The sequence below is a fragment of the Rhinolophus hipposideros genome, assembly GCF_964194185.1.
Source record: "Rhinolophus hipposideros genome assembly, chromosome: 3".
NCBI classification, from domain to species: Eukaryota; Metazoa; Chordata; class Mammalia; order Chiroptera; family Rhinolophidae; genus Rhinolophus; species Rhinolophus hipposideros.
In genome coordinates this window covers 40846112-40917209 of record NC_138049.1, presented here as the reverse complement: position 1 = coordinate 40917209, position 71098 = coordinate 40846112, and the positions used below count along the sequence as shown (strand labels likewise).

Genomic DNA, 71098 nt, shown 5'->3' with positions numbered 1-71098 from the left:
TTTATATTTTATATTTATGTTATATTTCCTTATTTTCTGTGGAGTAATAAAAATTCTCTTGAAATTTCACTTCACATCATCATAAATGGCTACCTGAAAAGATATGTACATTGTGCATGTTTCCTAATGCAATAATTATTAAATTATTTATTTCATTCAAATGGAAATACCATATCCACTTAATAGTATTCACTAATTGACTATGGAAATGGAAAAATTATCCCATATCCTTCTTTACAAGGAGCTGGAGAACAACCCAGCAATTTCCTGGTATTAGCCTCCTTGTTCTTCAAAGTAGAGAGAACTAGAGCTCAGACATTGCTAAGAGCATGTAGTGACAATCACACTAACAGAGAGTATGATAGATATCCCTTGCAGCATTTTTCTAACAGGGTGTCATGGAAGGGATGATGGCATTGAGCCTGTCTCTTTGGGGGTGTTCAGAGTCTCTGGTCTGCTTATCTCTTCCTGTGAGCAGAATCATGTGTTTACCCCAGTGTGCTGGATTTAAAATTACCATATTCTCCATGTGCCATAGTGTGATAAACCAGGAAAGCACTGCTGAGACTACTGAGAGATTGTGATCACATTCTCGCTCTTCACCCTGCCCTTCATTCTACCCCTTCCTCCTTCCTTTAACTCTCTCCTCTACACTGCTTTTCTGATTGGTCCAATGTTAAATCATAATCCAGCTGAATGCATCCTTTATTATGTCTCTAAGCTTTTAGGCTATGTCTGGGACATATCTTCCCTCACATCTTCACCAAGCCCATTTTCGTTGTCTTGAAGTAAGAAATTTGTAATACGTGACACAGTATTGATGTAATCCATTTAAAGTAATTCCCTAGGTCTGAGGTGGGTATTTGCATATTATTTCTCATGCATTTCAGGTAATTCTGATGCAGACTGTTCAACTTCAAGAAGTATCATTTTAATCCTTGCAGTAGATATAATCACCTACCTCTTCTCTTGACCTAATATTTACTTACTTATTATGCTATTCTATAGTTATTTATCCTCTACTGGCACCCAAAAGCAATATGTTGTGGAAAGAGTAGCATTTACTCAGCTCCTCCAATTAATAAATTGTTCAGTAAAGATGATTTATTGGGCTCAAAAGCTTTCAAACTGAGTGAGGGATGAGGAATAGACGCATAGTACACACGGTCTTAGAACCACAGCCTGGAGTTAGTCAGCATAGTTAGCCATTATACTCAGTGACAAGTTACACAACCAGTGATTTAAGCAAAAACAATCTTGTTTAGCTTGAGGAAATGACATGTGTTCTGAAAAGAGTTATTGATTTCAGTATTATATTTTAAAGGCAATGCATTCATCAAAATTATTAATGACTATTAGTTAAATTATTATATACAGCCAAGTGATTACAATTAACATATTCACAAGTCAATTTTATAAAATACAAAAAATTGGAAAGCTGGGAAAACATAAAAGCTAAATTCTTTAATATTCATGAAACAGGGATTCTTAGTAAAAAAAAACAACCACTTATAGTGTATTTCACAACTGAACCAAGATATACAGAAATACACTGAGAAGAAAAACAGGTTTGAAGCCAGCTATTGATTACAAAAAAAGGGCAAATTGATGATAAATCATGCATGCTGCCTTAAATTTTAGATGATCTAATTTATTCTATATTGTCCATGATAGTAGATAAAATATGACTAAAAAAATTATACTTACAACATGTCTTTTAATTTCAATTATTGCCTTGTTATGAAAGGAATATCGGGACTAAAAAGCATTCTGGTTTGGCCCGTTTCTCCCAAATGAACACTGATATGACATGAAGCAATTTATTGTCTTCATCTTGTAGACACATTATGTTTTAAAATTAAATGCTTGAAAAAATAGCATATTTTATTATCTGACATAATTTATTGTCAGACATATACATAATAGACACATCAGCCCAAGGTCACTAGGAAAATAGGTGGTAAATATAATATTGTAAGTAGAAATTTCAAAAATAAAGAAGAGGTTAGGCCTTAAACATGCTTACTTTGTTTGGAGAGTTTACGGTTCACACTTTCTTACTCTGTTTATTCCCATAGTGTGTGTCTCTCTGTGGACACTTCATTTTGAAGAGTTAACTGTAGAATTATCTGAGTTTGGAAGTAGAAGGAGAGCTATGCATGAGAAAATTACATGCCACCTATAGCCAGAAACTTTCAGGAGCTGTTTTAGAGTGAGCTAGGGTACCCCAATTGTTTCTCCCCAAAATAGGACGTATATGTATATCTCTGTATGTTTACACTCACTTGTGTGAATTCTTTAAAAGTCAAATAGAAAATAAATTAGGTATAGTCTACATATATACAGCCTTATAAGGTAACAATTATTTTTCAGTTGGTGTTTTTGTGTACCTTTTTGCGTGTGATCTTTATATGAACCCTTTGAAGTAAGTGTTATTATTCAAAATCTCCCTCTTTGAGTTCTGGTCTTCCTCATCGAAAAAAAAAAATAACCTAAAAAAACCCATCAAAAACAAAAAATAAAAAATTGCTCAATGCTCACTTTCCAAACTGCTTTTCCTACCAGCTACTGCCACTCTGATGTCTCTGAAAGTTCAACCAACTTTTTTGTGACACATACATACTCTTATAACCAATCCATTACTGCATCAATTAATTTTTGCTGTGTAACAAATTTTAGTGGCTTAACACTGAAATCATTTATTTGTGCACACTTCTGTGGGTCAGCAATTTGGGCTGAACTCAGCTGAGCTGGGCTTCACCAAGACTCACTCATGAAGGTGCACTCAGGTAGCAAGTCAGCTGAAGGCTGGTTATTTTAGTGTGGCTTCATTTACATCACTCACATGTCTGGCGTTGGTTCTAGTATTGGTTAATTTTGGTTGTGATGGGGTTGAATGTCTCCAGCAAGCTTGGACACATGTTGGTAGTGTCTGGTTTCCAGCATCAGTAAGAGCTGTGAAGCCCTAATGCACAAACAATTTTTAAGCTTCTGCTTGCATGTTTTCTTTTCTTTTTTTTAATTAAATTTATTGGGGTGACAATTGTTAGTAAATTTACATAGATTTCAGGTGTACAATTCTGTATTACATCATCTATAAATCCCATTGTGTGTTCACCACCCAGAGTCAGTTCTCCTTCCATCACCATATATTTGATCCCCCTTACCCTCATCTCCCACCCCTTCTCCCCTTACCCTCTGGTAACGCATGTTTTCTAATAATCAAGTTCAGCCCCTGAATCACTGGGGGCTAACACTGCTAAAGTCTTATCACAATATGTCTATGAATGCATCCTCCATATCTGTTTTTGAATCACTTCTTTCTTTTTTGCCATTGCCTGAGTCCAAACCTTCATTTGATCACTTGGTCTTTCCTCCTCCACAATCCACTCATTCTTTATGATATTTTTATTCCCAAAACCCCTCAATGATTTGTTATTGTTATTTATAATAAAGCATACGTTTCTTAGCTTGAAGAAGACCCCTCAAGATCTAACCTCAACTCATGACATCTATGTCCCTTGATGCTCCTTATCCTTCAACTGCACCCAACTACTGACTCTCCAACCGGCCATGCTCTTTCTTGCCTCTCTTTACATTCTATTTTTTTCTGTCTTCCACTTTTGAATGCATACGAATCCTTTAAGACTAGCTCAGATGTTATGTTCTCTGTGAGGCCTTCTGCCTGCCCAACTTGGACCCAGGCTGCCCTGGCCCCTGAGGGTCACTCTGGCCTCTTTTCTCCTAGGACACTTTGTGCATACCACCATTATAGTGTTTATCATGTTGTAGTCTAATATACCTGCTTCCTCCGCTAGACTGAGAGTATTGAAGGGAGAGAAATCATACCTTATTTATTTTTTGAATCTCCATGTCACGATCATTTATTTTTGGTTGAATGAAGGAGAGGATGGATGGCTGCCAACACTTCCTATTCATATTTGTAACAAATGTTTAGTATCTACTATATACCAGCTGCAGCTTCACATATACATCTAATATTTAATTTGATTTGCAAGCTATAGTTTTGCTATTTGCTACATGTATTTATCGCAGCTCTATATAAGAAGCAGTTCTCAAATACACATAAAGCAGTACATTATTTACTTTATTACATGGATTAACCTAATCTAGTTTCTTTCTTCACTATTGCAAACATACAATTAGTTTTATATCAATCTAAAAAAGACCATTAGATTATCTTTTACTGGAAATAGACAGATAAGTGGTTATTTATATGTGAAGGACAAAGATTACTGAAGACACTGGATATAAAGGTTAAACACAGTAACTTTCGATAAAAAGTAGAGTGACTTTCTAGAGAAATGAATATTGAAATATTTTAAATGTACTCTTTTTTAACAGTAACATTGTAATGAAATATATTTCCCTTGTTTTAATGTGTCTTACCTGTGCATTTGCATTCCTAGAATTATGTATTAGGCTGGTGCAAAAGTGATTGCGGTTTTTCCAATTATCTTAATCTTTAAAACCGCAATCACTCTTGCACCAACCTGATAAATATCTTCTATCTACAAATAACTATAGGTCAACTTTTACTAAAGATAAAAAACTTACTCTGCTTTCAAAATTTTATTTTGAAACAATTTTAATCTGGAGGAAAATAAAGAGAGTAATGTAATGAGCACCCATGTACTCTCTCTATTGGCATTTTTACTTTTCTAAACAACAGATCAAACAACAAATAAACATATTAGCATCAGTCACTTGTTAGAGTTTGCAGTGTGGAAAGTTACAAGGCAAGAACAGTATCTCATCACAGCCCTAAGGAAATCTAATGAAATGTCTAGACACTTGAACGGCTTTCAGCAGCGCTTTCTCAACTGAGACACTTCTGGTTCAGAGCTGTGTTGTTAGCTCTGGGTTCGAACTCAAGCTAAAGTCTCTTTTCTAAGCTTAAGATACATGTCTATCTTTGTAATGATGGTGATGAAAGAGGTAGCTGTCATTCATGAAATTGTCTAGTAACTGTGTTTAGCAACAACTGTAGTGAGTTCTGGCCTTTGGTCAGAGCTACTCACTGAGCAGTTATTTTAGAAAGAAAGTACTGCTTATTTTTCTTGTTAGTTCCTAAAGACTGCGATCTGGGAAATAACTTTTCCATTCCATGCAGAAGCTGCCCATTTGTCAGCAGGCAATGCTGATTCTTTCTTTAAATTATATTAGTACCCGCCATTCACCCTGTTTCCAACTGTACACTTCCTTTCCAGGCTCTGATCACTGTCCAGATGGAATCTGGCGATAGCTTGCTAGAAAATCCCTTTCCTGGATTTTCTCCAAATTAATTTACCTTTTACATTCATTTACAGTTCTGGAAAAATGGGTTTTCTGCCCACATGAAGCCATCAACTCAGTCTCCTAAGTTCTAACAAACTGGTATATTTTATCTTTCTTTTTTTATAATTAACTGTCTCAGTCTGCTCAGCCATTTTTTGATCTTTCCTTTTCTTTCTTTCTCCTCTTTTTTTCGCTGTACTTTTCTCTCATCCTACATGCAATAAGGAGGAAGGAAGGAAGGAAGGAAGGAAGGAAGGAAGGAAGGAAGGAAGGAAGGAAGGAAAAGAAAAAATTAACATGGCACAACCAAGGTTGAAGGAGGAAGAAATTAGACTTGAAGAAGTAATGGAATGGAGACATGATTAGTTGAAACTTACAAGACAATAGCAAAACTGATAGCTCCTATTTTAAGAATAATCCTGTGAGATATGACCAAACTTTATAAACTACTTTCAAAACAGAGTCTTAGACTAAGTAGTAATTCTTGTAAGAATGTAGCAGATGCTTAAGTTGTTTTTTTATAACTTGACCTTGCTCATTAAAATTGTTTTCTTTATTGAGATAAATTTTACCATTTTAACCATTTCGAAATGTATAATTCAGTGATTTTTTTTTTTTTTTTAGCATATTCACAATGTTGTGCAACCATCACCACTAATTCCAGAACGTTTTCATTACCTAAAAAAGAAACTGCGTATTGGTTTAACAGTCACTCTCCATTACCCCCTACCTCTAGCCTCTGGCAATCATTAATCTACTCTCCTGTCTCTATGGATTTGCTTATTCTGGACATTTCGTACAAATGGAACCATACAATATGAGGCCTTTTGTATTTGGCTTTATTCACTTAGAACAATGTTTTCAAGATTCACTCATATTGAAGCATGTATCAGTGCTTTATTATTTTTCATCATTGGATAATGTTCCTTTTTATGGGTTGTATCTATTTTAACTGTTATGCATAATGCTGCTATAAGCATTTGTTTACAGTTTTTTGTTTATTTTTTTATGTGAACGTATGTTTTCAATTCTCTTGGGCATATACCTAGGAATGGAATTACTGGGTCATATGATAATTCTATATTTAACTTTTCGAGGAACTGCCAAACTGTACCATTTTATAGTCTCACTGGCAATTTATGAAGCTTCTGATTTCTCTACATTGTCACCAACACTTATTTTCTTTCTTTTATTTTAAATTATAAATCCTAGTGGGAGCGAAGTGCTATCTTATTGTAGTTTTGATTTGCATTTCCCTAAGGCAAATGATGTTGAGTATCTTTCCATATGATTATTGGTCATGTTCCTTTTATCTGAAGAAATGTCTATTCAAATCTTTTGCCCATATTTACAATGGGCTGCTAGCTTTTTATTCTTGAACTATAAGAATGCTTTACGTGTTCTGGGTGATAGCTCCATATCAGATAAATGCTTTTCAAACATTCTGCCCCTCTATGCGGTGTCTTTTCACTTTCTTGATAGTGTCCTTTGATGCACACATTTTAATGGAGTTCAATTTATCTACTTTTTCTTTTGTTTTTTGCTTATGCTTTTGGTGTCATATTTAAGAAATATTTGTCTAATCCAAGGTCATGAGAAAATGTACACCCAGGTTTCTCCTAAGAGTTGTACAATTTTAGCTGGTATATTTAATCTATTCCATTTGATAGCTAATTTTTTGGTATGTATTGTGAAGACCGTTTCAAATTCATCTGAAAAAAGGTTTCTTTTGCATGTGGCTATCCAATTGTCTCAGCAACATTTATTGAAAAGGCTATTCTTTCCCCACTGAATGGTCTTGGTACTTTGGTCAAAAATCTGTATGGTCTTGGTACTTTGGTCAAAAATCTGTATTTGCTTTGGGGCTCTGGTGTTAAGTTCATGACTGACCTTTTATTTGAAAGCAGTGTTAAATAAAAATTTAACTTCCATGGCTGAAAGTCTTTTTTAAAGAAAGGTTTTATGAGCTAGCCAAAACGAAGACCAGTCTTGGGGCATAAAGTCCAAACCACCAGAGTTGGTTAGCATTTTTACAAAGCAAGTGGAGGGGGGCAGGGGGAAAGAAGGTATAAGCCAAGCCGCCTGAAAGAATTTACAGTAGCTATAGGCAAAGGGGGTGGGAGAAGGTGAAGCGGGGTCAGCTCTGTGATAGGAGCAGAGCCTGAAAGAAAGAAGTGTCAGCTTCTTTGGATTGGTGGGCAATATCCTGGAAAGTTTATGTGTAAACAAGAAGCTGAGGCTCCTGGGGTTCGGAGGCATCTGGCAGTTCTCCCTTTTAGATAATCACGGAAATAGCCATTTGGAAGTTAATCTGAAATTCCAACAGACATATGTGAAGATGAGCAGTCTTTTGTTAGCTGGTCCACAGCTATTAACAGGCTAACTGTTCTGTCTCTTTCTCTTACTCTCTGGCCACTGTAATTTAATTCAGAAAATCTCAGAGTTTTTCTCCTTGTCAGCAACAACAGCATGAGCTATATTACCTGAAGGCAAAATAAAAACTACTGTCTATATTTAAAAAGTACTCCTAGTGGACACAAAAAAATTAGAGGCGACATGAGCTTTCACAAAAGAACATTTCATAGAATATGATTACTCCAGATTATACTAAACCCAGAAATAGTCTAGGCAAGGAGAAAGGTGTTTCTCAGAACCTTCCTGCAATAAAGAGGGAAAATTTCTTTCTCATCTATGAGCATTAAAAGGGATCTCAACTTTTGGAATAAAAACATCAATAACTTTTATTGAGAGCTTACTGTTCTAGGCACTGTTTTAGGGTTTTCTTTATTTCATTTAATTCTTACATAAACCCTATAGTGTGATGTCTTATGTCAGCACAACTTGAGTCAATTAGTCATCATCAAAAGTGATTTTTTAAGGAAATCTTTCTTGGGGAAGCTGGTAAGGGAGTAGGAGTAGCAGGATAGAGAAGGGAAAGAAACCAAAACAGGATGGGATTTCAGGACTTGCCCAGCAGAGGATGCTTCAACCTGATCCCACAGTGGAGTTCTGGACTGTAAATTGCACCCCCCATTTATCCACCATGAGGTCAATGAGCTAGGCTTTTATTCTCCTGAATCATCAGTCATTGACTAAGGGCTACCAGTGATTTACAAACACTGAGGCAACTGTGCCTTCTCTGCCTATGGGCAGTGGTGGTCTGGAAGCCAAGGCAGTTTCTCCAGGGTCTCAGGCACTCTCAGGTAGTGCTGGTGAAGCTGGTTCCTGGAAACAAAAGGAGGCAGAAGTTGGGGGAAGGGCGATCAGAAAATGTGAGGGATCCACGGGGATCTGAGTAGAACAGCCACAAAGTCTGGTACATATAGGCACTATTTTTTCCAATTTAGAGAGAAGGGAACAGAAAAGTTAAGTGGCCAAAGTTACAAGAATGAGTGAAAATATATCTGACTCCAAATCTCTTCCCCCCCCCACTTTAATGTGGTAGATGCTGTCATTTGGTGACTTCCAAGAATCTCTTTTCTCAAATATTGTGCTTTTTTCTTCTTCTTGAAAGAGAGTAAACTTTTTAAGGTATTTTTTACTTAGGATTTCTCAAATTGCATGTAGAATTTTGTACCTATATATGTGAGTGTATTCATTAGCTTCTTCCCCCAAAGGGGAGAGTCTATGACTTACATAAATTTCTTAAACAAAATATAAAAAACAAAATGTTAAGACCCACTCTTTTAAGAGGTCTTCTTCACATTTACTTGTTTTCCTGCCTAGGATCTTATGACTTGTTTATCATTATATGTCTCTAAAACATTGGTCTCTTGAACTCAAATTAATTATAATAATCACAAAGGGCAATTTAAGATGATGACAGCCCTCCCCCCCTTTTTTGAACACTGCTTTTATTGCTTCTCACAAGTTTGAAAAGGGTTGGCATTAATTCTTCTTTAAACATTTGGTATAATTCACCATTGAAGCCTCTCTTCCTGGGCATTTTTTATGTTGGAAGTTTTTTGAGTACTGATTCAATCTCGTTACAGGTCTATTCAATTTCTATTTCTGACTAGAAGGACAAAGAACTTATATTTTATTTTCTTAGGAAAATGGTTTACTTAAAATTAAGGAAAAAGTTCATTGAGGGCCTTAAATGATCTTGGTTTGTGTTTCTATTGATCAATTCAAGTGGATAATTGCCAGATATTCATTTAGTATCTGTAGGACTTAAACACACACACACACACACACACACACACACACACACACACACACACGCACTTACAACCAACCTGAATACCAAGTGGTCATTATTTTTAAAAATTCAAAAAGAAATCCCAGTAACTTTCCTAATGTTTCTCTGCTGATTATGTGATATAAGTCGGCAGTCTTTTTGTGTACACACAGTTAATCACCAGAACTTCCTTTACAGAATAAGTCTGAGGAGATCTCTGTAAAGGGGGAACATTCTAAACCTTAGTATTACCTGGTATAGAGCTAAGCCCCATGGACTGAAAAAGCTCTGAGGCTTTTGGTGACCTGGGTAGAGGAGATCGATATACAAAGTTATCCCTGGGGGGAGTATAGCCTCAGATCTTTGGATGCATGGTGGGTAACCGGCTCCAGCCCGAACCCAGCTGTTTTCTCAGTGAGGGGAAAACCTTTGACAGATAGGTGATGCTTTTCCTAATAAGTGGTGCTAAAAAATGGGAAAGGTTTAAAGTACACCCATAACCTTGGCTTCTTAGTAGACAAGGTAATGTTTTTTCACTGTATTACTCCTTTCCATAATTCGCCCTTCAGCTATCTACCATCTCGGGTCCTATTTTGTTTTTTTCTATGTTAAATTTTGATGTAATGTTGTTTCATATTAAATTCAAGTTCAAGGGTGACTTCTCTTTCTAATACTGAAAAGGAGGCTGACAGGTTGTGGGTTTTGGTAAGGCAACGTGAACCAAAGCAGGATCCTTGCTTTTTGGATAGCACAGGGCATATTTCTCAAAAGAACAGACGATAGAAGGAGTGAAAGATTATGTGGCAGTCAGGCAAAATCGTCCTGAGTTTCTACTGATTTCCTCGTCTTAAAGCGAGCACAAGTTATCATTTTTACCAAATGTGACTCTTGCGATTTTGGATTGGAAATGAGATATTGCGACTTCATTTTCATTTCAACAAATGTCTGATGCACTACCCGGAGGTATAAGATGAGGGATCCTAGGGACGCGTTTAAATCACAAAATACTGGAAATGCAAGCGAATGCATCTTCCTCCAAGCTCAGCGCCAGATCCTCAAGGAAAGCATGGCCTGGGATTCTGCGCCCTTGTGCACCTGCGAGGGGGGCAGTCTGAACACGTGTGATGGGATGGCGTCTGTCCCCAAGTCACCCAGAAGAGCTCTCACAACCCCTAGGATTGCTCGGGGAATAAATAAACCCGGCCCAAGTATATCCTAAGAGAGTGGTGCTCTGGGGTCCTCTTCTCCCTGAGCGGGCACTCAAGGCTGCGCTGGTAGGCGCACGTTTGTCTCCTGAGAGTAGGGATGAGGACAGCTGCTCTTCTCCGGAAGAAGACAGTGGAGCTTTCCCTGGTCTTTCGGGGAGTTTTAGTGTGAAAAGTGGCCTCGAGGCCAGCCCAAGCTGAGAGAAAGGGAGGAGAGAGGGGCTGGAGATGTGGGGAATGGGACTCCATTGCTCTGGCGAGACCCCCGCAGGTGAGGAAGCGAGTTCCGAGTCCAGCATCTGTCAGGACAGCAGACAGGTGGAGAAAGGCAGTCACGCCGAGGCGCACCCGGTTCCCAAGGCGATCTGAGTGGTACCTGTGGACCTCCGTCCTGCTCTGGGACGCGACGCTGCGGGGATCCCAAGCCTGCGCCCCCGCCCCTGTGGCCCAGCTCCCCAGCCCCGCCCCGCCCCGCCCCGCCCGGGCTCCAGGCTCCTCCGGGAGCCGCCGAGCTGCGGTGCCCAGGTCTCCTGCGGCCAGGAGGATGGCCAAGGTCCCGGAGCTGGAAGACGCCTTCCTGCAGGCGCAGGCTTCGCCCCAACTTTCCCCCGAAGGCCAGGACGAGTGTTGTGTGCAGCTCCTGAGCAAAGGCTTGCTGGTTTACCCCGAGGAAAGGGTATACCTGGCTGCTGAAGCGCAGCCTGGGGGCGTGCTGGGCAGCGGGGAGAAAGAAGACCACCCAGAGCTGCGGATGGGAGTTAAATCAGGTGAGTGCCACGCTTCCTCCGGCCAAGCGATTGAGACGTGCTTGATGTAGTCGAAAAAGGGCATCCCATAATAAAAATAAACATCACAAAGATACAGATATGTAGAATGTACTGTTTGGATCTTTGTATTTCTCCCAGGAAAATATTTGTTAACTAGAAATTAACTCTAAGGGATTTTGCATAGGTCTCCCCCCCCCACCCCCCCACCCCCCCCCCCCGGCCCGCACAGGCCACCCTGTTTAATAGGTACATTTAGAGGGTACTTAATTGATTTTATATTCTGATTTTCTTTATTGTCCTTTCAACTTGCAATCAGAAATGCATTTAAGCAACGGTAACTTTTCCTCTGAAGAAGAGGATTCGGACAGCCCCGACAGCAAAACCAAAGCAGCCGATCCACACCTTTCTCAGAAGAAAACCATCACACAGATTATGAAGGATAAGAAGAAGCAGACGCAGCTCACTCTGCAGTGGTAAGACTCGCACACAACGGTACACTTAAGCACCTGTTGAGTTTTAAAAGTCAGTATCTTCAGAATCTTTGCTTTTCTCATTTTGCTTCTCTCTCAAACTTGTTTTGGGGGAATTCAAAACACCGATTAGAAATTTATCCCCCCAATATTTTTCCACTGAATGTTTGACATGGAGACACACTCTGGTACTGATGAAAAATGTTCTGCAATACAAATAAAAACATCGCTTTGTTCATTATTTACTAAAACTACAATTTATTCAAATGTAAGTAATCATGAATGTTTTTATGACTTATTTGCTTAACATGCAATAAATTCAGTCCTTATATATGTATCAGGTAGCTTTGTGTTTATAAAACATGACTCTTAACAATTTAAAAGGAGGAAGGATCTTACTACTGCCTTTATCTGTAGGAGGGCAAATTAAAAATTGTGTATTGGCCATAAAATGAAACGTATTTGAACTAGGAGACATTGAAAAATCAGTTAAGATATCACTATTAACTTAAATAAATGTTCAACTATTTTTACAGCACCTGTCATATATGATTTATGATAGTGAAGTATCACAAATTGGATTTTGTGGAAAATCTTTTAAAACCAACAATTTATCAGTAGGCTCTCTACATAGAAACCTTTTGTAAATTGATCTAAAAGGAAGAGGGATCTGATGTAAAAACACAATATTAAAGTTCCCCACCTAGTGTGAAGAAATAGGAGTACAAATTTCTCCCTAAATTCCAAATAGTAAGCAAATAAGTAAAAAGGCCTGTTCACTGATTAGTTACATTATCTGTTTTATATGATCGAAATGTATGATCTAAATCTTAGAAAAATGCAATAGAAAAAACAGGCTACAAAATCTAGTAAATTTTTTATTTTTATTTATTATAACATTGAGTTACAATTTGCATACACTAAATTTTTGTGATTATATACCTGAACCCTTTCAAATATTTGCAGTATAAACCAATGGTCTACTAAAGTTATAGCTTTACTATTGAAGTTGATGCACACTTATTGGTTAAGAATACACTAGAGCAGTATATTGAGCTAATAATCTGGAATATTTAGGATATAACTACTTCCATTAAGATAATTGGGGCAAAAGTTTTTTCATTTTAGATATATTGTGGAGGGTTTTTGAATTACTTCCTTTTTTTTTTTTTAGTTCAAACTGAGTGAATGGGAACAAACTTGAGTTTTTATTTTATAAATACGAATGCATTATGATTATGGAAAAAGAAAGTCATACTCTAAATTAACATTGTACTTAAGTCTAGTATTATTTAGTAATTTGAAGACAAAGACAATGGCTACAATACATCAAAATAGCCAGGTGAAAAGTGACCATTATATGCATGTCATTAAAATATAATTTTTAAATAGTTGACTGTTTCTCAGTGATTTTCATATTTTTTTAACTATAAAATACTGTCTTTTTTTGTTGTTGTTGTTTAAATTTTCTACACTTTCTCCCAGAAAGAGTGGTATAAATTAAAATAAAAACCTAAGTGAGTTATTTGTATTTTGAGACTTTTCCCTTAAGGTTATAGATTATATTGAGAATGGTAAAATTAGAACTGAAAATTAAAGTGGGAAATCTGGTTAACTCCAATTTTCATATCAACTATGTGTTTGGTTTTATGCAGGCAAATCTTACTTGGTTTTGGTTCTTTTTTTTTTCTTCTTTTTAGCAAAATGGATGTCTGTTTCTTACCTGCTTAGGGAACTATCCTTTAGATCAGAGATCTTGAAGAGTTCCACTCAATTTTAATCTGAATGTATACTCTATACTGCATTGTTCCTATAGTAATAATTATGATTTTACTATACATAAAATGGGTATAAGTAAATTTTAGTCAAAATCACCTACTGAATTGTTAGGAAAACTGGGAATAGAATCTACAAATTTTGATTTCATGATTGCTGTTCAGATATTTGTAACCCTTAAATATATATCATTACGTTTATATAAGTTGTGTTTAATTGCAATCATAGACATACAAATTAAATAGAATCATCTCTAAATTTTCAGTTTATATCATTATATTTATAATACGGCATTGAATTTATATATGTCATGTATGGAGGCATCTATAGAAAATTACATTATGTTTCCAGTGTAGAGGATGTTTTAGATAATTACAGTGTGATTATAGCAAAAAGGTGTAGGGATAGTGATAGATCAGTGTCATTTCAGATTTAAATGAAGTGAGTTTATTTTATGTATTCTGCAAATAAATGCATTACAACATTTCTCTAATGCTTCAGGATTCAGAACTAGGTTTGTGACTGAAAGTAAGTGATTGTAGGTATTTGCCATCCTGAAGCCTGGCAGCCCTTTAGTGTTGAGAATGTTCCTTTAAATAACCATTGTCTTCAATTTCATCATCCATGTTTGTATGTCACAGAGCAAACTGTGATCAACAGTGAGGGTTTATATGGAAATAAGGCCTGTTCTTTGGGGTGTGGACGAGGCAGGAGTGGTTTTAGGTTAGCTATAGCATTTTAAATGCACTAGTAGGTGTTCATTGGGATTTTTGCTCTTCTGACATGAATCCTTGTGATCTGATTTTAAATAATATTCAGAATAAAGGAAAGCTGCTCATGTCTACTCATGAACTCATTTCTTGAAGTCTGTATTCTGGGCATGAAATCAATGTGAAAGGAGAATGAAAAGGAGAAATAAAGAAAATGTTTGACCTAAACTTTCGGCTTTTTTCTTAGGCTTGAAGAGAATTACATTGTATGTGAAGGAGTTTGCTTACCACGGTGTATCCTTTACGCACACTACTTAGATTTCTGCAGGAAAGAGAAACTGGACCCCGCCTGCGCGGCCACCTTTGGAAAGGTAAGTGACATATATTGGCTATACTACCTTACAACTAAAGTCATAGCAGGCAGATAGTGTGGAAACAAACTCATCTGAGCAAGCTTTCCTACAGAACATGAAGAAATTTGTTTTTAAAGCATAAATGAAATCTCTTAAGGGGCTGTATTTGGAACTACTATATATTTTACCTTGATGTTGCCTACTATATGTTTTACCTTCAACTATGATATGTTTTGAATATTAGATTTGGCTATCAGAAAAGTTAATGTGACCTTAAAGGAAACTTCATTTGAGCAATTACATTTCCTTTCCAAGAGGGACATGTTAAAGAGTATGATGTGGCCTGTATTGAGAAGCTAAATTAGGTGGAGGTGACAAGTATCTTGTTAATGCAATTGGTGACTATGTTTATTATTTAGCTAGTTCAACTATGTGAGTTTTTAACAGATTTCTATTCTGTTACGAGTAGTACTCCTAATTCTCCATTTCACTCTGAGTATGTTTCCACTCCAAACTCTAAGATGTCGTGATGGGACTGGTTATGTTTCTCTTATTTGTAAATATTCCTTTCTACCCAACTTGTATGGTTAGGATGAGAATCTATAAAACTGACATTACCATACTTATATATACTGATCTCATTTTGAGAATCAGGAAACCCTATCAATCTCTTGGGAAAGCCTTGTTCTTTGAGAATCTTGTCATGTTCTATTGTCTAAGAACCTAGGATATCCCAGAAAAAAGCTTTAGATAACTTACGTCTCAAACACTGCATCTCATATAAACGAAATCCAAATTCTAGCCTGTAGAGGGACTCATTGCCTAGAAAATAATGAATACCATGGTCTGACTTATCAGTTTTTAAAATAATTTATTAACTTACTTAAAAACCTTATCTGTTTATGAGAGATAGTTTGATATGATGCATGGTAATCCAGTGATTTAGGTTCTAGCCAACTCGGTGACTAATTTGTTGTGAGACCTTCTGAAAAGTAGTTAACCTCCCCAAATTCAGTTCACTCATCTTATAAAATGAGGAGGTTGGGTAAGACAACTTCTAATGCCCATTTTAGCATGACTATTTTGTGAGCCCATCTTATGGCAGTAATTCTTAACTGTTTGGTGAGTCATGAAACACCTTGAGAATCTGATAAAAACTACAAAACCAGTTCCCAAGAAATTAACACATACATAAAGATCATGTATGGATCTCCTATGATCCAGGCTAAAACCCCTGTTTTACATAGAAGAGATTTTTATTCTTTAATCAGATGCTATGATTCCTCTTATTATTTTTAGCAAGTTGGGAGAAAGGAACACAGAAAAAAATTTTAGACTGTTGGAGAGGTCTGGTGAAGCAGAGAGTATTTCATATGTACTTTTCAGGGTTGGAGATGGATATTTAATTGTGGGTAAAGCTCTGGATAGAATTATTATAAAGACACCCAAATCTTCCCACTAAGTAGATAAAGTAGTAATTTCCTTGGTAGTAACATCTAGCAAAAGCAGATATTGGTATAATTTGCCTTGGAAATTGGGAAAAGGGCAGTAGAACCGTCTCATCAAAAAAATATCTCCCTGCTTCTGCTGATATATTAATGTTTATCAATATGTGTATGATATTACTTTTTCCAGATTAAATATTTATTCAAAGTTCAACATTTACTTTCTAGAATTAATTAGTTATGAGTGGCTTGCAATAGAACCACACTTTCTAAAAACTAAACTAATTGACTTTCTTTTTAGACAATTCGCCAGAAATTTCCCCTCTTAACGACACGGCGGCTTGGAACAAGAGGCCATTCAAAGTAAGACACATCAATAAGCACATATCAGACATGTAAATACAACACGCTGTGTGTGAGGATTGACACAATGTAAAATAAGTATTGTCTTTATCAGTGAATAGAGCCAGGTATTTTCTTCTTGATGAAGCAGACTTTTACTCACTGTAAGAACTAAAAAGAAAAGTGGATTTTAGTATAATGTTTGAAAAGGAAATTTTACAGAGAAATCATAATATATTCTCTGTTGAAATAATTTAAGTGAATCATTTTCATAATCTTAAAGCCACTCCTGAAGGCACTAGCATCATGAAAGGGAAATGTACATGGCTAAATAAGTGACCAAATGGAATTCACAACATTCTGAAAGAGCAAGGCTGAAAAGCCGGGGGTTGAAGCATGGTTCAGGTTCTTCTTCTGGTTTTCTTTCCCTGATAACAATTTCTTAGTATCCCTTTATTTTCCCTTCAAGACAAACAACATGCACAAATGACCTCTTTGGTCATCTATTAATGTAAATATAAACATAAAATAAGCTGTCATATATTCTCTGTCTTGGTAACTTTAGCTTTTCTATTCTCTTGTGGCAATCTCTGTAGACCCCTCAGTTACAGGCTCTTATTCATGAATTATTTACCCTTTCAGTTTTTCCTTTTCTTCTGCCTACAAACATATCCAGATCTCTTTTATGTTGATAAAAATAAAATCATGTCAAACATGCTACACGACTCTTCCTAATTGCTGTGTTGTTTGTTTTTGCCCCTCTTTGCTATCTCTTGAACGAGTAGCTATCTGCTCACTTTCCTTACGTTAATCACATGCCTCCGTCCTAGTCTATTTCCTTACCTGGGGAAAACCCTAATGGCTCATTTTTACTGTAGTTCATCTTCCTTGGCACCTGTCTAGCATTTAAACCTGCTTGTAATGTCCTCTTAAAGTAAATAAGTACTTAAAACTTCAATGGTGGCTTCTCTGTCACAGCTCTGCCAGGTCCTCTTCCCTCCTTGACCTCTCATTTTCTAGCTTGTCCGGTGTCTCCTGCCCTAATGTCTAGTTCAGCGCTGTCCAATGAAGTATAATGCAGCTGCATAGTTATATGAAAATTTTCTAGTAGCCACATTAAAGAAGTGAAAAAGAAGAGGTAAAATTGATTTTCCTGTCTCATTTAGTCCAACGTATCCAGAACATTATAATTTACTATGTAATCAAGATAAAAGTTATTAATAAGCTATGTTATGTTCTTTTTTTTTTCCTACTAAGTTTTTGAGATCCAGTGTGTATTTCACATGCACAGCACATCTCAACTCAGACTAATCACATTTCAAGTGGTCAATACTCACATGTGACTAGTGGCTAACCTATTGTCTAGCACAGTCTTAGTCACTTGCCAAAACAGAGGTTCCTTATTTTGGACTTCTCTTGAATCTGTCTCTCTTCATTCTAACTTTCATAACCTGGCCTTGACTCCATCTCTCCAGTTCATTCAATACACTTTTTTCCAAATTGACCTTCCAAAGTTCAGGTTCAATCATATCTCTCTTATGCTCAGAGACTTTCACCAGCTCATAATTTCTACTATTAAGGACAAGCTTTTCTCACCTTGACATTATAGATCCATTATGATTTAGTCCGAACCCATTTTCCTATCTTATAATCTACTTCTCAGCATGTAGCGTATGCTTTCCCCAATTTATTGTCCCAGTATCCATTGCTTCACCCTCAACTGTCACTCCTTTGTTTATGCTGTCTTCTTCCATTGAAAATGACTTATTCCTTATAGGTATGTTGAAATCTTACCTATATAAAAGAAAGTCCCATGAACTTCTTCAGAATTTTTTCTCAGCCTCTTGATTTAGTGTAGGTTCTTTCTTTGTATGCTATAGCAATTTATTGATACTTAATATGAAATTAACTTATTTCTTCCCCTCAATAGATATTGAATATTTTGAAGATAGAGACTTTGTCTCATACTCATATCCTATCTGCTGTTTGATAAATAATACATTATCAATTAGTATTTATTTACTTGATTCCAATTAATCTTAACAGTATTGTGGCCTGAGAAGGAAAAATAAAAACGCCAGGTTGGAAGATAATATTGGTTTTAGCCTTCTAACCAAGTCAGCTGTTTTTCAAAGTTGACTTAATTTATCTGGCTGATTTCTACTGAATTTGATTTCTGCTGAATTGTGTGTGGAGGAAAGATCAGATAGTGTTTGAAGTAGATAGATAGTAGAAAAAGAGGCAAAGCAGTGCAGAGAAATCCTCTTCACAGAATCTACAAGAGGGCAGTCAGTCAGGCTGTAGAGAAAGTCAATTAATCCTAGAAGGAGCCTTTAGGATTAGGGATGAATCATTAACCCTGTCCTTTGTAACACAGTGAGGCTCCAGTGTTAAGGTTTATGTAACAATAAATGGTGGCGACTTCAGGCCATTTGTCTGATAGCTAAGAGCAGACGTGCCCCAAGAGCACACTGATTTGAATTTTCTTCTGTCTTCCTGATGTGCCATTGCTTTTTATAACTTGCCTATTATATTTTTGGTATTTTGATATCATGGGGAAAAAGAAATTTTCCATATGTAAACTTAAGATGCTGAAAGATATGGCAGGATGTAGAGTTTGTGAACCTTGTAATTGGTAATGTCTTGATGTTATTCTTAGTCAGGTAGTTTTCCTGTTTTCGTTTATTTCCAAGAAATACCTTTAGATTTTTGTCTTGAGAGACAGTATATATCAAAAAGCAGCATAGCCTAGTAATTAGGAGCATGAGGTTTAAAGTTGGACAAATCTAAGTTTTAATTCCGTGCTTCCCTATAGAGCTGTGTGACATTCGATGAATTGTTCAGCTTTTCATCAGTAAAGTAGGTATAAAATATCTATCTCATAGGTTTATTGTGAAAAATGAAATAAAGTATAGGAATGAATGGAGAAATGAATTTACGTACTTTCAAACTCACTACCTTAATAATATAAATAAATCACTCAATTCATCCCACTATCAGCAGTGTAGTTATTACTTATTGAGTACTACTTACACACACACACACATGCATATACACACACTGTAATCTGACAATACAAGATTGAAATTCCTGTGTTTTACAAATAAAAAAAACTTGCAGTTCAAAGATTGACTTGCCCAAGACCACACAGATATTATAAAAAAACAATATTGGTATTTAAATCAAGTTTTATTTGGCTCTAAAGCTTGTGCTTTGTCAGCTAGTAAAGCCTACTTCTTATATCAGTCATAGCAACAAAACACTTGTTTAATTAAACTTTTCAGTTTTTGAGGTGTAAATTCTATTGTTTTTTTCTACGTTTTTAAAATGTAGTAATATATTAGATTTCTTTTTCAAAGAGCTAACAACATTTTCTCAAGCCTCAATCATAAGGCATTTTAAATTATTCTATATTTATGTAGATATATTTATATTTCATATAACAGCAAATTTGTAGTACAAACACAATTTTTCTTTCTGCTTTTCATTTTTGTCTTAAGCATTTCTATATGTTGGTGTATTCACAATCATCATTTCTAACAACTATTTAGTATTTCAAAAATTTACATTTTATGAAATATTTTTTATGTCTATAGAAATATTAACAATTGGTGAACCAGAAATATAGATGAACAAGTAACTTTAATTTTAAAAAAAAGAAGTGAGCCTATTTTGGAAAAAATAGGAATTTATGATTTCTCCCAATTTTACTAGTAATTTTGCAAAATGTATTTTATTATATCTAGTATAGTGCCCCAAGCATACTATCACTGCACATTTTTTTGAATTATTTCAAAAATATAAATGAGTTTGGTATTAATTTATTTTAACTTCTGTTTATTATATATTAAAAATATTAATAAATGTAAATGACAAATGTCATTTAAAAATATAAGTTCTTAATTTTTCCAAATCCAATCATTTCATTAGGGTCTTTCTGACTGAATTTATTTTAGTATCATAATTAACTCAAAAGATTCTTCTGTATTGTGGGCATAAGATGAACCACTGTTTCTAAAACTGTCCTTAAATGCTTTTATGGTCCATGGAACAATGTCCCTCCCAGATTTTACTGGTCCATGTATGAAATCCAAAAGTTTGGGAAACACTGATCTATGGTGACAAAGAAATGGTTAGTAGAGTCTGAAAAATAGGAGTAAATTCTGTCTATTTTCAACTTCTATTTCTCTAAGTTCTGACATAACTGGGTATTAAAATAGTCCTCACAAGTCACTTTTGTGCAGTAGTTACCTCTTTCATTCATCAAAAAGTGAAGATGAAAACAGTTTAACTAAATAAGATGAGCCCAAAATTTATTCAAAAGGAAGAGAGAAAATATTTAAAACAGATGGAGACATTAAAAACAACAAGAACAAAACAAAATGGACAGAATCACTATGTGGGCCAGACATCACTCATTGTCAAAATTAGAAACAAAAAGTGAATAATTTGTTTCCAGTGGCAAATATGATGTTCCTCATAAGAAGCCACTACTGCCAACAGTTATGGAAAACGGTCTCTAAAGATTAACACTTGGGGTCAGAAATCCTCTCCCTAGAGCATCTAACCTAAGTGTGCTTTTAGGACAAAGCCAGTCAAGTTGTAGGCTGCATTAGCAGCTCAGTCTCCATCTTTTCCTTCACTTTTACCATCTTCTCTCTGTCAAGAAAACCAACAATTCCGATGGTGTTTCTGCCCATTCTCAACCCCAAGATAAAAACTTAATTTACTTTTGTGTTTTTTTAATCTTCTACCACCAATGCCAAAAATATACACCTGGTTTTTTCTCTGTGCAATATTTTTAAATTTAGATTTTGAATAAATAAAAATGAAATAACATTCTATAGGTACAAAAGAGTAATGGAAAGCAATTCTTGCTTATTTTATGTTATAAATATATCAAGAATGATTGATCCATTCATATTTATATTGATATATAAAGCATGGTGCTAAAGAGTTTTTGAGATACAAAGAATAGTAAGATAGAATAAGTGGTGTCAAAAAAGTGTCACTATTAATATTCACTTATTTAATAAGCATTTTACTGACTGTCCTGAAACTGACTAGGCCCTACGGATACAATGATGAGCAAAAAGAGCCTATATTGCACCCTTACTCAGAATAGCTCAGTGGAGTAAGGGAGAACACAGTTAAGTAAATTCTATGCACATGGTAGACTGTTTGATTTGAAGTTACATTTTAATTTCTTGTAGACTTTGATCAGTCAAATCTTGGTTTTCAGACATGACGGACAAAAGCTATTATCTCATTTATTAGTAGTGATTTAGTGGGTTAATAAAACTGATATGGCAGCTGCTCTTATCATAGTAAGTTATTGCAAGTCCCTGAACAGCTTAATCCCATCATTTCCTTATCAGTTATCATTTGTGTAGTGTAAACTAACATTAGGGCTACTAGCTCAGTGAGAACATATGTTTCAGGAATTCTATATAATGACTGAAATGGAAAAGAAGAAATATAGGTGTAGATATAAATAAATCAGCAAATGAAGAAAAGTATTAGACAATGTAAATTTTCGTTAGTAGTAAGAAGAGCAACAATTATTTCATTTGTTCTATTAAGAATCTCTTATATTTTATAACATGTTAACTTTAAAAGGTGGACACAAAAATTAATGAATAAGTCTTCTTTATTCCTCAAATGTAAACGATATAAGGCTAAGGACAATTCATGCTAATGAATGAGTACAATTTTGTTAATCGCATCACAAAGACTACTTGCATTATGAAAAAATTTTCTTAGAGAAATTAGCTAATCATACTCAGGGCTTTTAAGCACTTACACGTTTTCTTTATTAGAAATGGATAAAACAGGTTCTCATAAAGGGAGAATGAACTGTGAAGTGTTTGGGAATATTCAGAGTACCCTACAAGATAGGCTTCAGATAGTGGTATATAAATTAAAACAACCAGTTATCAAACAGTGAAAACGTCACTTTTTTACTGAATATGCACGAACATATGTTCTTGTTACACTAGAGTATTTCTGGCAAATATTTCCTAGCAAGTTTATTTTAGGGCAATATATTAATAACAAAATAATGCTATAAAATGTTGCAAGTGAGATGAAAAGTCCATGTATATACGTTGCGAGAAATTGTTCCCTCCAGTTTTATGAGGTTTGTCTTTAGCTGTTAAAAGCACAGAAAACTGCTCATTTACTATCTCTTCTCTGTTCTCAAAGACACTAAATCATCGCTCAGATTATAACATGTACCTAGTTAAACTAAAAGGAAGATTGAAGGAGAAAAATTATATTATCGGCTCCAGAAAAACTGGATGTAAAATGTGCTAAAACATTATAATGGTTATTCAAAATAGAGATTTATATTCCTAGCAACATTCTTTCTACCTAAATACACAAATTCCATGCCCTTTATACATATTGTTTAGGTAAACAACTTTTATTCCACCCCAGTAATTTACTGGTAACATGGAAATACGCAATACTGGGAGGAGGTTATTGAGAAGTATTGGCTTTAAGAGAATTTGTGTTTGATCAGTTCCCAAAGGATACACTGACCCATCCAATAAATGAGAATTTTTCTTTACAGTAATGTCTAAGGGGGAATGATGTCTAAGGAAAAAATACAATTCTCTTCCTCCAAATCTTATAGTTCAGTGGGGGAGATAAGCCATGCATACACATACCAGTGGTATATGACGTATAAAGCTACATGGAATAAGTGACCAGGAGATGAGTTCAAAGGACAGAAAAATTAGTTTTACCTGAGAGACCAGGCAAAGCTTCATGCATTAAAGCTATGTCTTGAGCTGTGGGTAAGAAATGAAGACACGAAGGAAGCAGGGCATTCCCAACAGAGAGCACAGCAAAGTAAAGGCACCAAGGTGGGAAAGTGATTTACTGACTTCGCAGTTATTTACTGAGAACAAGTACTTCTGACAGTAATAGAGAAGTTTACACAGTACTGGTGCTAAGGTTAAAGGAGTTGTAGATTTACTCACATCACGTTAGACAAGAGATTCTTTAATCTCTACCAAATATAAAATTGTGCTGATATTTTTAAGTATGTGATACTATATGCGTGCCTTTTATTGATAAATTTCTGTTTATAACGTTTCCTTTATGACACATTGTTATTTTTAACTATTTTATGTTACTAAATTATTTATTCAACAACTGTTTATTGGTTTCCTCTTAATCGGGAGCTTACCTTGCAGAGGGAGTCCTTGTTTACATATGGAATTTCAGATAGGAAACATCCAATGGTGTACATCAATGGTGTAGTTCTTAATGATTCATGTTAGTTGTCGGTGCTTAATATGATTCATGCTGAACTAGAAGAGGGAGTGTGTATGCTGAGTGCAAACATATTCAAACTATATTTCACTTAAGGATTCCTAATTATAAATAAAATTGAGATGCAAATCTATCTATAGCTAGCTAGCTATATCTATCTATCTATTTATCTGTATCTATCTATCTATCTATCTGTCTGTCTGTCTGTCTGCCTGCCTGCCTGCCTGCCTGCCTGCCTGTCTGTCTGTCTGTCTGTCTGTCTGTCTATTGCATCTTGAGTAAGGAAGCAACATGGTTTATTGAAACAAAGAGTGCTCTATGGAGCTGTGGGTTTGAATTGTGTCTTCAAACCCATAACTATTTCACAGAGTCTTTTCAAACAAATCACAACCTTTTGAATCTCTGCTTTGAAATGGAAAAAAATACTTTACTTGTAGGCTGATGTGGAGATTTGAGATGAAATATAATAAAGTTCATGGCATGTAATACGTGCTCAATTAATGGTAGCTATCTCTATTACCTACTCTAGCACCTGCTCTAATTTTAGCTCATATTAATTAGGTATTGCAATTCTTTCTTTGAGTGCTTTTCTCCCCAAAAAGACTGTCAAGTCTTCCAGGGCAGAGACTCTTTCTCCCTTTCTGAATCCTCAGCACCCAGCACATCATAAGCACTGAATACACGTTTGAGGAAAACAGTTCACTCTTTCACTTGTTTCCTATTAGCTGGCGTGTTTATTAGATTGTACTGCTAGAACATGCTCAGCTACACCAATATATCTAAATGATGAGGTATTGCTAATGAGAAAAGGACATGCTGTTTCTCGTTGATAGGGTAGAGTGTAACCCGACCAAGTTGTGTCTGATTACAATGTCATTTACATTGGAATTATGAATAAAATACATTACTTAAAAAGGACTGTTTAAATTTTGGTAGGTATAAATCTTGACTCTGAATGTAGGTAGAGACATTAAAGTACGCGTATTTTTAAAGATATTTTGCTCTAATGAATGAAAGACAAAAATAATACAGTCATTTTATTAAAAGAAGGAACAAATGAATTGTGTGATGAAAAGATCCTTTTCTTAAAAGTCATAAGTAAGAAAAAATTACAAATTCATATTATTCAATATTTATTGGGTCCTAAAGGGTGTTACAATTTTCACCAAAAGTAGTTATCAAGTGACTTTAGAAAATGGAAGAAAAATGTGCCTCAGGCTTGGCCAGTGTGGTCACAGTGTGGTCACTGTTCTGTGACTGGCAGGTGGTCTGGTTCAGGAAGCTACGGACTAGGGTAGATGTCAGAAGCATACATGTTCCTGAACTGATTTTTCATGTCAGTGTTTTCATCATTGTGTTGATAACTAGCAGAGTGGTCAGGACACAGTTTACCCTCTAATATTTGTTAAACTCATGGTCATCCCTTGACCTGCCTGTCTTAATGTTTTTGTCTACCACCTGTGAAAGCTATGTACTTTTGTCTCAATCTGCATAGCAAACTACTTTGCCATAGCATAATATTATTTACATGTTGGAAAAAAGGTAAATGAGAAAGAAGATAAAGTTATAATAAAAGAAGATTATCAAGTTTTAAAGCAATGCTTAACTTATATTGCTTCAGCAAGTGGCTAAAATGTAGTTGTTTAAACTATACCATCTATATGACAGACAGCAAGCTTTGCCAAAGAATATGAAATTACAATATACTGTATTTTCACTGTAATAGATTTCTTTGTTTTCCAACATTTCTTGCTTTGTTTCTTCTAATATAAAGGCATTTCCTTTGGTATCTTAGTTCTAAAATTTAGTAAAGGAAATATTAATACTTATTTCAGACTCTTGGTTCATTAACTAATTCTAATATACTTGGCTGAATATCATCAAAAATCTGCTTATTTGTTTATGATTTTTAGGCATTTTCCTGATCTATTCCTATTAGTAGAGCTGCTTTTGGTAAGGTCTTAATACTTTAAGTAAGTTTCCTTCTTTTAGTTTCTAATTAGAGGTAAATCAGTACAATAGTTTGGAGTTTCCATAAGGTTCATATTTTCTCCATTTCTCCCTTTGTTCCAACATTCCTTAGAGGTTCTTTCACATCTATCAGACGGTTATTTTCTGTACTGTGAAAATCGAGCAGCTATGATCCTCCTCTGTTCAGGGTAATAGGCTACTATTGCCCTTCTACCAAAATTGAGGACTTGAAAACTTGTTTCTAGTCTGCCACAATCACAAAAGATCTTCATTTATCTTGATCACCCTCTGTTACTATTTCTCAAGTATAACAGCTTTCTCTGAAAATGTTTCTTATTATATGTATTTTTTTTCATATTTAAAAATTCTTTTCTCTCCATCTCAAATGGCCCAGGATCATTAGAGGCAGCTTCTGTACCACAGCCCTTAGAACCTAATGGGAGAGAACCTGTCTCTAGGCCTCAGACTTTAGCACTCTGTTACGGCTGTCCACTCGCTGTTCCCCTCCCTAGGAGACAAGGAGTCCACAGCCTGAGTGAACATGTCCACACACAGACCATGTCCCTTTCTAGCCCACAGTCCAGGTTCTTGGGGCCCAAGAATATCCTGTTGAAACAGCATCTGGCCTGCCTTCGGGGCCTGTGTAGGGCTCTTCCCCATCAGAGGGCGTTCTGCTCCACCAGTGTACATAGACTCGAAGAATGGACAGGGGACAGCTGTTTGGGGGGTATGTGTGGATGGATCTTGGATATGGAGGCTGTGGTGATCATAAGAAGCTCCTCACAGTGAAAGGGGAGCAGGGGCTGAGAGGAGAAGGGGGCTGAGGCTGGCTCTTCTCCATCACCATGCTCCCATATGCAACTCCAGGAGTCTAGGAATTCTAAGTTCAATCCTAGCTTCCAAAATATTACGGAAGTAAATTGCTAAGATAGGAGGATAGAGACATTTTATTTAGCAATGTGTTAGCTTGATTTGTGTATTTTAAAAAATTAGATATATGGTATGTAGGCCTCCATTTGTGCTCTCATCCTGGGCCTTGAATACATGTAGGGGTGGAATTGCTCTGCCAAGTGTCTTCTTTATTGCTGAGGTCCGAAAAGGGAGCTTGAAACTTATGGGCCCAACACGCTTCCGCTGTGCAGCTCTGCCATCTAGGGAGCTTGAAACTGAGATCCTTTATTGTCCTGTCCACTTTAAACTCAGATGGTGATACTAAGAATTGAAGTATTAAATATGGTTACACTGGATTCCACTTATTCTCTTTCATTGCATTCCTTCCCTAATCTTAGATGAATGCAAATTGAAATGGTAGATAACCAAATAGGTTGTGGTGCTACATGGGGGAGGGAGGGAAAAGGGAGAGTGAAAGAAAGAAGTCAGCAGGCTTTGGCCACCTTCACTAAATACCCATTTGACTAGCTTTTGGATAACATTTGTAGCATTTGTACTTGGGTGTGTAATATGTTAGGAGTCTGCAATTTAGGAGAAAATGCTACCACTTGAGACTAGGCGAGATGCTGTACTAGATGCTAGATGCCTGTGGCTCAGGATCCATAGACACATTTATAACAAATTACTCCTAACGCTGTTACATTCCATGTTTCCTATTTCCATTGATTCATGACATATATAGGTCTCCCCCCATTGTTGCACAAAAGCTTGAAGTGAAAATGACAGTGAGTTGGGTTTCTTATTCTCATGAGGAAAATGACTTTTAAAAACGTCACATGCTTTATACATATTCCCATTTATGACGTCAATGTCTTTCTCACAGATAACATCACGCTCTTTTCTCCATCCAATAGGTACACTACAAAGGAAGCCTGCCATTTTCTCATTCAATTGACTAAGTTCAAATTGAACAGAGCCATTTTCAAATAGACACACGCAATATACTTAGAGCCAATGCCAAATTTAAGTGCCGACAGTTAAATGCTTACAGTTACAATTTTAGTTTGTTTTTGGTTTTTGAAACCCAATTTTTAGGGGTTTGAAAAGGATTGACAGTAGGTAATTCTCCTATCATTTTCAAGCCTAGAGCCAGAAATACGACAATAAGTTAGGTTCGTTACCATCAACGAGGGATTGAGCACATTAAGATGTTACTTGAAAATAATCAGGAAAGGAAAGTGATCAGTGGGTTGCAGTTCTTACTGGTGGGTTACTTCAATTATACTTTAGTGTCTTTTTCCCCTTCAAAAAACTTCTACATTAACACAGAGCTGGTTCCTGTCCTTGCTCTAGGTATCATTATTATGGGATTGGCATCAAAGAAAGCAGTGCATATTACCACTCCGTTTATTCTGGAAAGGGCCTGACAAGGTAGAGTTCCACTATCTTCAAGACAAGTTATCTGCATTTCTTTAAATATTCATAATATCTATTAAATAAAATGACTTACTAATTTTACTTATAGAAATGTTTGCTGCTAAACATCAGACCTTAATTTCAACTTTGTATGGACATATACAGTGGTCTGGATTACCCAGATATTTACACAATTTGCAATCATTAATGAGAAATTAATGGTGAACCAGGTACATCAGAGAGATGAAAAGGAAAAATCAGGGAAGCAAAATTGCTTTAAAATTAGTATTTACTTATAGGCTGAATCTGTTTTCCGGCTGTATTCAATAAAAATAAAAGCAGAATATGTAAATTTTTTCCCTAAGAGATACTTTTTTTAAAGATCTATGTCTTTGGCTAGTATTTTACAAAGATAAAAATTTTATTATAATCATCTCTAATAACGTATATGTTAAATACCAACTTACCTTAGTAAGATAAAACTACTGAAATATTTGAGTCTCTGTGAAAGGAAAAACACAAATGAATATAAAGAACACACTAATCTCCCATTAACTGTTAGGAAGAGGTTATTGACAAGTGAGGTGACATCCAATGAAGTCAATAATAATACACAATTATTATTTTTAAATTCTGGAGCTCTGAATAATTAAATCTGTATCTGAGATGGCCTTATGGAATAATTTATCAAGAATTGCTCTTAACTCTCAAAAGAATGGATTAGTTTTAAAAGTATCCTCTGGAAAAAAATAATTTTAGTCACCTGAGTCATACTAAGATGAACTCAGATATTATTACAAAAAAGATAATGGTAGCTTACTAGCCACTACCCACTGTAAAGTGTAAATACGGGCCAGAACACACACTAATACTTAATATCAAGTGTTCTTTGTTTGCCTCAAATCTTACAAGATTCCCTAAATATTCTTCATTTTACTTTCCTTAATAAACTTATTTTTTTAGTCAGTTGAGAAAGATGCTTGAGTCCTTTTGAAAATCAAACAAATTTCTCTAGATTTGTTTCATTAATCATGGTATGAATTTACTACTTTGTAGGTTCTCTGTATTTCCTTGAGTGCTATACTGTATATATATATATAACTAATGAAAAATGTACTGATTTTTAAGGTTTTCTGGAAGCAAGCTAAAGAATGAGGTAAGAATTTTTTTCATTTCTATATTACATCTGCTGTAATATGTATTACAAGCTGAACAATAAGTGTTAATCACCCTCATTGGCAAATATAGACATAAATGTTATTTATTAGGATCCCCTTGAATGATTGAGGACTTCAGACAGAGCAAAGTTAGACTTGGGGCAGCTGAAGATTCTTTACATGGACCTACTGAACAACTTCCAACTTAGTAGGGATGATTTTTCAATTCTCAAGCGACTGCAAAAAAAAAAAGAAATTTCTGATCCAAGACATTTTTATTTAATTATAAGCAGAAAGCCTAAAGTTGAGGTTATGGAAAGGACTGGTATTCGGAATATACCCATTTAGACAAAACCTTTAATGTTATCCAGAAGTCCAGATTTATGCTATGGTTTGTGTTAACCACTCTGTGTGTGTGTGTGTGTGTGTGTGTTATTCAGTTTGCTGATCTCTCCTGCAATGGTGGGGTGTGCATGGTGGAGGTGGGAGCTAGGGTATCTCACACACACACACACACACACTTACTTTCTCCCTAGACACCCCTCCTCCTCCTTGCACCCAACCAAATCACAGATCAGTAAACTGACTTTATCTAATTGAGTTAGATTAGCATTAAGTACAGCATGGCTAATTAGACACATGATAAGGACTTCATTATCCTCAAGTTAATTAATCATTAAAAAGAGGTGCCACAGAACTAAGGGCACATGATAATGTGTTGTGTGATAAATATAGATGTCAGGTAAATTGTAACTCCATTAGTTTGGTGAAATGATGCAAACATATTATCTTAATAAATAATATAAGGCCCCCAACCCTCTGAAATGACCAGTTTCTTTCCACCAGTGTTTAAATGCAGTTAATGGCTAATTACATAATAAAACCCTCTAGATTGCTCTTTTTATTATTAAATAATAGCTCTTTATGAGATAAACAATTGTAAAAGTGCAAAAATATTGACTTAGAAATACACTTAGAAATATTGACTTAGAAATACATCAACAGGGAATTTAAGTCACTTCTCTCAGGTGTTTTTTCTACCGCTTTGGTGTAGCTGGTGGTACTAGCAAGCCATCAGCTAATATAGCATGTGTACGGCAAGCCTTGTTTTGTAGAATAAAATAAAAATGTTTCTCAAGTCTACTGTTTCCTCCTTAGAAGAATACACTACAAATTCAGGTGTAGATTTTGTCAACAAAGTAAAAATAAAATACGTTGGTTAGGCTATACAACCTATTTTTCTAAAGATACCTAAAGCAGTAATAGAGTATCATTGTTATGATTATTTTAGAAATTAATACAATTAAGGACTTTCTAAACTCAGAACTACTCTAGATACTTTTCAAAAATGATAGCAAACTATTTGTTTAACAAAGTAAAAGTAAAAAAAAAAAAAAATAGGGTGACCAACCATAGTTTGCTCAGGATAGAGACTTTCAGTGTAAACCTGCATATACTTCTAGTCATTTGAACATTAATAACTGTGAGATAGCGAAAACAGGTGTGAACATTGCTAGTTTACAGCTAAGGAAACTGAGACAGAGATGTATTTGCTTTTCAAATAATATTGAGTAAAGTTCTAGTTTTTAAAACCATGGTCCTGATAATTAATCAATAGATTACAGGTACTGGAAACAAAATAGTTAATGGATAGATTTGATCCTTTACAGTGTTGCAGGAAAATATACCTTATTAAACAAATAATTATAAGTAATAATAAAGAGTGTCCTGGGGGTTAACCTAGTTTAAGTGGTTAAGGACATTTCCAACGGGAAGTGACATTTAAGGAAAGAAGTGAGAGTAAGTGGGAGTTTGGAGGAGGAGTGCCGTAGAGGAAGAGAGAGCGAGAATGATCCAGACAGAAGGAACATCATAGGTTAGGGTTTCTCAGCCTTGGTATTATTTACATTTCGGGCCAGATAATTAATTCTGTGTTTTGGGAGATGTTCTGTGCATTGCAGGATGTTTTGTAGCATCACAATGTCACTGGCTGCTACCCACCAGATTCTAGTAGCAACCCCCCTATTCCCCTTGTGACAACCAAAAATGTCTCTGACATTGCCAGATGTCAACCACTGGCATATGGGAAGGCAAGCAAGAGGGGCGCTATGTTATAGATATATGGATAGACTGGATACAAAATTATCTGGACTTGGATAATAACCCTAGAGATGGAAAGGAGTGACTGATTTTTCACTAGGAAACACTTGGAAGAAAAGCAGGTAGAAGGAGTAGAAATTAATGGGTTCAATTTGGAACTTGTCATATTTATTGTGCTTGTGAAATATCCAGTGTAGACTTGATGTGGTCAGTTGGATACATGTGACTGGACAAGAGGGTTTAAACATTTAGTTTGGTAGTGACTGAAGCCATGGTAATGGGTAAAAATGTCTAGGGAAAAAGTGAATGAGAAAAGAAGGGGTTATAAGAAAAAAGTTCTAAACAGTGGGGTAGGAAAAAAGGGCCAGCAAGATAACCGAGGAGAATTTAGACAAGTAAGAAAAAAGGAGAATATAGTGGCAGAAAAACAGAAAGAAAAAAATGCTTTCAACAGAAGGGAATGGTTACTACTATTATCGAGTCATTGCTAAAGGTCATCAAGATATAGACTGGAAAATATCTGTGGAATTAATTAAGTAGAGATAATGAATGACTTCAGGGAGAACATTTTCAGTGGACAGCTGGGTTTGATTGGTTTGTAAAATGAGTGGGAAGTGGTATTGAATGTAGAAACTTCAGTCAAGTGGAGAGTGATAATTGGAGAAGGACTTTTGAAATTTAGTTTGGTTTTTTTTGCAATTCTTTTTTTTTTTGAAATTTAGTTTTGAAGGATGATTAGATAATTGTCTTATGTTGATATAACAGATCCAGTAAAGAGTAGAGACTATAGATATGACAGAGAGGGAGGGAGAAGTTGAGAGCACAAGGTCAGTGAAGGGTGGACAGGAAACAGCTTCAGAATAGAGGAAGTGGCCCTAGAGAGAAGAAACACTTCTTTCATTAAAACTGTAAAGAGGAAAGGGTAAGTTCAGATGCAAATATATTTGTAGATTTTGTGATAGAAAATTAAGGTAGTTTGGTAGTTTCAGACTTTTCTCAGGAATTAGTAGACAGGTCAGCTGCAGTGAGTGAAAATCACAGGAAAACAAAGGAATTTGAAGAGTTTAAAGAAAGTCCCAAGTTCCTCTCAACCAGGATGCCCAGACAGAATGTAGCCCTAATGCCATTGTATATAAGCAATGAGCTCTTTCATGCATCTAAAATGGTACTAGCTAAGCGCTGTCCTTGGGAGAATTGAGAAAATGGTAATCCAAATCCTTTAGGACCTCCTTTTCTCACAGATCCCCTGTTAAGAGAGACTGGGAACAGTCTCTGAGGAAGGCAAGAAAGGTAGGACATTATAAAATTTAAATTGCAGACCCCAGCATAAATGCAAAATATTTAGGAGCAATCATAGTAAGGGAAGCCTATTACCTGTTTGAACAAAAATATAGGTATAATAGAAAATTTTAAATGAAAGACATAACACATGCTTGGATAAAAATGCTATACATTATAAATGTGCCAGTTCTTCTTAAATGAATTTAGACATTTAATGCTCTAATAAAAATTGGAGTGAGTAATTTTTGGAAATGTTGAAAATGTCTATAAACTTGAACTAGAAGAATATACAACAAGTAATATTTTAAAGAAATATAAACAAGAATAGTCAAAAGGTGATTTGTCTGGTAGATATAAAAATATTATATTATGACATGATGATACTGACCCAACTGTAGCTAGAACACATCAATAGCAGAGATAAAATACCCCCCAAAAGATCTTAGTATATATAAGAATTTAGTGTATGATCAGGAGACATTACAACGAATGAAGGAAGAAAATATTTTTCAATGAATTGTCTCAAGTCCTTTATGGAGGAAGATGGAATACCAAATAAATAAATAAAGTTATTCAGGGCACTGTGTTAGAAAAATAGACAAAATATTTCTATACCTCATATCTTTATGAATTTCATATAAATTATCAAATATAAAAAGAACAATTAGAAGAAACATGTATCTACATTTCTGGATGGAGATTTCAAAGGAAAAAATAAAAACAGAAATTAAAAATTTCTTTGTATCAAAAGAATCATATACAAAATTTGAAGTCAAGAAACAACTGAGGAAAATATTTTCAGCAAATATTACAATGGGATAATATCTTTACTACACAAAGAAATCCTATCAATTTATAAGAAAAATATGAACACCACAATCAATAGCAAAAGACGTGAATAGACAATACACATAAGGAAGAAAAGGCCAATAAATGCATGAAAAATGGACTACCAAATAAATAAAAATTAAAATAATATTTTAAATTATAAAGTTATCAAACATTAAAAATTATGAAGCAGGGAAAAGTATGGTAAAATAAGCTCTTTCATATCTACTGGTGAAGACAGAATAAATTTTCTGGAAAATAGTTGCAAGATCTGTATCTACTCTTTAAAGCCTCATACTCTCCCACTAATTTCACTTTTGTATCAATCGCACATAAAGAAATAATAAATATGGACAAAATATCATGCAAAAAATTGTTATTGACTACAGTGAAAAAATATATGCAACCTAAATGATTACATGATTTATATGACTTTTATGGGACCAAATATTGTGTCATTTATTAAAAGCCTATTTTAATGACACGAAGAAAAGTTAATTAAGAAAAACGGATACAAAAGCAAATACATGTATATGGCTTCAAATATGTAAAATAAAACTGGATATTTAGATATCATATCTAAGTGGCAGAGGATTAATATCTCTAAGTATGCTGTGAACTACATTAGCCTCTATCCACGGGTGGCTATTAATTACATAAAATATTCAGTTTCTCTGTCATATTAGCTACATTTCAAGTGATTAATAGCCATATGTGGCTAGTGATTACTGTATTGGACAGTGCAGATATAGAACATTTCATCATCACAGAAAGTTCTATCAGACAGCACGGTGGAATATGTAAAGTATTCAACTCAAGAATAAAAGACAACTTAATAGAAATATAGCAAAGTATACAAGTAGGCAATTCACCCAAGATGAAAAAGAATGACTAATAAATAGTGCTGGTGTTTATGGCGCTCATTCTTATTGACCAGCTTCTATAACATTTGGTCAATAAATATTTTAAATGCCATTTCTGCCAATATACGTAAAGTGCTCAATCTAAACTTTAATCAGGGAAATGCAAGTTAAAACTATAATGAGTAGTTATTTCACTATTATTGGAATAACAGAAATTAAAAAAATCTAAAAATATAATTGAGAATGTGGGGAAAAGGAACTTTTATAAATAGTATGAGGGATAATAACTAGTAGAGTTAAAGGTGCACACACCTTATAACTGCATTCCTAGAGAAACCTTCACACTGTGCGTAAGGAGGCATGTATGAGGATGTTCATAACAGTATTGTTTATAATCTCAGAATATTGGAAACTAAATGTCCATTATGAGATAATGGGAAAATACATTTTTATATATCTATACAAGGGAATGGTATACTTCTTTGGAAATGAGTGAACTATAAGAAACAAATTAAATTTGTCAAAACCTAAAGTTGAGTGAAGAAAGCTCATTGAATTTAGAAGGATACGTAATGTACGGTACGATTTTTAAAGCAATAGTATTTATTGCTTAAGAATGTCTACATATGAAAACCAAATCTAGAACATTATTTCTTGTGAAGAAGGAAGGGAATGAGATTAAGGAGAGCTACAGAAGCTGCTTTTAATATTTCAAATATCTAATCTTAATCAGGTGGTGAGTATATGGTATTTATTACTTTTTAATCTATATTTTTTAAAAAAGTTTTAAATAGTTCATAATATAAAAGCAAACAAAATCAACAACAAAGCAAAACAAAAAGAGGATGCTAAGAGTAATTATCAGTCAGTGTATGAATTTTGGTTGTTTTTAATTTTTGTCACAAATGTAGTGGTTTATATTTCATTTCTTTTAACTAGCTAAGGTACTGAGTTGCCATTATGTCTTAGGGAAAAGTCCCTCGATTTCATATATTTCAACCAGGAAGTTTTCCTGATAGCTTGAGTTTCCTTCTTCTTCACGTCAACCATTCATGTCCAGTTTAACAACTTTGTACCAAGATAAATAACAAATCCTCCCTTCTTGGTATATGCTTTTCAAATATTTGTAGACTGTTATCATGCTCTCTTTTAGGCATCACTTAGACAAACTCTGCAGCTTAACTCCTTTAATCTTTCCTCATAAATCAGACCCTCTTGCCTTCTAATCATATTGTTTCTTTTCTATAGGTTCCTTCTTATTTTCTTTTGGAAATAAGATTTTTAATAGTTTACTCAGGAGTACTGAAGTCATTAGTTAACAAAAAAAAAAAAAAAAAGACCGGACTTGTGTAGCTGGTCTCCGATATGGCACCTCCTTTAGTGCAATTAAAATGGGAAACAGTTGGAATTGAAATGATTATATTTTACTTTTTTTTTCTAGTTTATCAATCCCTTCTTTTTTTTGCGTGTTACATGTTCTGGACAGATACTATTATTTGATTTATACCAACTCTGTTCACAATTGTTAACATATATAAACAAATTACATTTTTAAAACTTTTCCTTGGGCACTTTTGCCTCCTATCATGTTTTGCACATGTTGCTAGCTTCTGTTACACAAAACTGTTATTTAATCAACATGAAAGCTTTAAATAAGTACTAAAATAAAAGATATATATTTTTTTATTTAATATGTGTTTCCTTAGCACTCTAACATTTTTATTGGAAAATGTATTATTTGTAACACATGCACATGCAGACACACACGCAACAATTTAAAAAAATAACCATAAGATAAAAACAAAAGATCTACCCCATGGTTAAAAGAGAGAAGTTCTCTGTGTGCCTCCATCCCAATCATTTCCCTTTTTCCCTGCCTACCAAAAGTTTCTGCTCTCCGGAATTTGATGTTAATCACTCCTTTGTTTTTTCTTGAAGTTTATGACTTATGAATGAAAACTTAAACATTGTGGTGATGATTGTACAACAATATGAATACTTAATACCACTGCACTGTATAGTTAAAAGTGATTAAAATAAATTTTATGTGTTATTTGCCCAGTTCATTATTACCCAATGTATTATTTATTATATGCCCTAGACAGAAACGGATTCATTTTTTTCTGACTTTCTGCTTTCAACATTAGGTTTTGTGTTTTATCGATGTTAATACATGTAGTTCTAGTACCTTTATTTGTACAGCTGTATAGTATTACATTTGATGAAAACATCACAATGCATTTATTCATACCACTATTGGTGGAATTTTTTTTTCTTCTGGAAAAGCAATATAGCTATGAACATTCTTCAAGTGCACGTGTGTAGGAGTGGAATTCTGGGTCCTAGGATATGCTTATGTTGAACTTTACTAGTTAAGGTCAAGTTGTTTTTCAAAACAAAATGTTGTATTACGTCTGTTCATCTTTGTGTGAGCATTCCTTGTGCTTCATATTCTCATAACACCTGATATTGAACATTTTAGTTTTTGCCAATCCAATGGGTGTAAAATGTAATCTATGGTTTTCATATGAAAACTGTTATTGAGAATTACATAAAAAATATGAGCTTGAATAACTTTTTGGATTTTTATTGTCCAATTCTTTTCTATAACGTAGTGCTTCAGATCACATAATTTTTCTATTTTAAAAAGTTGATTCTTAGGAGTTCTTTATGTATTCTGGACACTAATATCCCGTAGATTTTATGTTGTAAATAACTTCTTCCAGTTGGTGGCATGACTCTACATGTTGGTGGCATGACCCTACAGCCCCTTTTGATGAAGATAATTTTAAAATTTTATGGTCTGTGTTTTTTGTATTTTATTTGTTAAAATCTGCATATATTCTAGATCATAAATATATTTTTACATAGTCTTTTAAAAGTATAAAGTTGCTCTTAACACTTAAGTCCTTATTTCATCTACAATTGATGTTTTTTCAATATTTTGTGCTAAAATACACACAAGATTTGCTATCTTAATAGTTTTTAGTATACAGTTCAGTGGCATTAAGTGTATTCATATTGTTGCATAACCATCACCCTCCAGAGAACTCTTTTCATTTGACAAAACTGCAGTTCTATACTCATTAAACAATAACTGTCCATCTCCCCTTTTTCCAGCCCCTGAAAACCACCATTCTATTTTTTGTGTCTGTGACTGTGACTACTCTAGGTATCTAAGTGGAATCATATTATTTTTGTCTTTTTGTGTCTGGCTTATTTCACTTAGCATAGTGTCCGTGAGGTTCAGCCATGTTGTAGCGTATGTCAGATTTTCTTCCATTTTAAGGCTGGATAATATTTCATTGTATGTATATACCACATTTTACTTACTCATCATCTGTCAGTGGACAACTGTGTTGCTATCATGGTTTAGCTATTGTGAATAATGTTGCTAGGAACATGCATGTACAAATATATCTTCAAAACCCTGCTTTCAATTATATATTTCAAATGGGTACATACCCAGAAGAGGAATTACATATGTTAATTGCATCATATGTTAAGTCTATTTTTAATTTTTTTTTTTTGAGGAAACTCCATGCTGTTTAACACAGCAGCTATACCATTTTACATTCCCATCAACAGTGCATAAGAATGTCAATTTCTCTACATCCTCACTAAAACTTGTTAGACCTGTATATGTATTTTTCAATTGTAGCTGTCCTAATGGATGTGAAGTGGTATCTTGTGTGGTTTTAATTTCCTTTAATTAGTAATGTTGAATATCTTTTGATGTGCTTATTGACTATTGATATATCTTCTTTGGAGAAATGTCTATTCTAGTCCTTTGCCCATTTTTGAATAGAGTTGTTTGGTTTTTCTATTGCTGAGATTTACAAATTCTCTACTCTGGATATTAATCCCTTATCAAATATGGTTTGTAAATATCTTCTCCCATTCCATGGACTGCCTTTTCACTCTGTTGATAGTGTCCTTTGATGCACAAAAGTTTAAAATTTTTATGAAGTCAAATGTGTCTATTTTTGCTTTTGCTACCTGTGCCTTTGGTATCTTTTCCATGGAATCATTGCCTAATCCAATAAAGCAGGGGTGTCTAAACTTTTTTTAACGTTTTTTACAAAGGGCCATATGCAGTAAAATACACAAACAGCCAGGCCACTCACTCGAGGTGAAGTACGTATTGCCTCACCTGGTTTATTTAAGTAAACTAAATATATTTTTGGAATTTGCTATGGGCCAATTAAAAATGGATTGCAGGCCGCAGTTGGCCTGCGGGCCGCAGTTTGGACACCCCTGCAATAAAGCCTATGTTTTCCTCCAAGAGTTTTATAGTTTTATGTCTTATATTCAGGTCTTTTATCAATTTGGATAATTTTTGTATGTGGTGCTAGGTAAAAGTCCATCTTTAATCTTGCACGTGGATATCCAGTTTTCCTATTACCATTTGTTGAAATGTCCTTACTGTCTTTTTCCCATCAACTGGTCTTGCTGCCCTTGGTGAAATTCATTTCACCATATATATGAGGATTTATTTCTAAGCTCTCTGTTCTGTTCCATTGATCTATTTGTTTGTGTTTTGTAGTAAGTTTTGAAACAGGAAGTGTGATGCCTTCAAATTCTTTTTAAAGATTATTTTGTCTACTTGGAGTCTTTTGAGTTTCCATATGAATTATGGAATGAATTTTCTATCTGCAAAAATGTCATTGGGAAAAAAAAATGTCATTGGAATTACATTAAATCTGTGGGTCATTTTGGGTAACATTGACACTTGACATTATTAAGTCAACGTGGGATATTGTTCCAGTGTTTTGTGTCTCCTTTAATTGTTTTGCCATGCTTTGTAGTTGTAGACACAAGTCTTTCACCTCATTGGTTAAGTTTATTCCTAAGTATTTTATTCTTTTTGATGTAATTGTAAATGCAGTTTTTTTCTTAATTTCCTTTTTGGTTTGTTCACTGTTAGTATAAAGAAATGCAACTGATTTTTGTGTTTTGGCTTTGTATCCTGCAACTTTGCTGAATTTCTTTCTTAGTTCTAACAGTTTTATTTGTGGAATCTTTAGGGTTTTCTATATATAAAAACATGTTTATGAATAGAGATAATTTTATTTCTGTGTTCCCAATTTGGATGGTTTTCATTTCCTTTTCTTGCCTAATTACTCTGGCTATGACTTCCAGTACTATGTTGAGTAAAAGTGACAAGAATGGACACCTTTGCTGTGTTCCTGATCTTAGCAGAAAAATCTTTCAGTCTTTCATCATTGAATATGAGTTATCAATAGGTATTTTACATATGCTCTTTTATTTTTAGTTTTTTACTTTGTAAAGTGTTTTTCTCATGTCTAGGTGTTCTATCCAGTATTGGCATCTCCAAATGTTATTTTAGAATTATTTTTTCCTTTAATTCTATTAGTTTTTGCTTCATATATTTTGATGGTCTTTAGTAGATGTGTAAATATGTTAACTGTTATATCTTTTGCTGTATTGAATCTTTTATTAAGATATAATGTCCTCTTACATAATACTTTATAATTTAAAGTCTGTTTTATGTAATATTAGTGAAGTCACCCTTGCTTTGTATTGATTACTGATTGAATGGAATATCTTTTTCCATCCTTTCTCTTTTAACCTATTGTGTCTTTTAGTCTAAAGTAAGTTTCTTGTAGACAGCATATAATTTTTTTCTTTTCTGCCAATGTCCTTTTTTTTTGATTGGGGGAATTAATCCATTTACATTTAAAGTAATTACTGAAAAGGAGTGACTTCCTTCTGTCATTTTGCTATTTGTTTTCTGCATGTCTTATATTTCCCCTAATTTCCTTCATTACTGTCTTTTGTGTTTAGCTGATTTTTCTGCAGTGAAATATTTTAATTCTCCTATGATTTGCTTTGGTGTATATTCTATAGCTCTTTTCTTTTTGGTTATCATGGGATTACATTTAACTCCTAAAGTTTTAACAGTAAAATGAAACTATTCCAGCTAAAGTTCACAATATACAAAATTCTGCTCCTTTATAGCTCTGCCCCAACCCCTTTCAATTACTGATATCACAGAATTTCTTCTTGACAAGTTGTATGTTCAAAAATATACACTATATTTTTTATAATACATCAGTCTCTTACATTATGTGGAAAAGAACATGTGGAGTTAACAAACGAAAGTTACAATAATACTAGCTTATTTACTAATGATTATTTTTTAGAAAAATATATTAGTCTCTTAAATCATGTAAGAAACAGAAAGTGAAGTTAAAACTGTTGTTATAATAGCAGCTTGTACAACTATATGTATTTACCTTTTTTGAGATCTGTATTTCTTCATATGATTTCATATTACTGTCTAGTGTTCTTTCATTTCAACCTGCAGAACTCACTGTAGCATTTCTTGCAGGATAGGTCAAGTAATAAAAAACTTGTTCAGCTTTTGCTTATCTCTGAATGTCGTGTGTGTGTGTGTGTGTGTGTGTGTGTGTGTGTGTGTGTGTATGAATGTCTTAATTTCTCCCTACTTTTGAAACATAGGTTTTCCACGTACAAAATTTTTGGTTGACAGTTTATTTCCCTTAGCACTTGGCATGTATCAGCCTGACCTAGAAAGTTTCTGCTGAGAAATCTGCTAATAACTTTATTGAGGATCCCTTTTATATAATGAGTTGCTTCTCTTTTTTTGCTTTCAAGAGTCTCTATCTTTTGAAAGTTTGCTTATGATGTGTCTCAGTATGGGTCTCTCAGTTCATCACACTTAGAGTTTGTTGAGCTTCTTGGATGTTTGTATTCATATCTTTCATAAACTTGAGACGTTTTCAGCCATTATTTCTTCAAATACTCCCCCACTCCCCAAACCTTCTGGGACTCTCACAATATGTTTGTTGATCTGCTTGATGATATCCCATAGGTCCCTTAGATTCTGTTTACTTTTTAAAAATGTTTTTCTGTTCCTCTGACTTGATAAGTTCAATTGTTCTTTCTTCAAGTACACTAATTCTTTTTTCTGTCTATTCAAATCTACCTTTCACTCCCTGTAATAAATTTTTCATTTCAATTATTGTACTTTTCAGCTCTAGAATTTCTTTTTGGTTTCTTTTTAGGTTTTCTATCTCTTTATTGATATTTGCAATTTGTTCATACATCGTTTTATTTTCTCCATATCCTCCCTTAGTTCTCTAAACATCTTTAAGACAACTGTTTTAAAGTTGTTTTCTAGTTGGTCTACCTCATGGTCTTTGTTGGTTATAGTTTCTTTGGTTTATTTTTTTTTCCTTTGAATGGACTATACTTTCTTGTTTCCTTGTATGCCTTGTGACCTTTTGTTGAAAACAACATTTGAATCTAATAATGCTGTAACTCCGGAAATCAGATTTTCCCTCTTCCCAAGGGTCTGCTTCGTGTTTTGTTTTATTTTTTATTGTTGTAAGCTGTCTCCATACCAAGATCAGCCTGAGGTCTTTTAGGCCTTCTTGGGTCTTCTCAAATCTTTTCTCAGCCTGCACCTTTCCTTGGGTATGTGCAGTCACTTTCTAATTTCTCCTTAAATGCAGTTGCTTTTGCATGTCCCAGTGTTTAATATCTGGTTTTCAAAAGAGGGGAATAAACAAAACATGAAGGGAATGAAAAAGGAACCAATCTTTTAAGTCTCCTAGAAGTCACTTTAGCCAGTATGGGGGGCTTGAAAAAACGGCAGGTAGGGTGAAAAATGGCTACCTGTCTCTGTGTTTGTACCTCCATGATGAGAAACAGCAATCAGTGATCAGAACGAAGATCCCTGGTATTTGGAGCATAGGGTCCTTATTACTCACCCTGGTTCCCACAAGCTATGAGCAAGATGCTACTGCAACTTGTGTACTGTCTGCTGAGGGTGGAAGATGGTAGCTACTACTGATCTAAAAGCTGAAATTGAATCACATTAATTGCAGTTTATGCTCCAAGACTTCACTTGGAAGTCTTCAACAGACTTCAGAGTTCCAAAATAGTTATATCCGATAGATCTTGCCAGTGCAATTGTTATCTTGGTGGGGAGACATATTCCTGGTACTTCCTACTGCACCATCTTTCTAGAATCCTCCTCCTCTAATTGATGTTTTAGTGTAAGGTGAGATAGAAAGCCATTTTTATTCCCACGATGCCAATTTTATCATGTATTCATGGACCATTTCTTGGCAAATTTTTTCATTTTATTTTTCTTTTAGCCTATCCCTATGCCAATATCACTGTTTTATTTATTTAAGCTTTATACTACATCTTCATATCTGGTAGGCAAATCTTGCCAGGTTTTTCTATATAGTAGTGTTGTATCTATTCTTGGTTTTTTGCATCTCCTAATACATTTTAGAATCAGGTTGTTATATTTCACAGAAAATCCTGACGGCATTTGGAATTGTGTCAAAGAAAAAGATCAATTCATGTTGAACTGGCATTTTCACAATATTAAATATTCTTATTAATAATTTCTTTAATACCTTTGGTAAAGTTTAGTGATTTTCTTATGTTTTGCACTTCTTTTATTAGACTTATTCTTAGGTGTATTCTAATATTTATTATTTTATATAGTATCTTTTTATTGCATGATCTTAATGTTTGTTCCTTGATTTTAGAAATTGAAATGACTTTTACACTGATCTTGTATCCAGCAACTTTACTAACAGTATTTGTTAATTGTAAGAATTTTTGTGCAGTTTGTTTTAGTTTTTCAATATAAAGAACCATATCATTATATTTCAATATAATCAACCATATCAAGCTAGTTTTGTTTCTTTCTTTTCAATACTTAATTACTTTTATTGGTCTTATTGCTCTGGCTATTAACTCTAGTACACTGTTGATTAAAAGAAGTGAGAGTGGGCAACTTTATCTTATTTGTGATTTTCAAGAGAATGTTTACAGTATTTTACTATTGTGTATGATATTTGCTTTAGTTTTTTGATAGATATTCTTTATTGCATGATTAAGGGAGTTTTCCTTTCTATTTGTAGCTTACAAAGAAGGAGGGAGGGAGAGAGAGAGGGTGAGACAGAGAGTAAAGAGAGAGAGAGAGAGAGAGAGAGAGAGAGAGAGAGAGAGAGAGAGAGAGAGAGACAGGGATTCATCAATTGAGATGATTGTATACTATATGGTATCCCCCTTTTTTTTCTGTTAATGTGGTGAATTTAAAACTAACTGGCTATTCTCATCCTAATACAATGCTAGATTTGGTTTGCTAATACTTTGTTTGGTACTCTTTCAAGTATGATAATAAGTGATATTGGCCTAAATTTTTTTCTTTTTTCCCTGTTCTTGTCTAGTTTGGGCATAAGCATCCTGAAATGAATTGGGAATGGTCTTTCTTTTCCATTGTCTAAAAAATTATTTTAAGTTTGAAATTGTCTATGTCCTGAATGCTTGATAAAACTCACTTGTTAAATTTTCTATTTTTATTTTATTTGTGGAAATTTTTTTTATTACTAATTATAGTTGTTCATGGAAATGAGACTATTCTCATATCCTTAAATTTAATTTAATACACTACATATTGTAATTTTTTTGGTTTATATTTCTCTGTCTCACTTTTCCTATCTCACAAATTATATCTTGGGATAAATAAACATGATTTTCCACCCAAGAGAAAAAGTATAAAATTTCCAAAAATTAGAATTTATGTGCATTTTTGTTATGTTTATTGAATATTTTCATATTTTGCCAAACCTTTTCCTTACTTTAAAATTAAAATCTTTATTTTCTTTCATCCTATTATTTTCTCCTATTTATTGACAGTATCATTCTTTGACAGTGCAATGATAATTGGTTCATAAATGACAAATCCAAAGCATTCTTTGACAGTGCAATGATAATTGGTTCATAAATGACAAATCCAAAGCATTGAAAGCTTTTGAAACTTATCTTGAATTATTAAGGCTGATTAAATAGATGGATTAAGATCAACTGTGTAATCGTATCAATTTAGGATAGTACTTTATTCATTTATTAAAAAATATTTAATCAGAATAATCCTTTTCCTATCCATACTTGAAAATAAAGGCTAACAAGACTCACGTCTAAAACTTGATAGAGATGTGTTTTCCCCAAGAGATTCAAAAGAAGAAATAGCTGAACTTCGAGTGGGGGAAGGTTGAGGTGGGAAAGTCCAGAGTTTTACTTTGGGAATTAGAAGACTTAGACTCTAATTACAATCTACCACTAATTATCTCTAAGACTGAATACATTAATTAACTTATCAACTCATTTAGTTAATTCATAAATAAAGAAGTTGGATTTGGCAACTCTTGATTCTCTCTTAGTTAAAATAATTTCAGTAGCTCTAAAAGTAAATCTTTCAAAACTTATGTCATTAATAAATGTGAACTAAAATCTCAGAAGTTGTGAAAACTGTTCAGAACTAAAATCCAGAATAATAGGAACAATATCCTGATTATGAAACTATGTATGGTTTGGAAACAATAATTCTGCTGACATGTCTAGTTTATTCATTACACAGTTTATAAATAGTTGGCAGGATAAAGAAGAATGAAATTTTATAGGTTTCTATTTTATTAAAATTGTATTTTGGAGCCATATAGTTGATAATGACTTTCTTTTCATTTTTCTAAATTATAGGGTGGCTTCACTCGTAAATACTCACTTAGCTCAAAAACTGGAACACTTCTACCAGAATTCCCCAGTGCTCAACACCTTGTGTACCAAGGATGCATTTCTAAAGAAAAGGTATCAATTAAAGCTACTTCTCTATTGATTTTCTGATATACTGATTCCATATCTCACTTTGCTAGGAATCTCATGGCCCTTGCGGGATGCAATAGAAATCTGCATAATCAAACATAATTGACTGATTTATAGGAGTGACAAATGTTTACTAACATTGATTAAACACTTTCCAATTAATTATTTACCATCTCCATGCTAGTACGTAATTAGAAAGCAGTAAAATAAACCTTAAAAGACTAAAGATTATTTTTTATTTAAAACTCAATACTAAGGAATAAAATACTAGAATGTGTCTATCACGTGCAGTTTCTTTAATTATAAACTTTAAATTTTTGATTAACTCCATTTAATTTTAGTAAATAGTCATAAAGCTCTCTAGGACAGAATCTGTTTCTAAAACTCAGGGGAGATACCTAGATGAATGTAAGAACTACACTAGATGATCATAAAAGTTCTTTGCATTTCTAAAATTCTGTGCTGTCTTACATTTGAAAATTTTTTCTGAAAGGAAGAAAAATTTTTCATAGGATTCAGTTTATAAATAATCCTCAGTGTAACTTTTCAATGCTTATGTAATAAAATCTAAGGCTAAATCCTCTATTTCTGAACTTCTAGAGTCATTTACTGGGTACCTACTAGCTGACTAATAACAACATCCATTATTAAATCAGGGCATAATGATTTCTACATTCTTCTCTTAACTAAAGTTCATTTTTCTTTAGCATTTGAGTAAAACACCTTTGATAGTATATTAAGTCAGCTCGTATTTCTGAGTGGCAAAGATGGAAGAATATGATTAACTAATGTCCAGCTGTATTACTTTAGTAATGGCCTTTCTGTTGAAACCAGAAGTAAAATTACATGTTAATAAAAACGTTTATTGATAGATAAGTAGAGATGCACAGTAACTTCTGGGGTTCATTCTGGTAACAGACGTACTTTCCCAGTTAAGTCAAGGCAAATTATTGGAGGTTATTCTCAGGTGCTGACTCCAAGCAAGTCTCCTAAAGTAAGTCCACTTCCTACTATTCTCTTCTCCCATCACATTTTTAAAGGTTATCACATCGTGTTTTTTTACCTTATGGATGTAATGTGTGATAGTATGACTTCAGATTTTAGATACCTCCAGTAAATTTAACATGTGGAAGTTTGTGAGGAAATCTGTGGAGATCAGTGGGACAGCAGGGAACACAGTCCTTTGGGGGAAGATATTGTGGGTTACCTTTGTGGACAGGGTTGCTTACATGCAAATATTATAAAGATGTTCACTGTGTAAATATACCTGGTTGAGGAGTGGGGTGGGAGAGCAACAAAGGTAAAAAAAAAGAGGTGAGCAAAATGTTCCAATAGTTTATTCCAGTTTCTCTGCAGCCTCCAAGGAATTCCTTACCTGTCCACTTGATAAACTGGTCTACAGATCATTTTTCACTCAGGTATCCAGGTGCTTATATAACCCCTGGTTTCTAAATCCGTTCCCAGTGGTCCTTGAAGTGAGCACCAGGGACTACAGTAACAGTCCTCGTTGTCCCTTGAGGGCACTGGGTCCTGCCTTTCACCTCCTCAGCCAGCAGCCAAGTTCCCCAGGTAACATGACAGTTCCTAGAAAGAAGGGTGGGGCTGAAGCTCAGCACTTTAAACACTTACTTTCTTGAGGCAGAAAAGATGGGGACTGCCCAGTGAGAAGTTGGCTCCAGTGAGGGGTGTTGGCTTAAGCCAAAGGCCTGATTTCTGCCTTATCATACTGTCACTCAAGGCAGTTGCCACCCCCATCACATGCTCACTGCCTTTACCGGAGACAAACCTTGCCTCTGCTCCCACCCTCTATAATATGATGTTGATTCTCAGAAAATTGAGCAAATTTGTGTTTATAAATAATGCCAAGTATACTGCAATGAAAATTTATTGTCCTAAGGCTATGTAAATATCAAGTAAACAAATGAAGTACCAATAGTAAAATTAAAATTTTTTGGTGATTTGTGTATAAAGAATACATTTTGACACATATAAGTGGAAATAACTTGTGAAGGTAAATGTCTGTACTTTAGTAGACTTCAGAGTTCAAAAGGCTAATTTGTTGACAACTGTTATGAATTTCTTTCTACCTTTCATGCTGCCCCATCTTAAAATAAAATATTATTGCCTAGTATAGAGCATGTCTCAATGCATTAATGGTGACATATCCTGTTAGCGGTATCCGGTAATCAGCGTACATCCTTGAAGGTAGATTGGTAATTTGCATGTCATCGTTATACAGCTTTGAGCTATACCATTAAGATGTGTACTGACCCTGGGCTGCAGGGATAAAAGTTAGAGAGAAAAGTTGAGATAGAAATAACCATCACCATCACCACCCTAGATACTATTGGTATAAAAATAGCTAACATCAGTAAATTTCTTAACATATAGTATGGATTACTCCAACCACTTGACATGTGTTAATTCATTTAATCCTCATGACAATCCTATTAGATATTTATTGTTACTATCGTCTCCATTTTACAAGATGAGGAAATTAAAACACTTGCCCCAAATCACATAGATAATAAGTGGCAGATTAGAACTGACATTCAAATCCAGGTTGTCTGTGGGCAAAGCTCATACCTTTAACCTCCAAGCCGTGCTCCTGTTCACGCAGACCACACAACCAGGAATAGATGGGGACATTTCTAGCTTATAAAATAGTTTTAAATTTGAATATTGGTAAGTTGCTAGAATATTATCTAGTTCTAATCCATTCCAAATTTTAGAATATGTTTAAAACTTCATGCAATACAAATACCTGTCGTAACATGGAAAAAGACTTTTCATAATAGACCCTCAATTTTCAAATCTTTTTGGGTAAATGAGTTATTTGATATTGTTACTAATTTTAGTTAATATCTGGTAAAGGCGTTACTGTGTACCAGGCACTGTTCTATGAGCATCGTCTTATTTCATCTTAACACCATATAAGTAATATATTATTACTGTCCTACTTAAAGACAAAAGGCCTGAGGTTCAGAGTCAAAGCAACCTGTACAAAGTCATACATGGTAAGTAGTTCAATGGAACTGGGTACCCAAGTTTACCACATCACACTGCTCAAGCAGCCACAGAAAAAAACTGTGAAGAGTTGATGTAGTCTACCATTTCATGTTTATTTCTCCAATCAAAGGTAATTTTCTGATTAAGCAGGAAATGACAGTGTTGCCTTGGCATGTAGCTCCTTACACATCACCTCTTTCATTGTTTTTATAATACTATACTATAATGTACATTTGCTTGCCTTTCTCCCTTCATACAGCAGTAAGCTCCTTAAAATAAGAATTTTTTCTTCACTTTTGATCCCTCAGTATTGAGCACAATGCCTGGTACAAAACAGGAACTTAAAAATGTGTGTTGAATGAATGAACAAATGAATGAATGAACAAATGAAGGCAGTGTTGAAAAGGTGCTTTGGTTAAGCTTTTTCTTCCTTGAAATAGGTTGATACCCTCATAATGATGTACAAAACTCACTGCCAGTGCATCCTGGACAATGCAATTAATGGAAACTTTGAAGAGGTAAGGGTGACAAAGAATGCTTTGCTGGCTCTACTATATATACTTTCTTGTCCTGTTCTTTATATGAGTTCGAGAAAAAAATCTTAATGTACATAATCTTTCCTCTCCAATTAGATCCAGCATTTCTTATTACACTTTTGGCAAGGAATGCCTGATCACCTTCTTCCCCTGCTTGAAAACCCTGTTATCATTGACATTTTCTGTGTTTGTGACTCAATTCTTTATAAGGTAAGCTCTGGGATGTCTTAAACACAAACCATATGTTTCTTTTAAGAGCCTTCTATCGAAATTTTTGCAATATGTTTTCAGTAAATGTGTTATTTCTGGCTGGAGAAACACCATTAATGTTTTTCTGATGAGAAAGTAGGCAGTTTAACAGTGTATGTTTAATAGTGTATGTATTTTAATGTAAATTTACATTAAGTAAAACAAAATTAATTTCTGTTTACAGCTGAGAATAATTCTAAACGTGACATACTAATACATGAACACTTTGTTAATTTTTATTAACTGTGTAAGGTGTTTTCAGGTTTTTTTCATAATATCAGTGTTTTTGGGAAAGCAGAATTAAGCACTCTCATGGGATTAGTAACTTGAAAATCTTTGAAATTTCTGTCTTTAATGCATTAATGTCATTTCTGTTCTCAAACCAAGTAAAAGTCCCAGAGTATCTGCAAAATATCGTGAAGACATCCTGAACAAAGATGAGATGAGCTGGTTGGCCTTCTAGCCAAACATTTAGCAGGAAGGCAGAGAGGCTAATTCCCTGACAATCTGTTCCCTAGTTAGAGCAGAACAAGTTAATGAGAAAACTATATTGAAATGTGGGTACTTTAAAGTGAGTTTGTCAACATTTACCTGATAAATTGTCATAAGAGAAAACCAAAGTTTTCCTTTGGAAAAAACAATCTGAGTTAGCAAGAAAACACAAGCTGGCACCTTGTTAAGCATTAAGGAAATAAAATCCTTCTAAGTTAGTTGCAGAGAAATGAAGCAGAAGCTAGATAGACTTAGTCCAGATGCAACTCTGCAGACCAAGATGTGATACGTAGTTGGCCTTGAAGCAGAATGGGGAACCCTTTTTTCATCCTCTGTTCCTTTCCCCTCATTACAGGGTAAGAGAATGGAGCAGTATATGCAGTATATTCTCTATCTTTAGTTCAAGTTAAAGTTGAAGGACAAAAGAGAGCAAGGATTGTCTCATTTTTCTGGGTTGAGTAAGAATATCATTATTTAGAGGGAAAAGGATTAGTTTGCACTAATATTTAAGATTTGAGAGCATAACCATGAAGGGGAAGGAAGGTAGCTCCAAGAGTGAGTATAAGAAAACACTTGGGGGTTGGGGGTTGCAGCCAGTTAGCTCAGTTGGTTGAGCGTGGTGATAATAACACCGAAGTTGCTGGTTTGATCCCCGCATGGGCCACTGTGAACTGCACGCTCCTTAAAAAAAAAAAAAAAAAAAAAAAAAGACCTGGGGCTCATGCACATGTATTAACCACCATCAAGATAAAGCTGTTGGGACTGTTATTCAGTGACTCCAAGAGATATACTTTCCCCCCCAAAATGGTCTATTTCTTTGACTCCAGCACAAAAATCCTGAGTTTAAGTACCTTGAAATAAACCAAGTTTCTCCTCTTCATGGAGAACCCACGGAGCCACAAGTGAACACTGTAGAGAGAGGAGTGAAAGATGAGCTTCTGCCAGGTCTTCATCCCCCCTAGAGAGTGATGAGCTTTTAGTCCATAAAACAGTACATCATTGCCAAGGCCAATCCATTGGTGACTCACATACTGAGTATATAATTACTGTATGTGAGTATACAGAATATGTGTGCATTTTGCTGGTAGACTAAACAAGCCATCATAGATTAGTGTCTACCCACATTTACAAATATCTTCTATAGACCTCTTGGTCCTCTTTCTCAGGTTGGCCCGCTCGCTTCATTAGCCAGCCTAGTGGATCTGCACTGCTCCTGTCTCATCTGGTTCCCAACCTCCTTTATTCATCATAATTTTTCCTGAGCTGGGATCAGTCAGCACTAATTTCTTCTTTCTACTAGTTCTCATGTTACCTATGTTTAGGGCTCAGTTTAGCCCTTTCTTTTCAGTACTCTTTCTGTTCTTATAATTAACTCTTTGTACCTACTATGTTAGTGTCAGTTGGTTAACCTAGTAATTTTAATGATTTTCAGATCTCCTCCTCCCCCTGCCTTTCACACACGCACACGCTTCATGTATTCATTCATTTTAGAGGTGAAAGTACAACTTTCAGAAAAGAGTAAACATGTTATTCTCTAGAAAGCTAGGAATAAAAATAATTGACAAATAATATGTCTTTCTATAGATATTCTAAGTATTTATGTTAACTATCTTTTGCTGTGATTAAGGTTCTTACAGATGTACTCATTCCTGCAACAATGCAAGAAATGCCTGAAAGGTAGGTTCAGTCAATAAAATATGATAGTTTCTTAGTATAGGGTTTAACATTATACATTATATTAAAGGAAAACATTAAATAGAAATTGATTTATTTACCAACATTATCTTCCTGTTCCTGTCCCTTTGTTTTAGCTGGAAGAGATGTGCCTTAATCCTAATATTTGAACCTCAGTGAACAAAATTGATGGAACATCCTGAAATCCCTTTAATTTGAGAGGTGCCCAAGTGAAAAATAAATATTTAAGTGTGGTTGACCTTCAAAACACTAAGTTTATTAATGGAGACTGGCTAGAGGAAGATAAATGGGGATAATTAATGGAAAATAACCACAATGATAAAACTATAAGGAAAATTATTTTATTTTTCTTATTAACTTTGTGCTTAATTGCAAACTCAGGAATAGCACAATGGAATTACTACCTCCTTTTAACAAAACCTAAGGTCTCAAATAGTTTATTGACATGATACCTGAAGATTTTTCACAAAGCATTTTCCACCGTGAGAACCAATAGAAACCTTAAAAGAAGCCATATTTTTCTTTGAAAACAAAGTGTAATTAAATAATGAAATTTATTTTAGTATTTTAGAGCACAAATACATGTGGGCATAGTTGGTGCTCAATAAATACATGCTGATTAATAAACAAGTTTTATTTTTGATTTACTCTTTCATCTAAATTCTTTTTTTTTATCATAGTTGATAATGACCTGGTCAACAGTTTCTTTAAAATATGAATTTGTAGTCTTTAAACATCTAATCTGTGCTCTGAATTAGGTACACTTAACACTTCTATGTCACAGCAGAATGGCTGTGCTTACTTAGTGGCAGGCACCAGCCATGTGACTAATGGTTGTGTTTATTAAACACAACACAAGCTTTGAGACTTTGCATAAATTATTTCACTGTTCCCACAATATGTCTTATTTGTTTCCATTAATCTTTCTTAAATGTATGTATCACATACATTTATTTCAATGTTTACTCTTAGAAGTGTTCTGGGTCTTCATTTAGAAGTTTGGTGATGTTTTTGTGACCAGGAATTAACTCTTCTTTATATCAGTCTATGGTGAAATTGTTTTTGTTGTATGTTGTTTTGCTTAAAGTAACAGATTCCAAAAATCTATTGATGACCTTAAGTGAGGACTTATTGTATACATTTTAAAAAATGGAACCATAGTATATATGCTATGGCAGGATACTGTGAAAATCTTTCCTTATCAACAAATATAAGATCAATATAAACTTTTTAAATGGTTAGATTTCTAGCATCTGAAAAATACTATCTTTAACTGTATTTAAACAATTCCTTATCATGGAACAATTGAAGTTTTTAAAACTTGTCTGACTATTCCAGAGTAGGTATCATGATCCCAAATTCACAAATGAAGGATGTGGGAGCATAAAGAAGTTAATTTATTTGTTTATTGTTTTTTATTTAATTTATTTATTTTGAGTGAGCTAATTAATAAGAAGCAGAGCCTATATTTTAATTGAGGTCTGTTTAAATCCAAACTGCCTACTCTTTTTCCTGATCACATCTTTGTCCCCAACATATGCTCTACCTCAAATATATTTAAATTTGTTTTGTTGAGATATATTAGGTAGATTGTTAATTGATTTTTTAATTTTTACATGGACTTATAGTATAAACACAACAAACATTTGAGAAATAGGGTCCTCGAACTAGTACATTTTTTATTATTTACTGCACAGTTATATTTGGATTACAAGAATATGTAACTAGAAACTTAATATTAAATACCTGAGATGATGTTATAGTCCCAATGTGATGGGCTCTTAAGAAGCCAAGATAATGCAAAATCAACTGCATACTTACATTTTCTCAGAAATATGTTATAGAAAATGATTGACTCATGAGTTAATATAGATAATAAAGTATTATTTATTGAGCACCTAAGCACTTTCCATGATTTATTTCAAATTAGCCCCATAATAATTTTGTGACATGGATAGTATTCTTATTCCCATTTAACACATGAGGAAACTGGAGCTTGAGAAGATTGAGAATTGGACCAAGATGATAAATGGCAGGCCTAGGCTGACTCAAGAGTCATGCTGTTGGAATCATAGAATAATTGTATACCTTCATTAAATTACATTTATTTAATGTATTTTCAACAACTTAGCATTTAACATATAGTGTTTTTTTGGTTGTTGTTGTTTTTTTTTTTTTTGGTAGCTTATTAGCAGACATAAGAAATTTTGCTAAAAATTGGGAACAGTGGGTTGTTTCATCCTTGGAAAACTTGCCAGAAGCTCTGACTGACAAGAAAATACCTATTGTGCGAAGATTTGTATCTTCTCTGAAACGACAAACATCTTTCTTACATCTTGCTCAGGTATGTTAGTAAGCTGAGGATATTTGAGTCACCAAATCAGCAGAGTGAGGAACTTTCAGAGATTGGAGACGAAGTAGACAAGTAAATGCTGTATGAGATCACAGAGTGAATGATAGAGCAGAGGAATGATATTAGTGGATAAACTGATGAAATTAGAATTATTTCTATAGTTTAGTTAATAGTATCATACCAAGGGTAATTTTCTGATTTGGGTAGTATATGATAGTTATATAAGATACTAACATTAGGAGAATCTGGATAGAAAGCATATGGAGATATGGTTGGTCCTCTGTATCCACAGGTTCCACATTCCATGTACTCTACACTTTGCAACATTTTTATAGATTTAAAATTACTTCAAAGTAAAAGTAAAAATAAAATTCTGAATACAATGTAAAATGTAGAACTCTTATTTGCCACATGAATCCAATGAATAAAAATTACGTTTGTAAAGAATGAGCCCATATGATATTTGATATAATGAAACCCACAAAACCAACACATTTTTAAATTACCTTCTAATTTGGCTCTCTTAAATAGGGAAGAAAAAAAATAATTCTTAAATTAGAAATATGTGTTTGTTTATTGTTAAGGTATACTTTCCCTCCCCTCAAATGATCATTTGTTTTATGAAGGTTTCTAGCTCTCTAAATTTTAAAAAACTAGCTTGGAATAGTTCCAGATAAGAAATGTAATATATGTAAAATCCTTATTTTATGACCACGAATTAAAAAATTCATTTTCTAAGTCCAAAATAGTTTTCAAACCTTTAACAGAGATGATCATGAGTCTCAGTTACTGCTTTTTAGCTTTAAAATAGCAAAACAACAATTTATGATACTTTTCCCTGAAGGAACTATTTCTCTAGAAGCTAAAACTCTCCTTCAGATAGACTATCACTGATAGAGTTTACTGATTTATTCTTTAACTTTTTCTACACAGATTGCCAGACCAGCTCTCTTTGACCAGCATGTTGTGAATTCTATGGTGTCTGATATTGAAAAAGTTGACTTGAATAGTATTGGATCTCAGGCCCTTCTCACCATTTCGGGCAGCACAGACACCGAATCTGATATCTACACTGAACGTAAGTCTCCTTTTGTTCAGAGCAGGGTTTCCCACCCTCGGCACTATTAACATCTTGGGCTAGAGAACTCTTAGTTGGGTTGTTATCCTGTGCATTGTGGGATGTTCAGCACCATCCCTGGCCTCTACCCACTAGATGCCAGTCACTGCTTCCCCCCAGTTGTGGCAACCAAAAATGTCTCTAAGACATTGTCAAATGTTCTCCCCTTGGACTACAAAATCATATCTGTTTGAGAAACCTGGTTCATAGAAACATTTTTAATAAAAAAGTGTTCTTTATTAAAAAACAGTTGTACTTACTCATAGTGGAAAACCTGGAAAATATAGAAAAAATTAAGAGGAAATGAAAAGCCATCCCTTATCTCATTGCCTAGATGTTACCAAAATAGAAATAACCTGGAAATGAGAAGAATGATCTTGAGTTTTGTGAGTTTTCCTTCAGTTTTGCATTACATGCATATACATTTCCATATGTTAAACACTGTTGGCATCATATGGTGTGGATACATATCTCCATTTTTCAAACAAAGGCTCTCTGATCACGTTGGGACCATCTGACAGAACTTATCAAGCTAATATGCATGACTAGACAACCAGACTCGATTTCCAAGGGATAACAACCCACTATCTCTCCCTTCCTTTCTCTATGAAAAGACAAAAAAATGCAGCCTCATATAGGCTATAATACCAACAGTGGACTGCTCTCTCGGACAGTCCAACCTCAGCCCTGCTTTTTGTTTCTTAGCATAAAATTATACTACCCTTTGAAACTCAGTAAACCTTGAATTCTGTAATGAAATTATAATCCTAAACTGCTCTTTTATTTATTTATTAAATTTTTAAATTAGTTTCATGTGTGCAAAACACTGTAATAGTCAGACATTTATCATTTATACCCCTCATAAAGTGCTAAACCCCCTCCCCAATCTACTACCCCTCTGACATCGCATACAGCCATTACATTTCCACTGTCTCTATTCCTTGTGCTGTACTCCACATCCTGTATACAAATTACTATATGTATACATATTAAATTATATACATATTAAATTATATACCTATTAAATTGTAGTTGACATTCATTATTATTCAGCTTCAGGTGTTCAGGGCAGTGATCAGGCATCTACGTCATCCCTGAAGTGGTCTCCCTAATGAGACAAGTGTCCATCGGATACCCTACAAAGTCTTTACAACATTATTGATAACATTCCCCAAACTGTCTTTCATATCCTCATGGCAATCTTGTGGTTACCGATTGTGCTTCCTAATCCCCTCACCTTCCCCTTTATCCCCACCCCCCCCTCCCATCTAGCAATCCTCAGTTTTTCCTCTATGTCTCTGAGACTGTTTCTGATTAGTTTGTTCATTTATTCTATTCTTTAGATTTCACATATAAGTGAGATCGTATGGTATTTGTCTTTCTCTGTCTGACTTGTTTCACTTAGCATAATGTTCTTTAGGTCCATCCATATCATTGCCAATAGTAAGATTTCGTTCTTCTTTATGGCTGTGTAATACTCCATTGTATAAATATACCACAGTTTCTTAATCCGGTCATCTACTGATGGGCATTTTGGTTGTGTCCATGTCTTGGCTACTGTGACTAGTGCTGCAATAAACAGGGGTGCATAGATTTTTTTTTGAATTAGCATTTTGGAATTGTCTGGATAGATACCCAAGAGTGGAATTGCTGGGTCATAAGGTGGTTCCGGTTTCAATTTTTTGAGATGCCTCCATACAGTTTTCCATAGTGGTTGCACCAATCTGCAATCCCACCAACAGTGCATGAGGGTTCCATTTTCTCCACGTCCTTGCCAGCACTTGTTGTTTGTTGATTTGTTGATGATAGCCATACTGACTGGAGTGAGGTGGCATCTCATTGTGGTTTTTATTTGCATTTCTCTAATGATTAGTGAGGTTGAGCATTTTTTCGTATGTCTGTTTGCCATCTGTATGTCCTCTTTAGAAAAATGTCTTTTCATGTCCTCTGCCCATTTTTTAATTGGATTGTTTGTATTTTTGGTGGTTAGTTGACTGAGTTTTTTATAAATTTTGGATGTTAACCCCTTATCAGATATATTATTGACAAATATCTAAACTGCTCTTTTAAATTTTACGTGATAAAAGCTATTTGCATAAGTGGCTTAATTCTGCAATGCATAATTTAATTTTTGCTAAAGATAAATAATATTTCATAAAGCAGGAAATCAATAAGCTTAGTTCATTCTTTTGCTTTCAGCTAAACTGCTGCACTTAATGAAAGCATCGGATTTAAAACAAATAATCAACTATATTGACAATGTACTCTTCCCTAGTATGTGTGTGTGTGTATATATATATATATATACACTTATGTAATATATAAACCTATATTTTAATATATACCAAGGAACATATACTTATGATTAAAATTTTGAAGAGTAAAATACTAAGGATATTTTTGTTACTGTTCTCAGAATATGAAATTAATTTCTTTCACACAGCTAACTCAATTTGCCTGCCTTTCCCTTTTATGATATAACATTATTAATGATTTCCAGTTTTAGGTTTTCTCTGACATTCAAAGTAGAATGCAATATTCTGCCTTTTTCTTTCTTTTTTTTACATTATAGATGACTCTATCACAGTGTTCCAAGAACTGAAAGATCTCCTTAAGAAGAATGCCACTGTGGAGGCTTTTATTGAATGGTTGGATACTGTGGTAGAGCAGAGAGTTATTAAGGTACATTTTAATGACAGGCATTACATTTTTTTTGGTTAATAAATGCTGAACTGGCTGTAATTACTTACTGCGGGGGTAAGGTGTCAGGCTGTGTGAAAAAATGCTTTCGAAGCACTACAACTAAAGCAGCCCAGATATCAAAATTAGGAATATGCCAGATTTGAGAGCACTGGCATGGATTCAATTCTATTTACCCTTTTATGATGAAAGGCTACTACACACTACAGTAGACCCCCTTATCCATGATTTCACTTTCTGTGGTTTCAGTTACCTGAAGTCAACCATGGTCCGAAAATATAAAGTGAAAAATTCCAGAAATAAACAATTCATAAGTTTTAAGTTTTGCCCTGTACTGAAGAGCATGATGAAATCTTGCACTGTCCCACTCTGTCCTGCCCAGGATGTGAATCATCCCTTTGTCCAGCATATCCATTCTGTACATGCTCCCTGCCCATTTAACCACTTAGAAGCCCTCTGGGTGATCAGATAGATTATTGCAGTATCGCAGTGCTTCTGTTCAAGTAACCCTTATTTTACTTAATAATGGCCCCAAAGTGCTAGAATAGTGATGCTGGCAATTTGGACCTGCCAAAGAGAAGACATAAAGTGCTTCCTTTAAGTGAAAAGGTGACTACAGTACAATAAGATATTTTGAGAGAGAGAGAGAGAGAGAGACCATGTTCATATAACTTTTATTACAGTATTGTTATAATTATTCTATTTTGTTATTAGTTTTTGCTGTTAATCTCTTACTGTGCCTAATTTATAAATTAACCTTTATCACAGCTGTATGTATAGGAGAAGACATAGCATATGTAGGGCTTGGTAGTAGCTGCAGTTTTAGTCATCCACTGGGGGTCTTGGAACGCATCCCTCCCAGATAAGGGGGGACTACTGTATGCCTTCCCTATCAGTCAATACAGTTACAGCTGAGTAACATCAGTAGTGAAAGATAAACTTAGAAATTGGAAAGATTCTGGCCTTTTCTAAAAAGCAAGTTTCCATAAGTGCTGACAGAAATATGGTTTTAAGTATTTACATTTTTGAGTTCTAGGAGCTCTGCATTTTGTGTTTTCTATGTAGTTTCTTCAACTCTTTCAATTAACCTTCAAGTCATCCATCATGAAACAAGACAATAAGAACAAATATATCCATCACTAGTTGATGTTAGCTATTCCATATCAAGAAAACTACTTATAGTGTAGGGACTTTTTTTCCTCTTGGAAGGAAAACAGATTATCATTCAGGACCAGAGAAGTCAGAGTTAATCATTCACAGAAATATATAACCCTTCCTACACACTTCACCTTCTGTTCTGTCAAAGGAAAATTAAGACATACAATATTTTGACAATTATTTTGTTTTGTTGTCCAATTCTATTAGGTAACAAATCCATACAGAATAAAGATCTATTAAATTTAAAAATGACAACAAAGACGGGCTAAAAAGAAAATCCCTGGAGAGATCCTTTTAATTAATGAAACAAATGGCATCCCATGCCATCTGTCTATTTATCAGTTTATCTACCCCTTGGTCTTATGTAGGATGCATGTAGTAACGAGATGACAGATTTTATAGTTCCATTTTATTTCTTTACTTTTAGACCAGCAAACAAAATGGAAGATCATTAAAGAAGAGGGCTCAGGACTTTCTGCTGAAGTGGAGCTTTTTTGGTGCTCGAGTAATGCATAACCTCACCTTGAACAATGCCTCCAGTTTTGGTATTCTATGTGCTTTATAAAACTCTTCTCAAATGAATTATACCGTTTGTTCCCCAGTCACATTTCCCATCAATTTTTAAACATGTGGCATTGTCATCTCTTAAACCACATCTGAGTATTGAGCCAGTAGAAACTGGTAATTATGAGTCTAGGTTTTGGAGTAAGACTACACGCAGAGTTTAAACCTAATACTGCTTTTTTTTTTTGGCTTGGCCTTTACCCACGCTAGTCTGCTCATCATAGAAGGGGGAGAATATTCCTTTTTTTGGGTTGTGTAGGCATTTGAGTAAGGTGATGTATATAAAAACATCACCTGGCATATAAAAACATTGCTTAGCACCCAGTAAACATTTAATGAATAACAGCTATTATCATTACATTCCATCAGTACTTGGATAAATGTTCTCTATTAAATAAGCAAATAAACAATAATTAATATGTTCATTTCCAGTGGCACTACTCATTACAATATGGCAAATTTTTGTATCTTTTTTGTAGCTGCACTCCAGGAATCAAAGAGCAGCTTAGAAGACATGCTCTCATGTTGCCGAACCATCTTTCATGATGTATATGACTTGTGAAACAAATTGAGCCCAATTAGCTTTTTCAAAAATTAAATACCTTTTTTCCCCCCTAAACTTTCTGGATTTGTATTAGTTTGTTATAATATTATTTCATAGACAGTACTACTCCTTTTAGTAGTTGCATTTTGAGAAACCTTCACATTATAAAATAGCTTATAATTAAATTGTTTTACTGATTTATCAATGGAATTAAAGAAAATCAGTGAACTTGCATTGAGGGATGAACAAAATATTGAGTCTATTATTTGAAATATCTTGCTTAGACTTAAGGTTTCTTAAAATATACAACACTGAAGCCTGACTTTATTATGAAGAAAGACTGTTACTGGGAAATCTGTTGAATAGTTTAAAGAAGTTTAGGTTTTCCAAGATAGTTTCCACATGAAAATTACTCTTTTGCTTCTTTTCAAATCAAAGAGTATTTTGTTTCAGGCTGTAAAGACATCTTACTTAATACTTTTTTCAGAACGTGTGGCCATTGTCTAATTATTTGGTGTAAAGTAAACAGAAACAGAGCAGAATAGAGCTTATTCTCCCCAGGTTAAAGCTTATCACACTCCATCCAGTGTGTGCCCTCTTAAAGCATAAAGCATGTCTCACTTTCATCCGTATTTTCCTTTGATGTAATTAGTGGCCAAAGAGCTGGCAGGACAGTACACACAGGGTGCTGGGCAGGCGGTGCACAGAAAGATTAGAGACCCAGGTTAAGCATGTTGGTCTTAGCAGGTCATTTAAAGTCCAACAAGTATTTGTTTATTTCCGTGGCTCCTTGTAAAGTGTTTCGAGATGGTCACAAAGATAACGCGATTCTCCCTCTTTCTCTTTCCTTCTCTTTCTCGCCATTATTTCATCTCACAATGCTTTCTCTCTATTCCCAACCCATAAACAAGGTTCTTTCCATTTGATTCGAATGCTTCTTGATGAATACATTCTCCTCGCCATGGAGACCCAGTTTAATAATGACAAAGAGCAGGAATTACAGAATTTATTGGACAAGTATATGAAGAATTCAGGTAACTGAAAATGTATACCTTGTTTTGCATATTTCTTTGTTTAAACCTAAGTTCTAAAATTCGTAAGCACATGTTAAGTGGGTTTATAAGAGTCTCAGAGTTTTCCCCCAAACATGTCACTGCAAACACAGTATACTAACACTATTGGAGCACTATTTTTTCTTTCCTAGAGACTACTCTTTTCCAGCGTAGTCAAAATATTTTACTGGAAACTCTAAAGGCTACAAAATCAATGTTCTTAACGTCTGAGAATTTAGATTAAGTCAGAGAGTTGATTATAATACAAAAAAATAAACTATAATTCAAGACAACACATGTAGTATACCACCTTATAAACAATGTAGAAGTAAGTTCTACAGGACTTAAGAGAAGGAAGGGTCACATCTATTTGGGATGTGATGACTTGCAATTTGAAGGCTGTTCACTCCAGACTGGGTTATTTAGTGTCACTCAGAACCTACCTAGGCCCACAAATACACAGATTTAAGGTTTTTTTAAAAAAAACAAAGCAGCACCACTACCAAGACCAAAACTCTGCCAGCCTTGTTTCCCATTGAATGCAATTCTCAGGAGTTTCCAGATTTCTAGCACAGCCCTAAAACGTTTCAGTTTGTTTTCTCGGGCTCATCTACCAGGAATATGTGAAGGATGTTAACTTCCCCATTTAAAAATATCTTTCCAGATGCAAGTAAAGCTGCTTTCACTGCTTCTCCAAGCTCATGCTTTCTGGCAAATCGTCATAAGGCGAGCACTGTTGCCAGTGACACTGTGAAGAATGAAAGCCATGTGGAAACCACCTATCATCCTCTGCCTTCCGGTCAACCTGGAGGCTTAACCTCTGCTTTGCACCCGTTCCCTGCTGGGAATACAGACAACATGCCACTTACAGGTAGGCTGAGAAACAACTTAGAAAACCACTTAGGCTTCAATAGATCTCACAGGAGCCTCCTCCTTTGTTTCCTTAAAACTGTTAACCTTCAGGCATTCCAAGAATAAAAAAGGCTTATGTTAACTGACTTATAATGAGCTGCTTATTTATTTTTGGCTTTTGAGGAGAATTTGTTTCTCCTCCATGAAAAGATGGATTTGGCCATTTTAGGATAACCATGATAATAATTTTCTTCTTTGGTCTGAGGTCCTTTTTGTGTCAATCTTAATGTTTAGTGGCTTGAACTAGCTACTAGATAATTTCTTAAGTCTGATTATTGACTTATGTCCTTTCTAAACCCTTTTATATACATTATTTCATTGGACACAAAGAATTTTAAACCTGGAAGAGTCTTATAGTTCAGGGGCTTAATTCCACCAGAGGAATTGGAGGCCCATGGAGTTGGTGGCTTTTGTAACTCAGTGCTCATCGCTGGTGTTTGCATAATATTTTGAATTGGCGGCATTGAAGCCGTGGTCATTTTGACATTATTGCCTTTTTCTTTTACCCTAAAAACCAACCATTTAACATTCAGCTTGTTTTTTTTTAATTATGGAGAAATGTGAACAGGAGACCCCCACCCCTATCCTTTGCTCTTCCCAAGTCTGAGCTCTAACCGTCTCTGTGGAAGCATGAAGCCATCCCAGACTTTCTTTCACAGTCACTAACTCTAGTAGTCTCCCCTGTTGTAAAATGTACATGTACTGTGATGGTGTTTTTAAACCTAGGTTTTTGATGTTCCCTAGTTCTGTTACTTTTGGAGGGTAGGAATGAACTAAGTTGGAAAAAAGGTATACTAATACATCTTTTGAATTATTTGTAAAGATGTGAGCCCATCTATTTCAATATGCCATTAGGTAATGCTCTGATAATTTTTTCCTAGGTCAAATGGAGCTTTCCCAGAGCTCTGGTCATCTGATGACACCACCCATTTCTCCAGCCATGGCAAGCCGAGGAAGCGTCATTAATCAGGGGCCAATGGCAGGAAGACCCCCAAGTGTGGGTCCAGTGTTGTCAGTCCCATCACACTGCTCAACATTCCCAGAGCCCATTTATCCTACTCTCCCTCAAGCCAACCATGACTTTTATGGGACCAACTCTAACTATCAGACTGTATTTAGGGCACAGCCTCATCCCTCATCAGGACTCTATCCTCATCGCCCCGAGCATGGTCGATGCATGACCTGGAGTGAACAGCAGCTTTCTAGAGACTTCTTCAGTGGTACCTGTGCTGGGTCTCCATATAATTCTCGGCCACCTTCCAGCTATGGCCCATCCTCACACAACCAAGATTCACACAGTATGCAGTTTTTAAATACAGGAAGCTTCAATTTCCTGAGCAATGCGGGGGCTGCCAGCTGTCAAGGAGCAACATTGCCTCCTAATTCACCTAATGGTATTAAAATTTTTAAAGAATTTTTTCCTGGCTTTTGAGTTGGCAATAAGACAAATCAGCCAGTGAGTTCTACCTCTGCTGAGTAGCAAGTTATCCCATGTAAAGCTTTTAAAGATTATGGAATCTTAGACATTTAGAGCTAATTTCTGCCACATACAAACTTATCTCTAATTCTTGTGGCTTTATTAAAGTTGCCCTTTTAAATGCCACACATGATGAAAAAGTATGTCAAACCATATGTTTGAGACCAAACTTAATAGCCCCAAAGAAGAACGTCTGTCCTTTGGAAATATTTTTAGTGAATTTTTTTTTCTCCCGAGAGAACTAGCAGCAGATCTTAAAGATTAGGACCAAAAGTATGTCCCCTGTAAGGCTGATAAAACAGTTAGGGAGCTGGAAAGATTTATGGACTTCTTCCTCCACCAAATCTGGCTCTGTGGCCAGTACTTCTCTCAGAAACGTGAATCTATAAATAAAATTGGTAGCTGACAAGTAGTGTAATCTCTGTGAGAGGCTAATAGTGCTTTTTTTTTTTTCCATAGGCAGATCTTAATAATTTAGCTAAGGGAAATACAAGAGAGATGTAATCTTATATCTCAAAATTAATAATAGAATTTTGTTTTCAAAAACAAAATACAGCATAGTGAACCATGTCCATATATACGTACAAATTCAATTCTATGGTAAATATAGATGTGAATGTAATATTTACGGTATGATATCTTTAGGGGTCTCCCCTATCATCTTGTCCCTTTTTTCCCTCCTGGAATATTCTTTGTAATAAGTTAACAGTCTGTTCTTGACATTTTCTGTTATAGGATACTATGGAGGCAATATAAACTACCCAGAGTCTCATAGACTTGGATCGATGGTGAATCAACACGTCTCTGTCATCAGCAGTGTTCGCTCACTGCCTCCCTACAGCGACATCCACGACCCGCTTAACATTTTAGATGACAGTAGTAGAAAGCAGACCAGCTCGTTTTATGCAGACACCTCACCTTCAGTTGCATGTCGAACTCCAGTAGTAGGTAAATTATTTTAGTTTTGAAAAAAACGTTTTTAAAAGTAGTTAACCTCAGCTATGCAGAATTACTGTGGAGGGTTAACTGGGCACTCATGTTCCTACAGTTGATTTATCACTTTGGTTCTGATGTTATATTTTGGTATCTTTAAGTAACAGGTTTACCATTTCTCAGTATCTATGGCACTGTAAAACCTACTGCTAGATCTGTTATTCTTTCCAAAAAGAATAGCTGGCATATATTATGTGAACAAAACTTAATATAACCTGTCAAAGACAGTCTAAAAGACTAGAAGTTTTACGAGGGCAGCAATTATGTCTTTTTCTCACTCTCTTGTTCACGGTTGGACCTATAGGCAGAGCCGAGAGGTGTCTTTAGAATCCCATAATCTCCCTAAACCCTAAAACCACTCCAAGTTTAAAAAAATGGTGACTTGTGGTAGAAGTTACTATTACTTTCTCAATTGTATGCAAAATGTGATTGGCTACCTCTGTAGAAAATGTTGCTATTTTTATTGTTTAGAACATACAGTTACAGTAAAAATGAGCAAAACAGTGTGTTTGCTGTGAAGTCCCCTAGCATCTTTTTCCACCCAGGTTGTTGTCCCTGAAAAAATCCTGCAATTTGTACTAGATGCAGCACCAGCACCCATCAAAATGTCTGCCGTGTCAGAACTCAAGAAATCAGTGAGCTGAATAAGGGGCAAAACATATACATATAGATTCAGTTTCTAAAATCACTAACAAGGTATCACCGGGCAAGTATACATCCACGAAAATATCAAGGCAGAGTGTTAGTATTTCTATGGGATGGATAAAATCTTCCAATGGAATTGATGTTAGACTAGAATAAATAAAGGGCTTTGACACACAAACAGAGCATAAGGGAAAGTGAGATAAATTCCATCTCTCCCCACTCAGTGTGCTTTTCCAATAATTCAAGAGGAAGCACTTCTGTTCCTGTGACCATCACAGATGCTCCCTGAGCAGTCTAGCAGCTCATCTCATGCTATCTGCAGATGGTCATTGCTTCTACGTTACTCTAATGAAGCAGAAAATTCCACTTCAGGAAGTTTCCTCACCGTGAGACTAAAATGTACCGTGTTGCTATTGTTACTATTAGTTCTGTTTACTTGCAGAGATAATAGAAGCTTTGATGGAATATAGCTTGGGTGTCGGATGGATTCTAAGCTTAAATTGTTAGAGCTGGTTTACAAGTCAATTGCATATGAGGCTTCAGGGCAAAAAAAGGGAATAAACTAAGTGGGTAAGTAGTGCAAGGGAAATAAGGATCCACCTTAAGTTTCCTGAGTTATAAAGCTTAGTTTCTGGTGACAGAGAAGATGGAAGAACAATAAGAAAAACAGCAATGAGAAAGCAGCAACCATAAATGCAAGAAATGTAGTGTTAGTGATCCAGTTACTCAAATTTTTGAGAACCTACTATGCACCAAACTTCCTTGTAGGTGTGAGGATATGGTGGTTCTCAGGCTAGAATTCCTGCCTTGTAAGAAGTTTACATCTTAGTCAGGGGAGATAAGACAATGAATACATAAACAAATGTATTAAAAAGATAATTTCAGGTACTCTGAAGCCAACTCAATAGGTTAAAATGACAGATAGTAATGGAGGAGCTGCTTTTAGGTAACGTAGTTGGAAAAGTTAACCTCAGATGGAAACACTGGAGTTGAAAGCTGAGTGATAAGGAGACAATGAGAAAATCTGATGATGGAGTTGTAGGCAGAAGAAAGAGGAAGTATGTAGTCTCTGAAATGGGAATGAGATCGGGAAGTTTAATGTGCAGAAAGAAGGTCAGTATGTTTTGAGCATGGTGAATGAAGAAGAGAATGGAGTAGAATAAGTCAAAAGGCAGAGATCAATTCATACCGCATATTATGAACTGGGGCAAGAAGCCTGGATTTTGTTCTAAGAGTAATGGGAAGTCATTGTAGCATTTGAGAAGAGTGACAATCTGATATACACTTCAGCAAGATTACCTGGCTCTCTCTGCAGGTAAGAAGGTATGTCAAAGGTGAGAGTCACAAGACTAGTTAGGAGTTTGCTGTGTTGGTCCTGGTAAGAACCTGGTGGTTTGGACGACAATTGTGGAGATGCAGATGGAAAGAGGAGGTGTATTGGGTATATCTTTTGGTGGTAGAGTTATGTGAATTTAAGTTTGACGTTGAGTTTTCATTGTGAACTGTAGGCAAGAAATAAAGTAGAAGAGGATGGCTTTGAGAAACCACACATACTCAAATTTAGTACAGATCTAGGAGCTAAATGCAAAAATAAATAGAGGCTTAAAGTAAGTGGCACTTGCAGAGAAAAGAAAATGTCAATTTTCAATTGCTGATTATATTTTTCCTTACAGCATCCAGCTTGCAAACCCCAATTCCTTCGTCCTCATCCCAGTGTATGTATGGGACTTCCAATCAATATCCAGCTCAAGAAACTCTGGACTCCCATGGAGCAAACGGGAGAGAACTGGTGTCGTCTTTACCTCCCATCAACACTGTGTTCATGGGAACAGCAGCTGGAGGCACTTAAACCAACAATGTTGAAACTTTATAAATCTCTACTGCTCAAATATTATTAATTCAGACTGCTATCAGGGTAAAGAAAATGGAACACACAGTGGCAGGACATTGCTTTTCAAGTCACTGGGACAAAACTATGGACAACTCCACAGTGAATAGAGATACCTGCAGAGTTTCCCTTGCACACAAATCGTTTAAAATGTGATCTCATTATTAATCATAGTTTCAAATATTATCAAATGGAACCAACCTAGCTTTGAAAATGCAAACATTTCAACTATGAAGATTTACTGTTTCACTTCCTAATTTATTGAAAATCTGTGTGCTGTTTCATCTTCAGTTTCTAAAACAGTTTATTTAATGCCTTTAAAATACCTTTAATTTATTAAGATCTCAGATTCATTGTTTACTATCCCTTATTTGACAGAAAGTCAAATGTGTATGTTCTACCTCCTATGGAAATGTTTACAAGGTCAAGACTTAATTCAATTCAGCCTAGACCAAAGTTGCTTGACTTTCCATTCCTGTGCATTAGTATGATGATTTCTGTTACATAGCAGTATTCCAATTCTATGTAACTAATGGAGATTATAAATGCTTCCCCCTTTATTTAAAAAAGATAAGAAGAGATAAAAGAAATAAAGTATGGAAATATTTTTAAAGGCTTGGTTGCTGTCAGGGCTGGGACTGTTTCTGAAGAATGCTGGGCAAAGCCGCTTTGGATACCAAAGAGTAAAGCTGGTTGGTTAAAACACCATAATGCACCATATATGCGTACTATCAAATCTATGCATATAAATATGGAGAAATTGTGACTTGTAGACTGTTGGAACTTCTATACATTTGGAAACAGTCTTTAATCAAGTACTTTGCTTATAAACTGAGAGTGAACGAGTTTTCAGGGATATCTGGAGGCAAAGACAAATTCAGAAGTGAAGGATTCATTACATATAAACTAATACAATTTGATCTCCCCCCTGCCCCATCTAGCTCTTTTTCTTTTTCATATGTCTTAGCTGAAAGGTCTGTTGTAAGACTCATGGCCTATAGTGGGAAACTTCCATTAACTTGCAGGCGTCTCTTAGTCTTATGACAGGCCTCATTATTTGTATGAAGGATTTGGTTATTCTATAAGCCCTGGGTACATTATAAAAAGATCTGTAAGCCCCAAATACCCATTACACATCATGATGTAATTTGGTAAAGACAAACTGTAGAGTTGTTTTCAGCAAACAATAAACAATTATCTGTGGACTTGGAGTGTTGCTACCATTTGCTCAGTATTATGTAGTTCATAAACTAATTGTGAAAAATTTTGCAACAGTAACAAATCATGACAAATAGCAAGCTTAAAGCTCTATTCTGTGCTACAATACTATTTTAAGAGTACAAACGAGAGTGAAATTAATAAGGACTTGGACTGAAGTAGAAAACAATAGCTTTAAGAAGTATTTGGAGATAAGCCTTGAAAACCAAGAACCAAATTTCCTTTATAGTATAGTAATTAAATCTATATTCATCATCTGTTTGGTGTCAGGCACATTGGAAAACACAGATGAAAATGAAAATTGAAAGATGAAAAGACACTCACTGCCCATACCTATAATAAGTTTTGATGGAATGATGAAGGAAGTAGAAGCGCACTGAGGATTTTTGAGTAGAAAAGCAATGTGGGAAAAAGGATGATTAGGGGCCATCCAGCAGCACCTGGAGCTAGGAGGTGGACTGGGTAGGAATTAGCCTGAGAATGGGCTATTTGAGAGGCAGTGTCTCCCATCCAGATGGCCAGCGCAGAGACTACGTGGCAGCAGAGTGAGTGAGGAGGGGAGAGAGAAAGAAGCACGAGCTTTTTAAGAAACATGAGCATCATTTCAAAGAATACATTGATGCACTGGTGACTGATTAGATGTAAGGATTAAAAAAAGAATATGTCAGCAGTGTCTCTAAGAGTTTTCCTTAACTCTTTTCGCAAAGGCTTTCACTGTACATAGTTAACCCTATGTTGATATTCCCTTTGTAGATGAAGGAAAATGATGTGGAGCAGGGAGAAGCATAATTATAAGACAAGTGACTGGTGTCTCAGGGTTTCTGTGCATCTGGCTGATAAAGTATTACATTTTGACCTCGAAAGGACTAACTCGCTCTTTTTCCCCAGGCATTGAGACTTGAGTTTATCTCTGTTAGATATTTAACAGCGTTTCTCGTTTCTCAATGCAGGCACTATTAAGGCAGGATGGTTCTTTGTTTCACAGGACTATTCTGCATGTTGTGCAAGATTTAGTATCCCTGGCCCTCAAACACTAAATACCAAAGCACCCCCCACTGCCCCAGGCCTTGTGACAACCAAAAATATCTCCCATGTTTCCAAATGCCCCTGGAAAGGCAGTTCCACACCTGTATGAATTAAAGGTGACAGCACCTTTAATTGTACATAGAAGGAACTCGAGACATTTCATACCTCTGTGCCCTTCAGCTACACTCATCATTTAAGAATCGTTTCCTTCATGGATCTAAAGTTTGGATGCTCAAAGCATTTTCTGATCTTAGTAATCTTTAAATTAATTTAATATAGTTAAAGGATCTTGCCTAGCTTTTTAGTTTTTCTGTTTTTAAAAGTCTATATATTATTCTTCAAGTGAGTTTTAGAAGTTGTGGAGTATCAGTTTTAAGAAGTGACCTGTTCAAGCTAATGCTTATGTGAAATGCAAAATTAAGGCTAGAAATAAAAAATGCTAGGTTTGTAATTCAATTCTTAGGGTACTATCGTTCCAATCTTATGTTGTCTTGTCATAAAAGACATAATGAAAACTGAATGTTTCAATTCAGTGGATTCTTAATACAATTCAGAGACCAAGAATCTGTTTTGTAACAACTTGAATTAAAAATGAAACCCAGCTATGTCATCAACATAGAATCACAGATCAGAAGGGATCTGGTGTATTTTCTTCCTCCATGCAGTGTTGTATTAAGAAAAGTAAGAGTTCTCCTCAATTACATGTTCCCAAGTATGCTTTCAGGACAGAAAGGGTTTTTGTTTGTTTTTTAATTATTTAAGTTAAATTTCAATCACAGTTGTGATATAAAATCTTTCTCTTTGTTTCTGCTTTGAGAGAAAAGAGTCCATGAGGCTCTCAAGGTCCCACATGTCAAGAGCCCATTCTGGAAACGTGGAGGGGGATATTTTTTACTGCCATAATGTGTAAAGGAGGAAGGTGCACTGGCATATAGTGTCAGGACCAGGGATGTGAATACTTTGCAATGTATACTACAGATTTGCACAACAGACGATTGTTCCACTTTAAAAGCCAGTAACATTTGTATTAGAGAGATGAAGGTAGACCGGTGGGCTGTGAGGTGATTGTCCTAAAACTTTGCCCAGTAGTTGTACTCTATATTAAATGGTATCCAACTCAATCAGATAATCTCGTCAGGAACTGTGACTGTGAAACTCACACAGCCTAGAGAAATAAACAGGCAGAGAAGTAAGGGGTGAGGGATGAGGGGGGAGGGGGGAGAGAAGGGGAGAGAGGGAGAGAGAGAGAGAGGAACTTGAGAGAAGCTAAGTTCTAAGAGGAGGATCCAATAGATAGCATTGTGTAGGCCCCTCTAATGGGACACTGAGACAACAGGTACCCAGACCAGAGCTGTGCCATTCTGACCAGTAAGGAACAATGCCCAATTCTCCTCTTCCAGTTGAATTTGTCCCTGGAGCGCTCAATGGATGCAGCCTCCATTTAGCTACTCAGAGCACAGCTGCTTTGACGTATCACCAAGGCCCCAACAACATGTGTTTCCTCATCTTTAGAAAAACTGGATAAACAATAAATTAGAGACCCAGTGATTATGGTTTCGAACCACTGAACCTATGCTCACACAAATGCAATTCACAAAACTAGGACAAAAAATATGCTAATTCTTTAAAGTCAGCCCAGGTAGTGTACTACCCTCACCCCCCACCCCATACAGAAAGAGAGAGAGAGAGAGGGAGGTCTTAGACATAAATGAATTCTGATACCCAAACCAAGAGTTCCAACTTTTCAAAAAATCAGGAGGCAAATAAGAATATGTCTGAAGTCTCTGGAAAGGGATATTTCAGGTACTCAGATTTCTATACAACAGGCTAATATAGAAGAATATCAGTTGTCCTACAAGTCTAACAATAACAGCTATGCACTCATAAGGTCTGGAGTAATAAACCGTTCATCCTGTATTTTGAAGGTAGATTTACAATCCTAGGTGAGTTATAGAAATTTAAACAAAAACCTTCCAGAAAAATTAAACAATAGTGATTATGGCATACAGGACATTTTGTGCTTTGGGAAAGATAAGAAATGATGAATATATAAAGGTTATTGTACTATCTCATTCAGTTATTGAAATCTAAATTAAATCCTTGGGTTTGTAAATGGCAGAGAACACAGTTGTGATTAAAGCACACTGATTAAGTGAAAATAAAATAAATTTCAGGTATTTCTTGATTATAGGCATTAACAATGGCTGGAAAAGATTGGTAGTTGTAAGTAGACTCCATTGAATAATCTCTGCACTATTTTTGAGATATTTGATTATGAAATAAGGTCATCTCTGTTCTGATTGGTAAAAAGGTTTTCAATTCATTTTCTAATGTCAAAAATCTTATAAATAGTGCTTAATTTCTATTGATCTTGGCTACATAACACTATGGCAGAAATGTTTTCCATTATAAAAATAATTTCCAGAATGAGCACAATAATTTAGTTTCTTTGTATAATCTAA

General features: G+C 35.0%; 1 protein-coding gene across 1 annotated transcript; it reads left to right on the top strand.

The window, feature by feature from the left end:
• Window positions 1–11227: 11227 nt before the first annotated feature.
• Window positions 11228–66353, top strand: RFX6 (regulatory factor X6; the record flags this gene model as incomplete). The annotated part of the gene is made up of 19 exons (XM_081044556.1): window positions 11228–11450; window positions 11767–11923; window positions 14654–14777; window positions 16506–16567; window positions 28043–28120; window positions 29234–29261; window positions 44886–44993; window positions 48458–48535; window positions 48650–48763; window positions 50922–50971; window positions 53174–53333; window positions 54276–54420; window positions 57032–57141; window positions 58745–58862; window positions 60337–60459; window positions 61142–61348; window positions 62271–62783; window positions 63602–63814; window positions 66178–66353. 19 exons carry the CDS (start codon window positions 11228–11230, stop codon window positions 66351–66353), a joined length of 2787 nt encoding a protein of 928 aa, XP_080900682.1.
• Window positions 66354–71098: the final 4745 nt, after the last annotated feature.